The sequence below is a fragment of the Ochlerotatus camptorhynchus genome, unplaced genomic scaffold (genome assembly GCF_037179485.1).
Source record: "Ochlerotatus camptorhynchus isolate MF236.1 unplaced genomic scaffold, CSIRO-AGI_Acam_v1.1 ptg000156l, whole genome shotgun sequence".
NCBI classification, from domain to species: domain Eukaryota; kingdom Metazoa; phylum Arthropoda; class Insecta; order Diptera; family Culicidae; genus Ochlerotatus; species Ochlerotatus camptorhynchus.
In genome coordinates this window covers 373,826-431,686 of record NW_027040646.1, presented here as the reverse complement: position 1 = coordinate 431,686, position 57,861 = coordinate 373,826, and the positions used below count along the sequence as shown (strand labels likewise).

The following is a 57,861-nucleotide window of genomic DNA, read 5'->3' as shown; positions in this document are numbered from 1 at the left end:
GTGTGCTTTTGTTCATGCTCTCTGAACACGTCTTCTGGCTCTGAGACAACTAGCGCCACACTCTCCAATCCATGTTTGCCACCAGCGACGGACTGCAGAAAGTAACGTCGATAGTGGATTCCCGGCCATCTCTGCGAAAAGTGCCAAAGCTTCCAGCAGACTGTGCCCTCTTGCATTGGAACATCTGCTTCCCCACTCCACTGCCCAAGCATTGAAGTCTCCTTCGATGACTACCGGTCGTCGTTCAATCAGCTCTTCGATAAGCCCATGCAGCATCTCATGGAACTGCTCCATCGTCCATCTGGGGGGTTCGTAGGTGTATGTGTGTATTCTCTCTAACCCCACACTGGCGGGCAGTATTATTATGGAACAACTCTCTCTACAATGTCACATTTATGGTCATTTTAGACAGATTTAGTCCGGGAGTCAGAAGGTGATAGCTCTATTGCAGATCCAGCAACCCATTTCAGAATGTCTGGAGAGTCACGCCCAATACGAGATTACTTTCACTTACTATATACCCCGCATGTATGTATTACCTCTATCAATTGGATATTAGTATTACACACACTTCCAGTTTCAAAATATTCTTTTGAATCCTGGCACGTATTTAGTTTAGTTTAGTTTTAAATTGTAAAAAGTATTTGAACTGGTCTCACTATGTTAATTTGATCTTCCAATCCATGGGTTCCGTCAAGGCGTAATCAACTCTGCACACTGTGCCGAAACACATCACGGCACACGGTTAGGGTACACTTTGACAAGTGACACAAAACATAATATGCAACGGCATCAGTGATGTTTGCTATCGTTGTTCTAATAGTTGCTAAGGTTTTGCACTTTGCTGACAGTCATCGATCTTCGCTTCAGGATGAAATTGACACATCAACCGGACTAGACGATCGAATTCCGGATTAGATGACAAACATATACTTTGCACGGATCTCTCATGCAGCCAGTACTTCGTCCAATTCCCTGCAAGAGTTGTCAATGTTTGAGTGATAAATAAATACCAGCGCCAAGATCATCACCAGCAACAGCAATAACTAGGTCACTCTCAGGGTCATCCATTTTAGCAACGAACACTTGCTTGGCGTTTCCAATATCGGTAATCACGGATCACATGGGCCAATGTCACAGGGTGGCCAGATACATAGCGTCATACAAATCAGGCACCTTTCTCCTGGATGAGCGATCTACGGCACCACTAGTCACTCATCTTGTTTAATTATTCTAGATTATTTCAATAACTATTATGATACCCAATTGTACATTATTAGACAATTTATTTGATAGGCTTTCTGTAAAACAAATTAAGCCCATTTTGACAAACCTGATCCCGATCCTTAAGCCCTTCACACTTTTCCCTTGGAATACAACAGAACCACATTCGGCACCTCAAAATGTTTCACCTGAAGTAAATCGAACTTTTTTTTTGCAAAATCCCCACTAATCTTCAAGTTGCCGGGCTTACCTTCTACCACAGACAAACAGACGCAACTCTTTGAAAACCTTGTTCTTGAAAACACAGTATCTCAAAACATATAACCTCAGTAACGACATCTCTCTAGCTTCTCGCGGAAAACAAGCTTGCTCGCTAACTCGTAAACAATATTGCATAAAAGTTCTATAGAATGTATAGAAACGTCAAAGTGATCTGATGCCAGCGCTGCGGCGAGTAGTTCGCGGAACTGATAATATTCAAATCAACCGTTAAATGCATGAACGAAGATACACAATGAAGAGTTACGTCTGTTTGTCTGTGCTTCTACCATGTACAATACGGATCGAGAAGAGTCAGATACGGAGGGAATCGCTGACCCGTTCATGTCCCAATTCAGCAGTGTCTTCGTCAAAGAAAGTTTACCTAACGACCACATCGTAGTCGCCGTAAGTGATGTTCCCGTACTTTCTCCTGTTGGGCCGCATCCGCCTATCTCGACTAATGATGTTCGTAGAGCAGGCCTTCGTTTGAAAAATTCTTTCAGCACTGGCCCTGACGGAATCCCTTCCGCGGTTATTAAGAACTGTATTGGAGTGCTGGCCGCACCTTTAGCATCCATATTCAACCTCTCTTTGGATTCTGGGATTTTTCCCGACTGCTGGAAGGATTCTTTTGTTTTCCCTGTCTTCAAAAAAAAGCAATAAGCAGTCGGTGTCCAACTACCGTGGTATCGCTGCTTTATGTGCAGTCTCCAAACTTTTTGAACTATTGGTGCTAGATTAATTAAAACACACATGCTCTAGTTACATCGCGACTGAACAACACGGATTTATGCCGAAGAGGTCGACCGCTACAAATCTCGTTCAATACACATCATCAATCATACGCGAGATGGAAAGAGGTCATCAAGTGGATGCTATCTACACCGATGTTTCTGCTGCTTTTGATAAACTCAATCACGAGATTACAAGTGGTCAAACTAGAGCGACTTGGCTTTCATGGTTCCCTTCTTGATTGGCTTCGCTCATACGGTCGACATATGTCAGTGAAGATTGGAGATCATTTTTCTCAACCGTTCGCTGTTTCTTCTGGTGTACCTCAAGGCAGTCATCTGGCACCGTTCATATTTTTATTGTATCTGAATGACGTTCACTTTTCGATCCGTTGCCTGAAGCTGTCTTATGCTGACGATTTTAACCTATACTTAGTCATCAAAGATCGAAGTAATGCATTGTTTCTTCAGCAGCAGCTGGACGTTTTTGCTGTTTGGTGTGACAAGAACAGGATGGTATTAAATGCTTCTAAATGTGCCATTATAACGTTTTCCAGGAAAAAATCACCTATCTGTTATGCAGGAGCAAATATTAAGCCGTGAATCTACCATTAAAGACTTACTACTTGATTCACAACTCACCTTCAAGGACCATTTGGCTTATGTTTCCGCTAAGGCATCTTCTCAACTTGGTTTCATTTCCACGATCCACTATTTTAGTTATTTTTTTTTTTTGGAGATTATGCCAAATTACAATTTAAAAAATAAAAATGTTATGCTGAATGTCTTTGCCAAATGGGCTTCCCCCTTTAGAAAATCATCCGGATTTAAAATTTGCGAAAGTTCGTGCAAGAGCTTCAAACCCATAAAGAAGAAGAAGATAATCTATCTGATACGATAGCTCAGACAAGGACGCAAGTTTGATCAATGTTCAATAGTTACTATTGCTAATCTGTTATAATTTTAGTGGCCATTCCATAGCAAAACGATATAGAGGGAGGTAGCTCATCGATTCTTCCGGTTCGCCTCCTAGCATCGTGCTATAAGGTACCAGGCGATAACCAGGGTAGTTGATCGATAGCTCGATGACGTCATTTCGTTGGCGTCTGCAATGGGAAATTCTCATAGCAGGCGTTGACGATGGGACGTTGTCGAGTTGTTGAATAGCAACTATCGTGGTAACTCACCGATTACCTGTCGATCTGCCAAATTTGGAAAGACGTCTGCATGGAATTGTCTCATATAATAATATTCCGCCCACTATATCACAAGAAATTGCGAGTAGCTGAGTGGAATGGAGATAAGTTAAGCATTGGGTACAGGACCAAGTCTCCCCTGGGTAGTGCCAGAAGATGAGCGCAATAGAATCATCAAGTTGCCATAAGGCACGGAATGAGACTATTGCATGGCTGGGTAGTCAAAGTCTTCCATTCGTTAGTCATTTCAGGTGGATTAGAACAGGTTTAGGTTTAGGGTGGGCGTTGGCCAGATTTGGATTTTTCAGATATAATCCTAAATAGGACCTAGATTATTTAATATACTAGTAACCTCAAATTCTGTCACAATGTTTCATTGTGACTAATCAACACTCAATGGGTAAAATATCAAATTTGAGGTGAATTTGAAAAAAAAGGGAACTTGGAGTGTAGAGCGCACTGCTCACTGGGCGATTCTGAAGTCTGACCAAGTGAGTGGGTTACGGGTTTATTTGATTGTACGTCATTTCCAAGTTATATATAGATACATTCATACCATTGGCATTTTGTATTTGAGATGAGACAGAGACAGGATGCGGAGGGCCCGCTTAGGGGGAGCGTAACCCATGTTATGGCTTCCATTTATTAAATAGTTCAGATAGGCTGGAAATGATAGGTTCATGGTGAGAAAATGTACCATATGGTGCCCGTTCACTGATCAAAATTAGAGAGAGAATAAGGGGATTGACGATGATTAGTCAAGTTTCATTTTGCATTTGCATATAATTGTAAGTTTCGGTTTGCTTTTGTAATTGTAAGATAGATAGTTTGGCTCAATTGAAACATTGAGTTGTATAAACTTGACGAATCATACCTCTAAAATAGTAGTAGTTACAGTGCCGCACTATCTAACAACCACTGCCTGCAACTAATGTTGGAGGGGTCAGCAGGGCTGATTACGGATCAAAACTAACATAACTCTAACACTGAAATGATCCCGAAACTAACGCTCATTCATTGCACTTTGAGTCATAAAGTAGTTTTATTTATTTTCCTACTAATCTATCTACACACTTAGTTTTTTCTACCGAGCTCGGCTGTGCGGGTCTCGGCGGGAAGGGTTTCGCTGAGATCTCGGTGGGAGTGACATTTGATTGAGGTCTCGGATAATGCCTTTTCTAATAATCTGCCTAGGTTTCTTTTCTTTGTTATCTACTTTATCCCCTTTTTATTTTTCTGCTCTTCTCTTGTTTTGTTTTGTTTGTTTACATATAACTAATATTAGTACCTCCTTGTTTTCTCTCTAATTTGTCTACTATGTCCCACCATCACGATGAGAGATGAGCTACCGTACATGGTACACGCTCATATACACTCCCAAAATAGTATGCCGCAAGTAAGTATATCACAGAGGCAACTAAAGATCCAGAAACAAAACCGATAACGCTGAAGATAATGAGCTGTGGTGATTTATATGACTATATAGTATTATTTATTTATACTAACCTAAACACAACGTGGGGTGACCCAAATCCAAACGATCACTAACCAAAATAATAGACTTATCTTTTTTTTCAGCAGGTGTAATTTCGTATAGTTCTGTTTCTCTCTTTTCAGCAAAACAACAACAACAAAAAAACCTCTATAACTCTTCTCCATTCTTTTAATCTCCTACTATTCCCTATAAATGTATCGAAAACTAGTGGGACTGTCTGTGCAAACAGAAACAGGCCTGCTAGTGGAAGAAGATCGTTATGCTATACGGTCTAGCATAGGCCTACGGCCAGGTTTCAGTAGGTGCTTATGCCTTTGTTGTCGTTTGGAACCAGTTTTGCGAGGTAGGCGACGATTGTGCGTATTTCTCGCGTAACTTTTGAAAAGGGCCTATTTATAGCCTGAACAATACGTAAAGGGCAAATTGAAACATTGAACGTCGCGTGAAAGTGGAACTTAATGAAGGCCTAAGAACTTTTTCGTAGTTTTTAGTTTTCGGATTTGAAGGTTGTCGGTTACAGTGGCCTGCTTACTGAGCAGAAAAACGCGGTTCCAGGTCCTTACATATCAAAGAGATTTATGGTAAAATCGCTCGTGTATCGTGTATTTTGCGAAACTCGTTGTTGTCGTTGGTTCCGGGTTTGAATGGATACATGGATACATGGTATTATGTGATATGAGGGGCTCGGTGGCCTTAGAGCAACCGTTTTTGCTTACTGAGCAGAACATCATGAGTCTAATCTCAGGCCCATCCACAGTCAAGATTCGTCAATCGTTTTATTTGTTAAAATGACTACATGGTAATAACAGAAACTCGGTGATTAAAAAGGTGCTCGTCTGCCTAGTGGCAAACGTTTTTGCTTACTGAGCAGAAGACCGTGGGTTTAGTCCCAAGCTCCTTCGCGTTATATGATCGTTAGGACATCAATTCAGCTTATCGTTTACCAAAACGAACCCTGCTGCAAACCCAACCCTCTTATCCAACATCCCAGTGATTCCTCGTGGAAGTGCAGAGGTGTTCTCGGCTTCCATCAAAGCGAGTGTCATGTCAACACAATCCTTCCCATTCCTTTCTTGACCTGTGTTCGGGCGCGGCCGGCGCTGGTATTGCCTAATTTAAGATCACCAGTTTTTACACATTGAGGATGATTGCTAGTCCCAAGCATCGTCTATTGGTTCTCTGTGTAATTACAGCTGATCTGGCAATAACAGAGTAGGAACCGTGGGCGGTCAATCAAGCTCAAGCTTATCTGTTATAATTTTAGTGCCAACAAATCTTTCATCAAATCGGCTTCAAATGGTACTCCGTTGTCATTGTATCATTGTTGTACTTCCCGGCTGCAGTGACAACTCGCAAGATTCGGCAAAAAAGTGACTGGATGACGGGCAGGGGGAACGACACTCATTTGGATGTATTTTTTCAGTCTAGTAATTACTTGGGATTTTCAGGGGAAAACATAATTGATGGGATTTTTTTGAGTTTGTCGTGTTGACGAAAATAGAACACGGATAAAAAAATATATGGGATGGATCAGGGAATGGATGTGATGTGAGGGGTGTTAAAAAGTTTCAGAGGAATACAAGTCCGAACGCGAAGATGATAAGTGTAAAAAGAAGAAAAATCTGGTACAATGCAGTGTCCATAAATTACGTGACGCTTATATATCGTTACAAATTATTACATAGGGGAGGAGGAGTAAAGCTTTCCGTTACGTAAAAACGAGGACATTTTGTTTTGTTTTGTTTCTTGATGTAAAGTTTGAAAATACAGGTCAAAAATGTCATCACTAAATCTTGCTGGCAAAATCTTCTTCTTCTTTTATTTAACGTCGGTCTCTGTTCCGCAATCTAGTGCCAATCACCGACGGACATCGATTGCCATCCATTGACGGCAATCGAATGTGCAGAAAGGCAGCCTCCACACCTGCGTAGGATATCGCACCCATTCAACACACATGGGCCGGGACCAACGGCTTTACTTCCCTTCCGAAGGAAGACGTGACCAGAGATTTTTATGCCTCAGAAAAATCCCACCGACCTCGGCTGGGATTGAACCCAGACCCATTGGGGTGTTAGAAAGCAGTCACGCTTACCACTACACCACCGGCACCGGCTATTGCTGGCAAAATGGATATGTTTTAATTTTATATCTTGAGATTTTTGCTATGCTAAAACTTTTGAAAAGCAGGTACTCGATGGTACGCTGATCTTTTGTTTTTATTTTGAATATTAATAATACAATTACCTAGAAATAAAAGACATACCGGAATCAAAAATTAATGAAATGAGACGGACGGATCCCCGGTGTATTTTAGAGCGTTACGTAATAAATAGAGGGGGATCATTTTCAGAGTTACATTTTGATCTAAGGGGGTCGAAAACATTGATTTTTAGCGTAACATAATTAATGGACACCGCCCAACAATGTTAACCAAAGATCACAGCTCAAATGCAGAAAACGGTTCCGCACCAAGTAGGTTGAAACTGACCAGTAGGAGGAACGGGTAGTGGCGATGGATCACTAGGTTCCGGTTAATATTCCCAGCTGTATTTGGACGGGAATTTGATTCACAATATTCTCGCACAGAAACTCCATCACCCGGCGGATGTCTTCCTTCACCATTAGCTCTTTCTTCTCCGAATCCTTGACCAGCAGCAGCAACGAGTAAAACTTGGGACGAGTGGAAAAATGACCTTAATTCCTTTTCCACCTACACGGATAGAAATCTCCTTATACCTTTTGGCAAATTACTATTGCTGATTATTCATAAAATGTATGAGTCAATCATGTATGTATAAGCAGGCGCCTTGTAACAAGTTAATGAAGATCATGTGTCAAATGAAATGTATAAGCGGTCACACATACCTTTTATGCATTCTTATACGACCTATGTGGTTTGTTTTATCGAATGTATAAGGCTGATGTTTTGACAAAAATCTATAAGTGAAACACATGAATAAAATAATTGATTTTCGTTTCGTGTACTTGTCGTAACTTCCATGCTACAACACACATACACCTGGGCTCTTATCCGTCAAATTCGATCGGTTTGAGTCCGAGAAATGGATGTGCGTTGCCGTCTTCTCAGTGATGCACTTGATGTTGTCCCGCGACCGATTTTAGACGAGTGGTCCGTCATCTTTTTTAAGTTTTCGGAGGTTTTCGCATCGATTTTTAACCGGCATAGCCAGCTGACATACATGGCGTTTGTTGTGGAGATTGTTGAAAATTGACAGTGAGTATGGCAGAGTGCTTCGCGGTCGACATGAAATCTTCGAGAAACTGCACGGCTTGCTTGACAATTTGTGTGCATGCAGAAGGGATAGGTTGGGAATTGAAAGAATAGATAGGATTGAAATTTTGTGCACGTTGAAAATTTAATGAGAGGTTTTGGTAAAAATGGGATAATCCTGAAGTGTCGTTCCCCCTGATGAAGGGCAGAATTCGCTTCTGGAGACAGTCGGTTTTGTAAACCTCCAAGTTCATCATTTCCTCAGTAACGAAAACCTTTGTCTTCTAGCCGCAGCTGCAAATTTGCGTGCGAATTTATCCCCAAAAACAGGGACACCTCCTCGAGCCTTCGCCTTGTGTTCGGTCCTGGCAGCTGTCTACCCTATACCGGCCTTTACATTGGTTTCATCTTCCATAAGTATGCACCCACCGGACTTGGTCAGCAGGTTGTCATACAGCTTTCGAGCACGGGTTCTAGCTACGGTATTCTGCTTGAGTGATCGATTTGGTTGCCTACTGGCGCGGTAGCGAATCGCTGCACTGTACTACGGGCGGCATCATTCTTTTTACTCAAATCGCGATCGAACATACCTGGGTTGCTTCTGGTGGACCTCACGACCTTTCCATTGCGCTGACGGTTGGCAGTTCCACTCCGGCGTTTCCATTGAGGCTTCCGATTCGTCGTCAAGGTTTCCCTGTACGTTTTGAGCACGCACCAGACGGTGTTTCTAGGAAAATTCAACACTTGCCAGCATGGACGCGGACTGCGATGGATTTTCCAGCTGACTCTACACGATATTTTCCTACGCTCCTCTTGCATGATGACTGTCTCTAAAAAAAGACCGTTCTATGAACTGAAAAAATACACTGTTATTGCTATTGTAGTTAATAGACGCCAAAAGCTTCCGAAAACGTCCACTAGGAGCGCTGTAACAAGCAAAAGAGTTTGTTCCATAACTAAGTGGGCCATGGTTTAAAACACTTCAGAACTGGAGTCAGAAACCAAACGATGGAAACCGGAGCTCCCCAAAAAGTCAACAATGGGACGTACGGATCGTTTGACGAATGATACACTCTCAATGACGTTCAATACTGTTTAGCAGTGACTTTATTCTGGCGATTTTAAATCTCTCATTCGGCCGACGGCTTTCATACATGCATTAAATGCTCCCATCAATATTCAGAGCTCCAAGTATAATTCGAATCTGCAGCATCTATCCCGCAAAATGTCATTCAGTGTATATCCGGCCTCACCGATCAATCGAGTTTCCTTAAGGCAAACGCAGGGTCGCCATGTATCTTACTTGTTGTAATCTCTCCTGGGTGTCGTGACCATTGGATATCGCCAGGTACCTCTCCGGACGTTCGTGCTCGGGCTTCGAGTTCCACGCACTGAAAATAAAGAAACAAACAAACCTGCTGGTAGAAATTTGTGCTCCTGCCTGAGTGGTGAAAGATGATTTCGAGGGTGAGTGGTTAGATGCGAATGGGGTTAGTTTCACAACTACAGTATGAAATGAAACGCCCTCCAGCTGGGTTGTCGTTCTTCCGAAACGGGAGACTTTATTTGCGTACCTTTATTTTATGTTTTAGTTGAATAGGTGTTTGTTGTTGCTTTTACCGCTTGTTTTGTTTGGATAGAATTTTGCGTTTACATATTTAGTGATTATTTGTTTTTATTTGAATTATCAATATTTATTATTTAGCGTAGCTGAAAAATCGGTGACGTTGCATTTTCATGCAAAATTTTATGTTGATCTTATTATTCTTCCTGTTGTTGATTGATGAATCTATAATCGATTTTGCGTTGTTTGTATTTTATTTATTAACGTAGTTTTTTTCCCACTTATTAAATTTTAACATTTGCTGACTTCTTATCGTATCTACTTATTTGAGTGCAATCATACTTTAATTAGAATCGTTTTCTCTCAAACCACGGAAACTAATACGGTTGAAGTGATCAGTAACTTCGTTTTATAAAGATCTGAAGATATTTTTTTCTGAATAATTACCTTGCCAAAGACTGAAACTAGGCTAAACCTAACTAAATTGAATTGTTTTGTGAAATGTGCTTCCTTTTTTAATAATTGAACATATTTCACTCGATAGTGAATGGTTTTTTTCATTGTTTATATTTTTGCATAAGCTATTTCATGTTTCTTGTTTGAGTTAATTGTTGTATTTTATGTTATGATTAACTTTATTTCATTTAAGTGAAAATTTTCAACTTTGATTTATGATAATTATAGAGATTTTTTGCATCGTTTTTTTTTTTGCTTAGTACAATTATGTTTGCTCCATTAATTATGCATTGTTTATGTAATAGTTTAAATATTCAAACTTCCACACAGTGTTTATATATGTTTGTTATCGTCAATTTCATTTTACTTCAAATGTTTTATCAAGCTTAAATAACTGCTTGCCATCCCTCCTCGTGACGGTCTCCGGAATTTCCCACAACGTTGAGTCTGTCGTCGTATTAGAAGTTGGTACAAATTAAACGTTTTGTTGTTGGTGGAATATTAGTTATGTTGTTCTGTTTACTTCGCCGGACGACTGTACGGTGCATGCCGATAGCGGGGCAAAACTTCGCGGACACCGTGCTTGATCGGGATCTCCTCGCCGGGGTGGCCACGCGGGGGCGCTGCATACGACGGCTTCCAGGGGCGACCACTTGGACTGGCACCCATCGGCTTCGGAGCGGCTGTTTCGAACAACAACAACAACAACAAGCATTGGTTTGGATATTTGTTGGGTTACCTACTGTCTTGGTTTGGAAACTGTCGGGTTTGTTAGTTTTTAGAAAGTTTGATGTTTCGGTTTTAAAGCGTTTGCGTGTTTTTCGTTTTTGATTTTTTTTTTTGGATTAAATTAATAACAGATCGTCAAGATTTTAATATCAACTGATTAGCAGATGGGGTGGCAAAATTTGACTGGTTTAAAGGGGAGGCAAATATTCCATTTGCGGAACGGACAATTTTTGAACAAATTTATCGGTTTAAAATTTTTAACGTTTTACCATTTGTTCCAACGTTTAAAATTTTAAATCTCCGTTTACGTCACGTATTGTTAGCCCTCAATTTTCCTTTACATCACGATTTATCACATTATAAAAGAGGGTCTCAGTCAAATTACATTTTACAGTTACGCGAACAGAAGAGCGGCATCCGGTTCTAACGGGACTCCCCAGAGAATGGGGGAGGGGCCCACACCGGAAACCGGAAGTTCCGTCTCTCCACTGTTGTTATTACTATTGCCAACGAGGGTTTCGTTACCACGCTGGCCACGCTGCTCCAACATCAAAGAAAACCATCAGCGTCATCAATAGGGAGGACGATAGTAGGAGGAAGGAGCATACAAATTACCTGCGTACGGGGCCGGCTCGCGGTAGTACTCACGACGGTATTCCTGTTCGTATTCGGGTGCTTCCGGGGCATATTTGGCACGTGGCGGCGGTGGACCGGGCGGGTGGTAAGCGTATCCCGTTTCGTAACCGTGCTCGTAGGCCGGTTCCTCGTAGCGTTGTGGGGGCATTGATCTGCAATAAAGGGGAAATGATTTTCTGAATGAAATCAAACGATTATTTGAAAATTCATAATACAGTTAACCCTCTAGTAGCAGGGCTCTGCATTTTTGAAACAAAGAGAAGAAAATGAACTTTCCGCAGAATCGCTTCATTTCGAGCAATATCATTTTCGTGTAAGTCATTGTGTTTCTTGTTATCGAGTCACGATGAACATGACTCTTTTCAAACATGACTTGACTATCCCTTGTTTCGTTCGTCAAGTGCTGCAGTTCATTTCATTTAAGGCAAAGACTGGTTTCAATTGACGCAATGAATGACTCGAAAACTGCTTCCTTCGTTTTTTCCACTTTCACTTCAGTTCGGGCTCATTCGGGCATCGTGTCGTCAAGCATCAAAACATAGTATCCGCACAATATCGGTTGCCGATAGGGATGGCATCCGGATTATATGTAGCAATAATATATTATTTAATATTAAACGAAAATTAAATAGACGAGGTCCATCTGGAGGCCAAGATGGCGGCCATCGGGGTCAGGAAAAGTCTCAAATACCCACAATATGGGTATTTTCGGAACGGGGACGACGCGAAGGTGCTGAAGAAAATCGATATTCGACACCATGTTGGAATTCAAGATAGTGGCCATTGGTTTTATGAAGTGTCAAATATCCTAAGAGATCTCAAAAATCGATATCCGACGTGTAACCGTTGGTTCCAAATATTTTACTTGTTGGCTCCACCACAAGTCCACTACCCTTCCTATAATGCACTCTTTTTAAAAGTACTAACCACACTAGAACCAGGGTGACCATACCTACCGGTTTATCGGTAGTCCTACCTATTTTCTGGATGCCTACCGGTTCACAGGCGAAAGGTTCAAAACTACCGATTTTTCACTTTTCCTACCGAGAATCACATATTTTAAGTTATCTTGAAAAATTTTCAATACCTATGTTTTATTTTCCGTGTAGTCAGTCAATTTGATCGAACGCGATGCGTTTTACAACTTCAATCCAAACGGATGAGTTTTTTTTTAACGTTTAATCAACTTTCTCTGTCTGTCTCCTAGCGGAGATGCTATTTTCTGTTTCTCCCTTTTTTAGTTCCGCATTCCGTTCATCCTATACTCACACTTACTTGTTATGATTAGACTAGAGTCGGTGTATAATGAGTCACGCCAGGAGAAAAAAAAAGATGAACTCGCATCACGGTTTTCCAAAGATTCCCTTTCTTTTCACTTGGCCACAGAGGACTTCTACATCAACTTCAAATGACTTCTAGCGAGAAAAAAAAAATTGTTATATCAGTGATTTTGTCAAGAGGTAGATCACTCCGCACACCAATCTTGGGTCATCTTTTTTGACAGTGTGCCGCAGGTGTGCCAATTGTACCGGTCATGCCACCTGGAATGTTTTGGTTTGAAATCGCAAGGATAAATCAGATTGAGGAAGACGCGGGAAGTTGCGGGTGAGCGATTTTTTTGTGTGTTGTGTTCATAGGATACTAAAAGTCCTGTGTTTTAGGGTACTATAATGTCCTCAGAAACCTAGCCTTTCGTGATGTGAAAAGCAGCGGTCTATCTTCTTCTTCTTCTTTCCCTTATTTTAACGTCGGTCTTTGTTCCGCAATCTAGTGCCAATCTAATACAGTTTGTTTTCTTAAATATATATTTATATAAAAAAAAGTAGTGTCAGCTTTCTTGTCTTTTCTTTTATGAGTTGTTATTTCTTATGGAATAAAAATATTGCTTTAGTTTATGCCGAGACATTGTAAAGTCAATGGTTTTGCAATGTTTATTGTAAGAGGCCATCATGCGGTTTAATGGCCCATATTTTGCATAATTTGTGCGATGATGTTTTATGGCAAATAAATTTCGATTTCGGAGTTGCCGAGTGGGTGCATGGAAATTTAATTTTGATAAAAGTTCTGTTGAGTCAATTCGCTGCGAAACGATATCATTTACAAATGAAACTATTGCATATTCACGACGCCCTTTTAATGTTTGTATGTTTATAAGCATGCAGCGTGCTTCATATGATGGAAGAGGAAATGAAGTCCAACCTAATTTACGAAGAGCGTATAATAGAAATTGTTTTTGTACTGATTCTAATCTTTCTTCGTGCGTGATTGAAAATGGACACCATACAATGCTGCAATATTCCAGTATTGACCTCACATAGGCAATATATAGTGTTTTAATTGTGTAAGGGTCCTGAAAGTTATAGGAAAAGCGCTTGATAAAGCCTAAATCACCGACGGACATCGATCGCCATCCATTGACGACAATTGAATGTGCAGGAAGGCAGCTTCCACACCTGCGTAGGATATCGCACCCATACAAACACACATGGGCCGGGACCAACGGCTTTACTTCCCTTTCGAAGGAAGACGTGACCAGAGATTTTTATTCCTCCGAAAAATCCCACCGGCCTCGGCTGGGATTAAACCCAGACCCATTGGGATGTGAGAAAGCCGTCACGCTTACCACTACACCACCGGCGCCGGCCAGCGGTCTATCAGCGGCCGGAACAAGTGGGAACATTGTTGGAGACCGTCTATAGAGGATGATGAATAGACTTCTGTAGTTTGTTTTGTGTGAGTTGCAGCATTATTTGAATTAAGATTACTACTTGGGTCTGATTAACTGCCTCTTCCTCTAGAACCTACATTTCGTATAAGATCTTTAGATCTTAGTGAACTGCTGGTCTGAGTTCCTCTGGTATATTCAATTAGAGGATGTTCCTGAATATGCAATCCAATGCCTACGAGATTGTGCCCAAGCTGTGCCGAATCTAATTTCGGCACAATGTGCTGAGTGACTTGCCCCTTGGATTTTATCAAATTATCCTAACAAAAAATAGTAGAAATTCTCATTACCGATCATTACCAAACGTATCCCATGACAATTTAATGCTCACTACGTGTTTATGATCATTTCTTCGATTATATTTTATTGTAATACATTCACAGCAAAAAATAAATTTTCATATTATATCCAAGAGGATGCACTTCATCTTCTTCTTCTTCTTCTTCTTCTTCGCATTTCAAGCTAATTGCATATCGCATATTTGCTTATTGCGTGTTCTCAACTTAGTGTTCTAGATGCACTTCCACAGTTATTAATTGAGAGCTTTCGATGCCTGTACCATTTTTGCATTGGTATAATTGTGTGGCAAGTCCAATCATACTTCTATGCCCAGGGAAGTCGAGAAATTTTCCAACCCGAAAAACTCCTAGACTGGACCGGGAATCGAACCCAGCCACCTCCAGCATGGTCTTGCTTTGTAGCTGCGTCTTTACCGACTGAGCTAAGGGAGGTACTTCAATCATGTCGAAAATCTCATGTAATTTCTATCGCCACAAAAATAAACAAATGTAGTGCAGTAAAAGCAGCGTAATGTCAGTTCATGCACTGTATTAATGATAATTTTGTCCTTTTTGGTAAGTAACATTACACCATATTTTTGACACGATGGAAGTGCATCCACTTTGATGTGATATCAAAATTATTTTGTTGCTGTATTTCGTGGACCTCTCATAGCATCGTAATGTTTGTTTACTTTGCACAATAGGTTGCCGGTTTGACAGTCGGTAGACTTGACTTCACTTTTGGCATGACTCATTATGCACCAACTCTAGATTAGGCAAAGGTTTTAAATTTCGGGAAGCCTTCTTAAGATAGCCAACCGAAAACTACCGATAAAAGTTTTGAGAAGCTACCGATAATGAAAAAAATAATAATCTGGCCACCCGGACTGGAACCAGTGGCAGTAGACCTGTGCGCCGGTCACATTTCAAAGTTGAAGTTAAACCAAAATATTATATTACTGTATGTGCAACAAGATAACTCCATTTTGAATTTGTTACCAAAAACACCATCAAAACATTTCGGAATAGTATCGGAACTATTTTTTCTAAGGTGGGGTTTTCAGTAATTAAAATCATCCTGGAAGAGATGGTCAGGTACAGGCATTTTTACTCGAAACCCGACCCCGTTACGGGTAGGGTACGAGTATGCAAATAAATATATTTTCGGATTCGGCTCGGAAACAGTTTAACAACAAACGTGGAACAGTCGGGTGCGGATATTTTTGCAGCTTATCCAATCAAGAATGTACGAGATAAACTAGCCAATAAGCTAAAAATCTCGATAAAAAATTAAATTTGGCAAATTTCTTCAACAAATAACACATATTATGTGCCTTGAAAAAAACAGAAACCCAAAGGGCAAGACAGCTCCTAATCATGAGCAATTTCAGGGATGCTTTTGAGGCACCTCGAGTAACTCACATTGCTCAGCGAGCAAGATCACTGTCATTGGCTTTCTCACTTTTCGCATCACAGCAACATATGGAGGTGCGAAGTCAAGAAGCTGCGGTCAAGCAAAACAACAACAAAAATCGGGGACCTCCGGCCTACAACTCCAGGCGAGTATGGTTGGGATTCTGAACTTTCGGTCCTAAATTTCCTTCGGTTTCCAGCTCCCGGGATCGTGCATTTGCTGAGGACTAAAATCGACTCGGGACTGGATGACCGGATCTATGCATCGCCACCTCGGATCACTTTATTCCGTCTTCAAGTGACCGATCTCCCCTGCACAGTCAAAAGGCTGCTGTCTCAACTAGACTAACCAGCTACCTAAGTATCTCGCCCATTTCCAGTCTGTTTGGACAGCTCTGGATAGTCGTGGAATTTCTACAAAACATTTTCAGTATTGCCGCTGTCTACCTGCTGACTGCAATCATCGTTAGGTCCCTGCTCTCCCGCACTACTATTTGGCGACTACAACCAAGCTGGCACCGACAGCGGCACACCATTCATTGACCCACTACTATTGCATATGCTGGTGGTTTGCTGTACTATTTTGGACGGATTTAACTTACACGGGTTTAGTCAAGTAAACACTTTTCCCAACCGAAACGGACGTTTGCTAGATCTTGTCCCGGCAAATGATTTCGCATTACCGGCCACTGATCAGTCTGGATGCTGACCATGCCGCTCTCGTCTTGTCATTCAGGTTACCAACTCCGATTTCAAATAGAAAAATCTACATTCTCTAAATTCTCTGCATCGACTCTCTCTTTCGTAAATAACTCGGCTACAAAAACATTTCCTGCCGTCTTTGTCGCATTAGATGCTAGATGGTTGCGTCTTCCATCGATCTGGGTGTCCAAAATATTCGGCCGTGACGATCCAAAGAGAAATTCGATGAAGCGAATCGATCAATGCAGAAAGGGCCTATTGAAAAGTGACGCGAGGATTTTATTTTGTTTACAAACAAGACTGACGCCTAATATATCAACAGTGAGCATGCATAAGGGCGTACACGAGATGATCGATTCTCTTCGTCGATTTTCTCTTTTGTTAAAAACTCGCTAGAATTAACGTTTCTCGGTGCGTTTGCTGTTGCTTTTGATAGCCAATACAACCTGTTACAACTCTGCATTGAACAAATTCTAGAAAATTGTTTAGCTCAGCTGTAGCAATGCAAAGAGAAAATCGTAAACGGAGTAAGCCGAGGAGTAAACAGACAGTGAATCGATGAACGTCGATTTAATTTTGAGGTACATTGAGTTACTCGCAGCAAAAACGGAACTCAGAGTAAAGTTGTCTCACCCCTTGCAGAAACCTTAAAAATAAGTATATGGGTCCATTGATGAACTGTACATTATCAGGAACGGGTTTGTTTACCCAAAACTCAACCCATAAGGGGGAAGCGGAAACGGAAACGGAAAGTTTGACAGTTGTCAAAAATGACATCAATATGCCTAACCGTGTCGATTTGGTTGTAGCTAGTTTTTAATCCGAAAAGTAGGATTACTAAGAAGGGGTTTTTCCGCTGCCATTGCGCTTGGGCCTATACCCATACCTGACGAGTTCGGGTCGGGTACGGGTATTTAAAAAAAAACACATTTTGGGTATGGGTCGGTCACACACCCGATCACCCCAATTATTCAGTTATGGCGGTTTCACCAAACCGATGGCGGTGGTTTAATTTTTAATTTAAAGTGCTAGTAACCCTATGACCATGAGAAACGGGAATTTCTGGTAGCCTTATTTGCTGCTTTGCGTTGATTTTGTGTTCTATTTCGTTTTTCTCCATTCCATCCGCTAAATGTCGAACATCCGTAAAAGTGTTTTTTGTTTCACTTGGAACTGTCATATATAAATTAATTAGGGGTCATTACACGAACATGTACCTTAAAGGCCATGGGACTGTCCTCCAGAAGATCTGAAACATCCTTAAAAATGGTCAATCCATGAAACTGATCCTAGAACTCGAAAGCATTAGGAACTGTGATATGAGAAAGAATTTGGGATCATGAAATAAACATGGACCCGGATGACCATGAGGCCGTCCTCTGGTAGGTCCGGAACATCCGTAAAAGAGGTCAACCAATGAAACTGATTCTAGAGCTCCGCAGTTTTTTTTTTTCATAAACATTAGGAACTGTGATATAAGAAAGAATTTGGGGTCATGGCATAAACATGTACCTGCATGGCCATGGGATCGTCGTCTGGAAGATCTGGAACATCCGTAAAATGGTCAATCCATAAAACTGATCCATGAGTCCCACGGGGTTTTTTTTTTGAAAACACGTGGAACTGTGATATAAAAAATAATTTGGGGTCATAACATAAACATGAACCCGAATGACCATGAAACCGTCTTCCGGAAGGTCCGTAAAAGTGGTACATCGATGATACTGATTCTAGAACTTGGCGGTTTTCTCGAAAACACTTCGAACTGTGAAGTTTTCGAAAAAAATCACGTTTTTTCACAGTTTCATGTATGAAACACTTTTATGGATGTTCCGGATCTTCCGAATGACGGTCCAATGGCCATCCAGGTTCATGTTTCACGACCCCAAATTCATTCTTATATCACAGTTCCTAATATTTTTTGAAATAAACTGCGAAGCTCTAGGTTCAGTTTCATGGATTGACCACTTTTGCAGATGTTTCGGATCTTCCTGAGCACGCTCCCATGGTCGTCCGGGTCCGTGTTTATGAACCCTAATTGCCTTCTTTGCCAACTTCTTTTGAATACGTCCAGAAATTTCTTAAAGTTCTCTTCAGCATTCAGTTGGAACTATTCCCTGTATTCCTTTGGAGCGCTCCTCAGAATTTTCTTGGAACTGCCCTGATTCCCATCTCCAAATTCCCACAAAATATTCCTCTGAATCACATTCAAGATTTCAAAACGTCCTTGGAATTTCGACTAGAACTTTCTACGAACTCACCTCGAAAATTCCTTCTGATATTCTCTAATCTTACCTCGGTCCATGGATGTCTTCCATCGCAGCTCGCGCCTTGTCCAAAATCGACAGCACCTTCTTCTGCGCTGGCATCGGTCTGGCGACGGAAATCGTCGGCGGTGGTGGCGCCTCCACCGTCATCGATTTCTTGTAGGGCTTCTTCGGTGGAACCTCACTCTCCGCATCCTCCATCAATTCCCGCATCTGCTCCTGCCGGATGAAATCGTTACTGTCCGGAATCAGGTACTTCCGCAGTTCGGCCATAGCGTAGGCAATTCGAGCGTACACTTCCGCCGGCGGTCCATTGGCGTTCACTTCCACATGCAAATCATCCATCAAGTGAGCATACTTTGGGTCCATTCCGGTCCTCAACTCTTCCTCTTTCTTGCGATCCTTCATCGATCCCCGCCCCAGGATGGCCATCTTACACATCGTGTCCTCCTGCAGCCGCTTCAGTGTGTTCCCCTTCGGACCCAATAGCTTTCCCACGAAGTTGAACCGCGGATGTTCCTTCACCGGGACCAAGATTTTCACCGCCACCTTGATGTGCTTCTCCCGGTAGATGTCGATGTAGCGCCGCGCCGGTGGCTTTCCCGTCTTTTGAACACTTTCAATCTCTGAAAACAAAAACCATCATCACCATCATCGATTTGTTCCCACCCAGACAAACAACTCACCTATTTCCAGCAGTCGATCGGCAATCGGATATTTTCGTTCGAGCGTCTGTCGTTCAGTCATCATTCCCTTGATGTATTCCTGTGCCTTCTGGGACTGCTGCTGGTTCTCGTTGTCATCTTCCAGCTCCACATCCTGCTCCTGTTGGGATTTATTGTGTTTTCGCTTGAAATCGCTCGCCTCGTCATTGTACCCGTTTGCATCCTGGTCGGCCATCTTCCTTTTCCGACGATTTTCAGCCTCTCGCTGGGCGAACTAGTTTTTTCACTTTATTATGCTTGGAAATGCGGTTTGATTGATCGCTTCACTATTTCACGCTGCTTCTAGTGATTATCTTTGACTTAATTGTAGAAATGTATGGATTTTTTAATTTTAAACAGCTAAAAATCGCTGGTTCTAAATTATAACAACTGCGACAGTCTCTTCGCCACACACGATGGTATCTTTTGAAAATGGTGATGCTGATGATGACGTTTGATGATTGACATTGCGATTGCGGGATGATGATGATGACAGCGAACTGAGTAAAATGACAGTCGGGGTTTGTTGATATACCGAGGGGAGAGCCGATTCAGGGTGGGTTACATCGGGGGTTACATTCTGAAGCCCTTCAGTAAAAGTATGTACTCGAGTAAATACATACCATAAACGAACTGTATCTCGGATGGGTAAACTATCCCACAAATGGTTCCAATGGTACCCCGAACACGTCGTTAAGCTCTCTTTTATAGTACGTTCAGACTACAGAGTTATAACATGTTATAGCGCTATCTTGATGGTGGTTTCTGTGTTGCAATTATTTGACAACCGTTATAACATGGTATAACTGCTCAGTCTGGACAGCGTTTTATGGTTATTTTTATTAGGACACTCAGAAAGGAAAAACTATTCACTGCCGATTGCAGTCGAACGCCAAAATACATCAACTTAATAGTACGTTCGGAATAGATACTATAGATTCCATAGATAATCGGAGGAAAAGTATAATGTAGCCAAACGAACTGTCAGTTAGTGTAGCCAAACGAGCATGACGTCATCATGGTGTTGTTTGAGGGAGAAGTATTGTAATATTATGAGCACAAAACGCTTTCCACACTCCACATTCCGATTTATTTCCCGGACAACGTAAGAAGGAAAGATAAAGCAAACCATTCCTCGACTCATTGTTGCAAAGATTTGCTTTGCACTTCATTTTGAACTTTTACGGACGAAACAAATCAAAACTGCACAACGAAGAGCTCTATGATGGTATGAACTTTTTTAACGGATGCCAGTAAGATTATTTATTTTTCATGGTGGCCAAAACAACTTTCTGTGCCTCCGCTTATCTATGGAATCTATAGTATCTATAGTTCAGACTACAGAGTTATAACATGTTATAGTGCTATCTTGATGGTGCTTTCTGTGTTGCAATTATTTGACAACCGTTATAACATGTTATAACTCTCCAGTCTGGCCAGCGTTTAAAACACTGTCGCGATAATAAAATCTAATCGCTTACATAATGCAGTATCGCACAGCATCAGACAATCCATCTTTTCCATTCTGATCCACGGTCTACCATCAGCCTGGCACAATTAGCAGCTTTTCTACTGAACAAATATTAACTCTAATGATCACGCTGCTACCGCCGTTGCAGCAAATTGGATGCAAATGACTTAATCCCCTAATAAAATTTTCAATCATCCAATATAATTTATTCATCGTTCCGTCCCCCGGTACTGCTTCTAACGCGCTTTAAAATCAATTAATTTTGTTTTATCGAAAATACTAAAATTTCCGGTTCACCGAATACCAGAACATCATCATCGCTGCAAGTGTTATCTGCGAGCGAGCGAAGGCGATACCGACAGTTTGTTCCAAACTGATCCTACCAGAGTCACACACGCTATTTCAAAACCACCCAAATTTGGGTAGAATCCACCCAGATCGGTTAAAACTGAACCTACCCAAAAATGGGTAAACTATGTTGGGAGTGTCAAGTTGACAAATGAACACAATGTCGATCAGATTAATGTCGATGTTGTCCATTTGTCAACTTGTCACTCCCAACATAGTTTACCCATTTTTGGGTAGATTCAGTTTTAAACGATCTGGGTGGATTCTACCCAAATTTGGTTAGTTTTGAAATAGCGTGCATATCTTGCTGAGTTTCAAAGTAATTTACCAATAGGATGGCTTCATCCAGCTCAGATTCGTTGAAGTTTGAAGATTGTCAAATCAAATGTGTCATTCCTCATCGTGGATTGGGACATTCGGCTCAAAGCGGACAACCGTTCTAATTGAAGAATCAAAGTGATGATTGACTCATAGATGGCGAGTGGGTGAAAATGGTAATGACGTTTTGGTATCTGTCAAAATGCATGACATGACATTTTAGTACATCATCATTTTTGTACATGCGGTCTTCAAACTAGGTGTCGCATGACCAGTTTTGATTTTGCTTTGATTCGCCAATAGAGAGTTGATTGGATGCTATTTGAGCTGGAGCACAGAGGACAGACGTCCAACTTCGGTCAGAAGCTTGTGTAAAGATAAGTGGGAACGTCACCATTACGTGGCGCTAGCATCTCCTGATTTCCTCTATAAATTTTCCACTTTCGACCAATTGGGTTCTTTAATTTTGAAAAATGTATCGTTTTTTTTATACATCATCTGAAAGAGCTTCGTTTTCTGAGCACAGCGATATTTTTTTCGAAACCACACACTTTCATCTCGATTTTTAAATCAATATTTAAAGCAAAATAATAACTTCACTGTTTGATACTAAACTGACAAACTGACAGCTCGCTCCCATACAAAGTGACACCGAGGGGCGCTAATAAGGTGATTTTTGCAAATGTAATCGTACCTATTTAAAATAGTTCTAGTTTACCAAAATTGATGAAATTTTGGGTTTGGGTTCCATTTTTAGTGCAGATTACGAATATGCATTTACCTAAATACCCTTAAAGAACCCAATTTGGCGGTAGTATCGATAAATTTTCTGTTGAAAATTGCCAGGCGCTACCAGCACTTAGTCTTCTTCTTCTTCTTATTCGCATTTCAAGCTTATTGCTTAGCGCATATTAGCTTATTGCGTGCTCTCAACTTAGTGTTCTAAATGCACTTCCACAGTTAACTGAGAGCTTTCGATGCCAATACCAATGCATAAATTTGTATATTGTGTGGCAAGCACAATGATACCAACAATCAATACGAAACTAACGATTTTAAATTGGCTCACCACTTTAGTAGCCTATTGGTCCCGAGGAAACGATTAACGTACCCTATTCTAGTTGAAATTCTATTACTACACTATGTTTGTTTTGATTCGCTATGAAAGTTTGACAAATAACATCAGGGGTGTGTGGATTCATGCAGAACATGCAGGGGTGAGTGAAATAGCTTGGGACTGCTTGGGACCGTTGTTCTGGTACTGAGTGAGCCAAAAATAATAATGATTTTCTTCGGGACCCAGTGGTCTTCGAGGGGGGCGACACATCTAAATCTCAAGTTTAGATGCTCAACAAATCTCACACTAGCTAATAAATCTTCGAAAAATCTTCTTTCATTTATCGCATCTACTTGCATCGCGCATCATCTTTTTGCAGGAAATCTTCAGAATCATCATCAATCTTCTTTCTATCTACTCAGCGTGCGCGCAGCTAGCCACAGCAAAACACAATCTTTTCTGCATCGTAGATAGAGTCGTCCCCCTCGGTATAGCCCCTTGTTACATATTCAATTTGTTCCCTCCTATCTCCAAGAACGATATTATTGTTAAAATAGTTTAGTTACGGTTAATAATTTTGTGCCATCTTAAATCTTGAACCCAGAAATTAACAATAACTTATTTTAATTTTGATTTTATTTAATTATCTTTGTTGAGCTTAAGAAAGGGAGCTAACAATAAACATTGAATATCGTTGAATATTCAAACAATATTTGAAATAAGTGTAGGTTAATCTTTATTGTTGTTAATTTCTTGCAATCCATACTTCAAACGTTCCAGTCGCTCCGCCGCTTTTTTGATCATTTCAATTTGTTTGTCTTCTGCTCGCTTTGCTCGTTGTTTGCGCTTTTCTTCAGCCTTCCGAAATTTCTCTTGTTTTGAGTTTTCTTTGTCTTGTTCTCTCTTCTGATGAAGCTCTATACGTTTTCGAGAAGTCAAAACTGGTGGGCTCTTCGGTTTGTTGAACTTCCTGTTCTTCTTCTTAGGCGTACTGGGTTCACTTAAATAGCTCTGAATGGTCTTGTCTTGGTCAGTACAGTTTGACAAGGACAATGGATCTTTCTCAGAATTTGCATTTTCCATACATAAGATGTCCGGATCATCAAAAGAAGCATCTTCCATCAGGTCATGAAACGAAGGGATCGGATCGCTCGTGTTGATTTTATCTTGCGATGAACGGGTGTCGATATCGTCAGAGAAATGATGGAGATCAGTTTTGTCATTAACTTGACCGAGTTCGCCGGTTTCATTATTAAGCACCTTAGGGTGGGCCTCATCTTCTTCAGAGAAAGCTTTAATCTCGCTGTAATGAAAGAAATCACAATGTTATTCAAAGAGACAAAGAAATAGGTAAAACGTACTCATCTGAAACGGAATCAGTGCACATCTGTTCACAGCTGAGTTCGGCTTCATCATTATTCTGACCAAGTTCGCCAGATTTTTCATTAATCACACGTTGATCGAGGGGCTGAAGAACTGCTTTATACAATTGGCTTGCGCTGGACTAATCTGCTGAATTATTCCCTCGAGCAATTCACGCGAAACAGCAATAGTGGATTCCTTTGTGGAAGGAACACTCGGTTCCGGATTTGTCTTGCCTGCTATACATTTCGAGTAATCGACAGCGTTTGCATCAAACGGAAATAGGCCACATACTCTGAATCCATTTCTGACAGTTTCTGCTTTAAAAGAAACGTCGATGGCCTGTTGTTGTTGTTTTTTTTTTTTTTTTTTTATTATGGTCACTTTAACGCTCTTGGGTCATTCGTGACTTGTCCGGGGGTGAGATTTGAACTCGTGACTTTGGCGTTAGAGGTATGGATGCTAACCACTACGCCGGGGTCACCCCCGATGGCCTGTTGTAAAACTCCACCGAACTCGTCCGTTCGAATTACCTTACCTAAATTTGGAAACGATGAAACAAAATAAGTAAAACCACAACATAACTTCATGAAATCTACTACCTGGATGTGCAGCCTGCCAAATCCGTACCTGCTTGGTCCACCCAGCCTTCAGCGAACGAAAAATTGCTACGTCAGCTGGTTGAATAATATGTGTACTGTTTGCGTAGAGACATACAAGGAAGATCCCAAGTTGAATACACTCTTCAGCAGTTGCATACGCGGTATGGCTCTTATGCCCGTCAATGAAATAGATCACCGGAAGTGGAATCTTTTCTCGCACCAAATAAGGGTGAAACACACTTCTAATATAGGCCATAAATGTCTCTGTCGTCATCCATCCACTGTCTGATTTTTCAACTCCCCAATCGGCGGGAAAACTTCGTGCAATGTTCATAGGAATTCGCTGATACGGTAGAATGACGCAAGGAGGATTTGCTATTCCTGCTGCACCGTACGTATTCAAAACAGTGATGTTTTTCTTTGAGCCGGTACCGATAAGATAAGCGTTTTTTCCTTTTTCGCAATGAGCACAGCTTTCGTTTCTGGATCGAGACAAAATCCGATCTCATCACCGTTAAATACGCGTTGTGCGTCCTCTAAGATTTCGTGGTATCCATCTTCAACCAGTAGCTCACGAACAGACTGGAACCATTTTCGGATGCTCACTTCAGTCACAGTGGCAGCAGCCGATGATACCTTTTCAGGTTTACGCACCGAAATTTCGGGATGACGCTTCATAAATCCATTAACCGTATCCTATAACATATGAATGATTTGAGTAATATTACATACGATGAAAATAATTGTTAGCTTATAACTTACCGGCTTTCATTTGAATATTTCCCTTACGAGGATTTTCAGCTAGGAATTTCCTAACAGTTAAAACCAAGCGTTCTTTCGTGATAGGAAAGCCCTTTCGTGCCATTCGCATAATCCACTGCACTATTTCCGATTCTTCCTGGGCCGTCAGCACTGTTGGTGGTCCCTTCCGTGCTTTCCCGGACCATTTTTCACTTTGCCGAAACTTGATTGTGGATCGAGGAATGTTGTACCGTTTGCAGGCCGTCTTGATTGGAACACGGTTCTGAATCGCTTGGAGACATTGAGTAACGTCCGACTCGGTGTACTTCCTGGATTTTGACACTTTTCCCATTTTCACACACTTCCCGAACCGGAATATACGACAGAAACCGTGAATCTGTTACCAGCACGACGATTCGATTACGTTTGTTTATCTTTTCAGTCAGTGAAAACTAGGGGTGTCCAAAATGGGAAAAGTGTGATTTTATTTTCCTTTAATGGACCCCGTAATTATTTAACAAATGTTGATGGTTTTCATCAATGTTCGCCTGTTTTTTTTGTCTAATTAATTCATATTCTATCATGTGGGAAACAGCAAATGTCCCAAATATAATGAAAATTTCATGAAAATCTAAAAAGAAATGAACATGCTTTCTAACCAAAGCCATAGCATCTGAAGCAAAATTTTGGTGCGTGTAATGTTACAATACTTTTAGTGATTAAAAATAATAAAAAGCATATAATTTTGCACTGAGGGTGTTTACAAATTAAGAGTAGGTATGTTCACTTAAATTTTATTTAACGAAATCATTATTTTAATTGAATTATCATTGAAAACCCCTTGAGGGGGTCCACTATAGGAAAGGGGTCCACTATTGGTTAATATACCCTAGATGATTCGCCTCGAACATTTCGCAATTGATGAATCTACGCGAAACTGCACCAATGCATGCGACCCCTAGGTTTGGATTCCAAAACCATAAAAGTGATGATGTACTAAAAAATATTCCATACGATTTGACAGGTAACAAAACGTCATTATCATTTTCACATCATTTCCATCTGCACAGCAAAAAAAAAAATGTAATATCGATCAATGTACTTCAAGCTGATGTATGAAATAATGATGTCATAGCAAAAGCAGATACAATATTACATCAATGGATGTAATTTTGTTCGCAAAATCGATGTACATAGTACAACCATAGAGGTAACTCTAAGACCACTGGGTCCCGAAGAAAATCATTATTATTTTTGGCTCACTCAGTACCAGAACAACGGTCCCAAGCAGTCCCAAGCTATTTCACTCACCCCTGCATGTTCTGCATGAATCCACACACCCCTGATGTTATCTGTCAAACTTTCATAGCGAATCAAAACAAAAATAGTGTAGTAATAGAATTTCAACTAGAATAGGGTACGTTAATCGTTTGCTTGGGACCAATAGGCTACTAAAGTGGTGAGCCAATTTAAAATCGTTAGTTTCGTATTGATTGTTGCTAATAGTACGTTCAGACTACAGAGTTATAACAACAATCAATACGAAACTAACGATTTCAAATTGGAGGGGTGTGTGGATTCATGCAGAACATGCAGTTTCGTATGACTTTGACAGACAATCGATTGTTCCAATTTTGACATGTCGTCTCTTTATAAATTCAGGCTCTTTAGTCTGAACGTACTATAAGGAATCCAATTACAACAACAAAAACAAACTCTGCTGTGCTGGGCCCATAACCTGTTGAACAAGCAAGAGTAAAACCATATTACACTGAAACAATTCATCACGTTAGCGTTCTTGTATATCGTCTCATTGTCAACAATTATAAGGTGATCTAAGAGACGTTTCTTAATGGAACTGACAGCTAGAAATCTAGAGTGTGTGAGTGATCTGGTGTTAATGGTGCTGAATGTCAACATAAACAAAGCAGAAATTCATATGAGAATAAATTACCAGTTCTACTGTGATCTGTCAAAATTCATGGTAAGCAAAAAAGTCAGCTGATCGCAACTGTCTTGTGGACAGCCTTATTCTTGACAATTTTTTGACGTAGGACTACGTCTGTGATTTCTATATGGGGGTACACTTTGTGAAAACCAAAAATGGAACATGCAACAAAATTATGAAAGATTTGGAACGTTGATAACTCAGCTGCCCCTGGACCAATTGCAATAATTTTATCACCAATCGATCAGAAATATTCCGACGCATCTTGGAAATTTAAAACTTGATCATTTTTTTTTTTTTCAAAATGTCACTATTGAAAATTGCACGAATGTGCAACTGTTGCTATGATAATTAATATTATCACGGATTGCCTGCCAAAAGCGATTTCCCTAACACAGATTTCAAAGTTGAATTCCATCAGCTCTCACTAAACGGTGTTTATTAAATCACCGCGTGGTGAGTGGTGGTGTTCTCCAGTACACAACGAGCGGCTCCCCGGAAGCAGCTAGCTATCAAGGATGGCCTCAACCGAAGATCGGATTCAGTTCCAATCACCATGTGTGGTGGTGTCCGGTCGTCGGCATCATCATCATCATCATCATCAGCAGCAGCAGCAGCAGTGCTTTTGGCGCGTGGCGTTGAACATTCCAGCACACAACGAAAGGTTGCCTGCAAGAAGGAGAAAGAAGCCGCACCGGTATTGATCGGAATCAGTAGCTCTTCGTGAGTTGCTGTGGGTCATCTATGTTAAGCGCGTCATACTAAACAGAGAGAACCCCGCTCAAATTACTATTTCTACACAAAACACAAGCTCCTGCTGCAGTTAACAAATAAGATTTATTATATAAGACCACGCAGTCCTACATCACCATTGCGGACAACCCCATAGGGCTGTTCCTTGTCGTTTTTTCTTCTCGAATGTGATATGATCTGGTTTCAAATCAAAGGCATGTCTTCGAATATATTATTATTATTTTAATCCTTCCATTGCAATCCTATTTGCAACCCATCACACACTCGAATAACATGCGACTGATGAAAACAACGCTTGGTACATTCTGTGACAATACATTCAGACAGTATAGTGATGGTGATGGTCAGTTGGTGCTCTGGTGACGTTCGCAAGAGTGGCGTACAGCAGACAACCGGTTTCGCAAATTTCGCAGCAATTTCGTGACCTGTAACGCAAAGAAGGGAAATTAGTTCAACCAAGAATCCCGAAGGCTACGCTGCTTCAACATACTTATGATGCAATTCCGTGAAGTTCACCGTAAGTGCCGATGATGTTCAACACCTTATAGCATAGTCATCTTCAGATCGAGACACCTAGCAATTCAGTCAAATGTCGGTGCGTGTTGGGATTCTCCGCGAATAACACACTCATCGTAAATACCTTGCCGAAAGCTGCAACTGCCATCTGTTCCAGCTATGCAGAGTCTGTTTCCCAAAAAATACCGACTACAATTTGATCAATACTCCATGAGACTGTAAACTAGTTAGCACAACCCTCACAGTAGGCAGGCAGTAGAAATAACTTTCGCATGCTAAGTCTCTCTTTCGCATGCTAAGTGGCCTCGATGAAGACTACCTCCATTCCTGGTTGTGTTGTGGTTGCGGTCGATCTCCTATAATATATAAATAAAATAGATGAGTATTCAAATATTGTAAAATTTGCTAAAGTAAGGATTTGTTCTTGTCAGCTTTGTATACCCAGGAAGCCAATAATCTCACTAACTCGCAAACATAGGCTAATAAAGGGCGAACACGAAATTATTGCGACACATTCAACAGGGCATAACTTTTTTACCATTGGGTAAAAATCAACCAATTTTTGCACACTTTCTCATTGATGTGTATTGTGTACATGCTGTCAAACTCGAAGTCGTGTTTTTCGATTCAACGAAAATGAAGGTGAACCAACGCGAGTTGAGAGAACAAATTCTTTCCAAACACCTGGAATTTCCTGACCTGTCGCACCGGCAGTTGGGAAAAATGTTGAACATTCACCATTCAACCGTCTCCAGAGTGTTGAAGCGGTTCCAGGAGCGGTTGACGTTGGACGACGGCAAAGGAGCTGGAAGAAAACCGGGACCGGAGAACAAAAAGAAGGAGGGAAAGGTGAAGCGGATGATTAAAGCAAATCCCAACGTCTCAAGCCGTGATTTGGCTAAAAAGATCGGCATGTCGCAGAGCTACGTCCAGAATGCAAAGAAGAGAGCTGGACTACATACATACAAGGTACAGAACTTCCCAAACCGCGATGAGCGGCAACAATCGACGGCTAAAACTCGGGCACGGAAGCTCTACGAGAAGATGCTGACAAAATATGGCTGCTGTGTGATGGACGACGAAACGTATATAAAAGCCGATTTTAAGCAAATTCCGGGGTTAGAGTTTTTCACCGGCAAGAGCAAGTTCGATGTGGACGACAAATTTAAGAAGAAGAAAATGTCGAAGTTCGCCTCCCAACATCTTATTTGGCAGGCCATCTGCTCTTGTGGACTGAGGAGTGAGCCTTTCGTGACAAAGGGCACAGTAAATGGCGAGATCTACAAATCTGAGTGCCCCGAGAAGCGCCTTTTGCCGTTCTTGCAGCAGCACGACGAAGCTCCGCCATTTTGGCCAGATTTGGCATCATGCCACTATTCTAAAAGTGTCCTGGAGTGGTATGAGGTCAATTCTGTCCATTTTGTTCCAAAGGACATGAATCCGCCAAACTGTCCGGAGCTGCGCCCGGTGGAGCAGTATTGGGCAATAATGAAGCGGGAACTTCGGAAGAGCAAGAAGACAGTCAAAGACGAGAAGGACATGTTAAGAAAATGGAAAAAATGAGAAACTGGTACCGGATGACACTGTAAAGACTTTGATGGAGGCCATCAAGCGAAAATGTGTTCAATTTTACACTCAAGGCTCCATCGATTAACTTTTCTTTTGATTTTTGAAGTAAATATATGTATAAAACTACCCTAAAATTTTGGTTTGATTCTAAACATTATAAGAAAATTGGCATGACATTTTCGGTGTCGCAATAATTTCGTGTTCGCCTTTTATAGGGGTTTCGTCTACCAACGACTCTCTGATGACAGTGTTGGGGAAGCAACATATGCATGTACGTAATTGGTGGATTTGTTAGTTATTTCGATGCTTTTGGACAATGCTTGACATTTACCACTTTTCAATAGTTTCTTGTTGAAAATCACCAGTTGGAAGCGTTGCGTAGAAATATGTCTGATCCATTGGTGATAAAATTATTGAAATTGGTCCATAGGCCGCTGAGTTATTAACGTTCAAAATCTTTCGTAATTTCGTTACATGTTCCATTTTCGGTTTACACAAAGTGTACCCCCATATAGAAATCACAAACGTAGTCCTATGTCAAAAATGAAAGCTTTCAAGATTCTGCGACTAAGATTTTTTTGTAGAATCCAAAATGTTGTACATTCTACGAGATTGAAATGTTAAGTCCACTTTGAACATTTTTCAAATAGTCGAACATGATTGGAACAGCAGCAACAACAGCCGATGTTCCTTCACAGCATCTGACACGGCACCAGATCAGGCCAATCGGATTAGGAATGGCAGCGCCAGAGGAATAATGCCAACCGTTAAGTACAGAAGCTACAAGGAAATGGAGCTGCATTGCGGAAAGGGATCTCTTGGATCCCATAACGCTTAACCGAACCTTCTATTCAATTGCTACAGTAGCATTTGAAGGTACACAGTCCAACGAGAACCAACACAATTTACAAAGCGATGGGGGTTGGAATGAATCGAAGTGAGATTTATGTGCACAATTTATCCGATTCCTTATTCATGCTGTGTGCATTGCCTTAGAGCGGTGGTGGTATGTTGGTAGTGTTCCGGCTTGTCGTTGGAAAGGATTGTATATTTTTCGCAACGGAATAATAAGAAAAAAGAAAAATAGTAGGAGAAAACTTTCGATCCTTTGCACGTTGTCGCTGTATGACCAGTTGCATTCAAACTGCTGGAATGGAGAAAAGCCATAGAAACGGAGGGAAATCATAAAATTGAATTGCCATTGCACTACCAGTTGAATGTGCTGCTTATTTTCCATCGATGTTCTACTTCCGTGCGGGATAACATTTTAATAGCGATCAACGACCGGGCGAAGGAAAGCTGTTTTAGGGAAATTCGATTTGCGGAAAGTAGCGGGGCTTGGCCATTGGATATTTGCTTTCCGATGTTGGTTCCATTGCCTTAATTACCTTTCAAATTCATAGTGTTCTTAATTAAGAGGTCCCGATTCATAATTTGCCTAGAGATGGAGCAGTTTCTTTGGTAGTTATTCTTGAAATTTAGTATAAAGAAGAGACGAAATCTATTAGTTCAAATAATTACAAGCAGTAATGAAGAATTCACGTGTTAAAATCTACCTTCTTCTAAACTTTTACTTTGAAATAGTTCTCGATTACTTTTTTAAAGGGTCGTATCTGCTTTTGAAACCAAAGATTAAAACGTCAATTTGTCGAAACTTCTAGAATCCCTACGCAAACTAACAATACCATCTTGTTGAGGAAACCTCGGGGGAAACAATACTTTGTGATGGTGGTTTTAGTTTGCGTGAGAGTGCTAAGAGTTTCGAAAAATTGACGTTTGAATCTTTGTTTACAAAAGCAGATGTGTCCCTTATGATGAAGTAATCAAGTGTTGCTAATTTACTATAAAATCAATTCAAACAGTTGACAGTACATTTATGACACACGATGTGTGATTTCCCTATCACAGACATCAAAGTATAGTGTCTGGAACTGAAAATAATGTCAGTACTCTTATTTATGAATTTGGATTAACATATCTCGATAGAGCTGGAATTAGGGTGTAACAGCCTTTGTAAACAAAGACTTCTTTCGTTGATTTTTAAGAATTCAAGTCATGCTTACACAAACTAACATATCCATCACGTAGGGGAAGTCTTTGTTAGCAGACAGTGCTGATAGGATTGAATCCTAACGGATTTTCTCCTTCTCAGCTCTATCGATCACCGGCAGTGGACTTGACAACCCTAACCACAAATAGCATCCGCAAGGTGAAGCCGAACCTGTAAAAGAAGCTTTTCTCATAGAATCGGAGTGATACCACTACCCGATTATCAAAAATAAAGCATAGATCAACACGGAATAAATTCAATTAATCATCGATCTTTATTCATCTGTGTTTCATCTCAAAATTTCATCTTTACATAGTTCTGGGCAACATCCTATCCTAGCTTGGTAATAGAGCACTAGTGATTGCTGTGAACATTCTGGTGTATACCATGCACCTGGTAAGCACAGTGTACACTAATCTCCTCTATCCTGCACTCTAAATATAGTTTACTTGAAATGGTTCAGAATCAACTCACACGGAAAGATTAAATTAATACTCCAACACTTCCCCTCAATTAATCATTCCTAGTGTGTCCAATAGCTTAATAAATCTCCCTTTTGGCAATGGTTTTGTAAAAAGGTCTGCTAACTGATTTTCACTTGGAATATACTTAAGTAACATTTGCTTATCTTTGATCAAACTTCTTACATACATATACTTTACGTCTATATGCTTCGTACGTTGATGCTCTCGAGCCTCTTCAGCAATGCGAATACAAGGTATACTGTCTTCATACATTGTGTATGGGACTAAATTGATCCCAATCTCACGCAGTAAGTTCGACATCCATACACCTTCCTTCGCGGCATGACACAAGGCAACGAGCTCGGATTCGGTTGACGACAAACTGACGATTTGTTGCCGCTTACTTCCCCAGGAGACCGTATTTCCGTAAATGGTGAAGACACATCCGGAGTTTGACTTCCGTTCCTCCAGATCGTTCGCAAAATCGGCGTCCGAATATCCTCGTAATGGCACATCATCTTTGTCTCGAGTGTACACCATCTTCATGGATTTGGTACCTTGAAGATAGCGCAGGATCCTTTTGAGTCCATCCCAATGTTCCTTTCCAGGCGAGCTCTGAAATTGACTTAAAATACTCACAGCAATGGTTATGTCAGGCCTTGACATTATCGTCAAGTATTGCAAAGAGCCTACACACTTAGATTTTTTCGCCGAGATGGGCACCACCGAGCAGCTCGGCATTTTATTTTGCTGGATCTCAGTGACAAACTTGCCGAGATTCAGCTAACAAACGGGAATTTTGCCGAGATCTCAGCTAACAAACATATTTTTTGCTGAATTTCCAGCAAAATAAAATGCCGAGCTGCTCGGTGGTGCCCATCTCGGCAAAAAAAATCTAAGTGTGTAGCAGCTCTTTAAAGGGTTCATCAGTAGGAATGTTTGATTTCTTCCACTTACAGTTTACATCCATAGGTGTAGCCACCGGTTTACAATCTTTCATACCAAACCTTGCCAATACCTTTTCAATGTATGCTTGTTGGGATAATTCCAGTGTACCATTATCTAGACAACGCGTAATATCCAACCCTAGGAAGCTACTTACCTCCCCAAGATCTTTCATCTTAAAGCTTTCCGACAATTTTTCTTTGATCCACTTTATCTGACCCATATCCTTTCCAAATATAAGGATATCATCAACATAAAGAATAATGTAAAGTCCTCGTCTAGCACAATAATACAGGGAACCAAATTTAATTTATGAAACCCCAGTTTCGTAATAGCCTCATCAAATTTATGATTCCAACTCCTTCCTGCCTGTTTGAGACCATAAATGCTCTTGTTAAGCTTACAAAGTTCAATTTGTCCATGTTCATTTGGAGGAAGTCTCATGTATATCTCTTCTTGTAGTGAACCATTCAGGAATGCCGTCTTTACGTCCATTTGATGTATCAACCAATCCTTTTTGACTGCAATCGAAAGCATCACTCGAACCGTAGTCATCTTGGCAACCGGCGCAAAGGTTTCACTGTAGTCCACTCCTGGACGTTGCAAACAACCTTTGGCCACAAGTCTAGCCTTATATCGTGATGAATTGCCTTCGTCTTTGATACTAAACACCCACATGGAATTGATAGCTTTTCTTCCCTGAGGGAGCTCGCTAACCAACGTCCAAGTGTTGTTTTCAATCAAAGCACTGACCTCTTCATCAACAGCATGCTTCCACTTGTGTCAATCATCCCGTTCTTTCAATTCCTGTATGGTTTGTGGTATATCCTGAGAGTGATGAGAAGACAGAAGACTTGTCTCATAATCGCGTAGCCAAATTGGTCTTCTCACCATCCTTTGACTTCGGCGAGTAGCCTCACTTGCATCTTCATATTCATCCGAGCTTTCTATATCCACAAATTCATCTTCATCACTTTCTGATTCAGTATTTACTTGATTAGGACTTGTATTAACCTCTGGCTCGATTGGTATTTCATGGTACACCTCAACTGAAGGTAAATCGTTATGCTTTAGCTCTTCATCTTTATCAAAATAAAAGGTAAACTCGTCAAATTTGACATCCCTAGAAATGACAATTTTCCGATTTGTCTCATCCCAGAGTCTAAATCCATTTGGTGCATATCCCACCATGACTAAAGCACGACTTCTCATGTCCAGTTTTGTTGTGTGCTCTTTATTTACATGAGCATAAGCAACACAACCAAAAACTTTAAGTTTACTCAAATCCGGTTTAAAACCAAACCACATTTCATGTGGTGTTTTTGCAACTGTCAAGGCACTTGTAGGACTTCGGTTAAGAGTGTATGCCGATGCATACAAGAACTCACCCCACATGTTCATAGGAACCTTACTCTCATGCATAATTGATCTGACTTTATCCATCAACGTCCGGTTAACCCTTTCACTAACCCCGTTTTGTTGCGGTGTGTAAGAAGTGGTTGGGATCATTTGAATGCCTTTGCTTTTACAGAAAGAAATGAACTCTTTATTGTAGTACTCACCCCCATTGTCAGACCTCAACTTGGAAATACGTTGAGAAAACTGTGCCATTACCATGGCTTCATATTCTTGAAACTTTAGAAAAACTTCCCTTTTATGCTTCATTAGATGTACGACTAGGAAATGTGTGTAATCGTCCATAAATGTGACGAAATACCGAAATCCATCATGGGTAGGTTCAGGAAAATGGCCACACACATCAGAGTGTATCAGCTCTAGTGGTCTGGTTGATCGTATTTTGTGGGTTTTATCGAATGGTTCTCTGCTTTGTTTACCAAAAACACAAGCATCGCATCCAATTGGACTTTTAACATCTATGGATGATAGCTGAAGAGTCAGCTTCTCGCCCATATTGTCCTTTACCATCTTGGACATATTATGAAACCCCAAATGCCCAAACCTCTGATGCCACAATTTTCCTTCATCGAATACTTTACCTTTCAATGCGGAAGCCGTTAGTTCAGAGGATTCTAACGGAAAAAGATCCAAGTGATAAAGTCCATTTATTCTTTTTCCTGTGATAACCACACTGCCATCTTTATCACGAATCTCAACTTTCCCATCAAAGAAGTGAACAGACTTCCCAGTGGATTCTATTCTCGAGACCGACAACAAATTGGAACTGAGTTCTGGAATGAATATAGCGTCATAGATTTCAACCCTTGCGTTTTTATTGGTTCTCAACAATGCATTTCCCCGTCGTTTGGCAATAATGGAATTCCCCTGCTCGGCTGTCCCGATTCGCATCTCAGGTGCCTCCCACAGCTGCTGGAAGACTTGCCTATCCTTCAGCATATGTTGAGTAGCTCCAGAATCCAGCAACACAGAAAACTTCGTTGGAATGGGAACCGGCATGTCTGTGATGTCCATTGCTTGAACCCGGATGTCTCGAAGTAGGTCTTCGTTGATGCGTTCGAGAGGGATCCGTACTTTGAATGCTCCATTCTCCCTGGACACTAGGGCTACATCCCTGGCTGCATCATGTCGCCGGTTGTCAGACTGAGAATTGACTGCATTCCGAGCTTGCTTCTTGCGGTTTCGGAAAATACGGCAGTTCCTACGCTTATGCCCTTTCCTTCCGCATTCGTAGCACTCGATGTCCTTCTTTGGCTTCCTCGGTCTTTCTTCCCTGTTGGAATGACCATTCGCCACCACCTTTGGAGCCGAATACATGGCGACAGGTTGCGACGGACCAGGCTCGTTCTGTCGGGCAGATTCCTCGGCGTCGAGGAAAACTCGCTGTATTTGTTCGATGCTCATCTCTTCCAATTCTGCTCGGCGAACCACAGATAGCGCTCCAATAATGTGTTGGTATTTGTCCGGAATCGATAGAAGTAACGTGCTAACTTGATCCTTGTGTGGTACGGGATCATTTAACTCCTGCAGTTCTCGCACAAGTTCTTGATGGCGAGCAAAAAGGTCCCGTAGCGATTTATAACCACCCTGTTTCAAGTTGTACAACTTCGAGCGCAAGCCTAGCATGGCAACTGCCCCTTGCCGTTTGTAAATTTGATTTAGCTTCAACATTATTTCCTTTGCAAACTGACATTGCAATACATGCCCCATTGGCTCATCGTCCAATGCCATCCATAGCTCATTGATCGTAGAATCATCATCTCTGAGCCGCTTTTCCCACATTTTCTGTCTTTCTTCCTCTTGCTCAGCTGTCGCGCCTGGCACGGGATTAGCGTAATCTTCCTCTGCCGGAAGTTTCGAAAGGGTATACAGCAAACCTTCTTGCTTCAAATGCTGTTCAAAACGCTTCTTCCTGAAAGGAAAAGCTTTTTCATCGCCCCTAAAGACAGGAACCACAACCCGACGAAGTCTGTTGTCCATTTTTACTCAGTAAGTCTGGGAAAATAGCAAAATACTTTTTCAACGGAAATGGATTCCTAACTGAAAGTAAGTCTTTTCGTCAGCAAAGCGTAATAATTGCAAACATCCAATGAAAAAATTGTCTTCAACTGGATTGCACTCAATAGCTTCCAACTGGAAAGCAAGTCTGTTTGTCAATGAAGCGTAGCAATTGCAAATATCCAATGAAAAAAAATGTCTTCAACTGGATTGCAGTCATTAGCTTCCAACTGGAAAGTCGTAGTGAAATAAATGAGAAACTTTTCAATGGAAATAAATGTCTCCAATCTGATTAGCTCTCAAATAAATCACTTCGTCCTCTTATTCAAGTTCAAAGTCTGATTTGCTGTCTGGGCCCATAACCTGTTAGCAGACAGTGCTGATAGGATTGAATCCTAACGGCACTGTCTGCTAACAGTCTTCCCATACCTGATGGTTATTTGAAATCCCTTGAATTCCTAGAAATCATCGAGAGAAGTCATTACTTACAAAAAGCCGCCACGCCCTAATTCCAGCTCTATCTAGATATGAAGTATTTCCTTTTATGAATACTCGTTACAAAAAAATGCTTTCAAAGCCCCGCTTCTAGCAGGATTTCCCACCTATTTCCTGATAATTTGGGGCTTAAAATGCATTTATTTGTGTTTAGTTTGTTGAAAAGGAGGGTCTTCGGATGGTTATCTAAACGCATAAATTGAGGTACCAGACTTGTTTTGCAATGTCAGGTACTCTATTTTATAGTCCGTGAAAGGGATTTCTCGGATTTGTGATTGCAAAATCCCCTGTTAACAACACAGGACTGCAACGCCTGTCATCTGCGAACAAGTGGAGTGAAGCCAAATTTCTCTGGTGCTCTGGTGCTAATTTGACAGCTCCTCCTTTTCCTCTATGATTAAGCTTGGTACATGTCGTGCCGCGTTGCGGAAAATAGATAGAGTTTTATAGATAACGTTATAGGAAAGCATGGTTCACGCAAATTGTGCTCGTCAATTCGAAAACTACTAAATCATTTTTGATTATCCATTGCGGGAAAGTAAGAATGGTTTTGAAGGCATTACATTTGTTGCCACCTTGCCGCATTTGATGTTACATGGTTGGAGCTTAAATATGTTATGGATCACCAGCACTGCTGATGTTTTCGGCAGTTTCAAGAACTGAACTGCATTGCATTGGGGTTGGTTAACAGCTAACGAAAAACAGTTAAGCGTAATTTCCGATAGTTGTCGCTACAAAACAACAGTAGTGACATCTGATAGCTAATAAGCGCAGAAACCATTTCCATCAGTTGATCAAATGTTTAAAGCAGGGGAAAACAATTTCAACCACCTTTCTTTCTATCAAAGGAGAAATTCAATCGACTGGTGATGCCCTTTAATCACAGTGTTTCCCCTGGAGAAAGGGAGTCACCGTCGAACAGCTCCTGGCTATAACCCATTTCCATTCAATGCAAAGTGGGTTTTATGGGCGGAATTGGGAATAGCAGGAAATGGCATAAAGTATGTAACGATTCCATTTTCAGTGCCATTGCGGCTGGAGAAGCTTTGCAGAGCTACTTTTCCTTAGCATCTGCCGATCTCAGAAGAGCTGTGTCAGTTTCCCTTACAGATTGTGGCTGGCATGGCGAACTGGGCAAGTTATGCAAGTAGCTGCCGATGAGATTCAAGATTACCGAGTGGCTTTGCATTGAATAAACCTTTAAAGGTAGGTACAAAGTGATCATCTGTTCCGTCACTTCGAGCCTTTTTTGGCAGTTAAATTTTGGTGTGATTCTGGAGTCTGTCTCCATGCAACGCTGCTACACGGCCAATGAGAATGACCCACATTTTGAGATTAGTTTATTCATAATCGCAAAAAATGCAGCAACTCAGCGATGAATAAATTTGCCTCTTGTTTTCCAGGTTTTATAATATATAATATGAAACTCCGAATATATATTATGAAACTCCAGAATATGAGAAAAGTAAAGATTGGATTCCCTCAGTCTATTGGTACCACTCCTTGACTGAGTAAAATTTTCGTCAATTTTCCTCATTTTCCGGCAATTTTTTTAGGTTTTCCGCAGGAGGCAAATTTACTCATCGCTGAGTTTCAGCACTTTTTGTGATTATGAGTAAACTAAACTCAAATTTGGGTCATTCTCATTAGGTGTGTAATTACTTGTTAAGGGTGGAATCACCATCCAAGATCCGTCTGCAAAGCACAACTACGCTTAGACCCCCGCCCGGTCTCGCTATTATGAGCGATGAACAAGAGAATAACATAAATGTCAACTTGTTCACCATCTTCCGCACGTCTTCACTCTTTATTCAGTGCAGAAAAATCAAATTCCCTTTCGACCTAACTACCGTTTGCTGACCACAAATCTTACCACTTTACATTCCGGGCAGGAAGAAGCAAGTCAACAGTAGCGAATGGGAAAAAAATAATGGAAAAAACATTCATTCAACTATGCTCGAATGAATTGTGCAGAAGAAGTGGCCCCGTGGATCGCTTTGAAAGAGTTTCAAAAATGAATGGAAGCGAGCCAAAAGGCAGCTGAATGGTATCAAAAGACCATTCGTCCGAATAACACAATATGAATTGCGAGCAGGGATGCCAGATTTGAAGAAATTACATTTCATGTTTAGTGAAGATTGTTGAAGACATGTTGACATTGGAGAAGACATTCAAAATTTCAAGCAGACAAGTGAAGGTTATTGCAGTCGAAATGAAGATTTTGGCTGCTAAATTTTAAGTGGGACATTTCATGTTAAAATTAAATTTTAAGTTTGAAATGGTAAAATTCGAAATTGGCGAAAATCGAGGAAGTATCAAAACAGTCCAAACCGCCTTCCGGAAGTTCGGCGAAGAAGTTGCCTTCAAGGACCCATCGAAATCTGGCCGTAAAGCGGGACCGATGGACCGAAACGTGGACCAGATCATCAATAATAAAAGTGCCTCTGTTCGAGATTTGTCCAAAAAACTAAGAACATCGAAGAGTAACGTCCAAAGTGTTAGGGCAAGAAACGGGCTGAAAACACACACTATTTAAAAAAAAGTTCCGATGCGAAGACATGTCGTCCATCTTGATGGACTAAATACACCTGGCATCCCTGATTGCGAGTGAAAAGTCGGTATTTTGCATTGAAAAACTCAATCTAAATTCATGAGAATGTAAGTAAAGCGATTGCACGTGCTTTCTCTAAAAGGGTAATATATCAAATTTTCTGCGTTCTTGACCAGGATCAGAAAACTTCTCTGCCGTCTCCTGACTAAACACGATCTCCGCTGCGCCCTAGGGTACAATCGTAGTAATCCCTCACCCTCTTGAGGCTTGGCAAGATAAACGAGAACTTTGTCTTCCATTTGCTTCCAGAGCATAATGGAAGTAATTAATCAGCCTGCTATGCACAGCAAGGAGGAGGAAACAATTCTAGATAGAGCTGGAATTAGGGCCTAACAGCTTTTGTAAGCAATGACTTCTCTTGATGATTTCTAGAAATTCCAGACTCGCCCACACAAACTAACATCCTCAACGGGTAGGGAAATACTTCCCCTATTCGATGGTTAGGTTGGTCTACATGGACGTGCCTTGAATTCCTAGAAATCATTGATAGAAGTCATTGTTTACCAAAGCTGTTACGCCCTGATTCCAGCTCTATCAAGAATTCTCTATCTCTTGTCATGGCTTCTGCGAGTGGGTGTTACTTTCAATCAAACTGAACTTGTCAGGATTTTCGCACCCACCCACCTGGTTACGTGCAATCAATTTACTTACTCGAAGTGTGCAGTAATTTAATTAAGGGCTTGCAAAGGAAGGCTCGCTGGAAGTTCATTGTTGGATGGATAGAATGTTCAACTTCAAGGACTACTCACACGCATCAGGTGTAACCTACGTAACACATTGAAAGCAGTGATGCATCCGAACCCACCGTTTTCGTAAATCAATAGCTTGAGGTGACAGTTAAGAGCATCCGCAAATGGCCGCTATTCCGGATATTTTGCCTTACCACTTCGAATTTTTGATGATACGAATCTCAGAAACTGTAAATATTTCATGTGCGAAACTATAATCACTCTTTTGCTGCAATGCAGCATACATGTGATTAGAATTTACTGCACGCAATCTTTCTAGGTTCTGAGATTCGTGTCATCCAAAATTCGGCAACTTTTATTAACTAAGAAAGAAATTGGACATTGATGAATTGGCTTCTCAAACTGTTCACAATTATCTCCAAACTACTAGCATCTAATACGTGATGCTCCACTAGGGTGAGTTCTACTCTTAGTAAAACGCTCTAGAATTAGTTTAGTAACACTCAAATAGTCTCTTTATTTACTAGCGAACTGTACTCTTCGACACGCTACAGAGTTCTCCATAACTCGACGAATGAATACCAAAGAAGGAAGTGAAATGAATACCAAAGAAGAAAGAAATGAATGACAACCCTGAAGGGGTGTACTCCGTATGGATGTGCACATTCTACAACATCCTCCCTGTTTCAACGAAACGTTACTTGTACTCTACAACATAATCCTTCAGCTTCTCTGCTCTACGAGAAACCCGTTTTGGACGACTGTCGATTGAACTGGATGCTGAATTCGAACTCTTCTTGGGTTTCGGTGACTGACACTTACGAAGCGCTGGGATCGGTAGTATTGGCGGAGTCGAAACTGGCACCACTGCCTGAGCTGGTAACTTGTTCTGAGAATTCTGGTTGAGAACTGATTGAGAACTGTCAACTGGAAAACCGTATTTTGTATCTTCATTTTCTCCCTCCGATGGTATCGAAACCAACGATGCCATATATACAGACTTCTGTACACGAAAAAAGTGGTTGCCCTTTTTTAATTGTATCCAAAAAATATCAAATGAAGTATTTCCTGAAGCTAGAATTAATGCAATAACTAGTTAATATTTTTTGTAACTATTTTTATATCTAATGAGATTAGAAAAATCGTTATTATAATTAAAGTTACAATGGCTCAAAAAAGATAGTGTCCACCTTTATCGTGTACAAAAGTCTGTATATCTGGCATCGATGATCGAAACATGGACTGTGTTTGTTGTGAAGTTTTCCGGCGACGATTCGGGTTCCTTACGTGACTTTAAGTGTTTTAAACTTCGACGATAATTACTGCCATTCACGTTCACGTTCCTTCTGTTTTCCTCAATTGATTCAGGAACATGTTCGGCAACTTTCGGCATTAAATTGGCCCCGGATGTTGGAATTTCACAACGTGTAGAAGGAGAAAACAAACAAGCAGCAGGACTAGAGCCAATTTTATTCGGAATCTTTCTCCAATGCAAAAGTGCATACGTGGCGCTTTGCAAACGCTTTGCAATCTTCACGGCTGCCTCCGATTTACCGTTTGCCTGCTGATGATGAGAAGCTGAAGTGATGTGGTCGATATCCCATTCCGATGCAAACTTTCTTATTTTCCGGTTGATGAAGTTTGTCCCATTATCAGTCAACATAGTCAACATGTCGAGCGAAATTTATACTGCAGGCTGCTATAACCGATTCTGGCATCAGATCCTTAAGGATATCCACTCCAAAGAAATCTGAATAGTTGTCGGCAGTGACCAGAACATTTTTAACTGAGACCATGGAACTCACTGAAGAAAACATCCATCGAGATCAACTGGAACGGATACACGGGAATTTGATGACACATCATAGGTGGATTTGGCTGCGGCGAAGCAAACTTTGCGCAAACCAAACAATCTTTGACGACATCCTTGATTTGACTGCTCATGCCTGGCCAAAACAGGTTCACTCTAGCCAGCTTAAGAGTCGCTTCACTCCGATTGTGGCTTACATGACACTTTTCGATCATCTCTCTTCGCAAGGCATATGGAACAAGAATGCGATCATGTCGAAAAATGATACCCGAAATATGCACGGACTCCATCTGGTACTCGATCAGCAGATCTAGGCCTTGCTGTACAAAAGTGGTGATGCTCTGTATGCAACGATTCCTAGCCGGTTCGTCCATGATCTCGTTCAACCAACGGTACGATATGTTGAGAAATTTAGTAAGTTCCAAACATTCGACATCTTCAAACACTTTGTAATTGTGCTGCAGCTTGTTGTATTCGTCCTTCACTGCTGTGTCATAGAACGGTGCACGGGACAGAGCGTCAGCTACAACATTTTCCTTTCCTGTGACGAACTTAATTACCAGACAACAACGTTGAAGGTTGAGCAGCATATGTTGCAATCTTCTTGGAGCAGACAGTAAAGGTTTCCGGAAAATACTGTTCAAGGGTTTATGATCGGTCTTCGCAATCGTTTTCGGATTTCCAACCACAAGCTGGTCGAAACGAACACACGCAAAAAGAATCTCCAACAGCTCTTTTTCAATCTGCGCGTTATTTCGTTCAGTAGCAGTCAACGTTCTTGAAGCTTACCCTATTATTTCTTCGTCCTGGTAAACAGTAACTCCCAATCCAAAGCAACAACTCCCAATGGTCAATGGCTTTCTTGGGTAGTAGTATTTCAGCGTTCCAGTATCGGCAACCAAGCCTTTTACTTGGTTGAACTCATCCTCCTCGACTTTCGTCCACTGCCACGGAACCACATCCGAAATCAGCTAAAGCAGGTTTGCGATACCAAATGGCAGCCTAGTCCAATGATACCGACCAAAAGGAGTCTACGATCTCTACGTGCTAAAACCCTTTTTTTGCGTCAACAGTGGACAAAATCTTCGCCTTGCCCATCTCTGGAAGAATTTCATCCAGTGTAGCAAACTGAAGGTTCGGTCTCTTCAGCACCTTGTTGAGTAGAATAGGATGAAGACAGATTCTGATGCTTGTGGATTCCGGGTCACCTCGTTGTACAATTACAATGTTGCTGACCCACTCGGTGTGCCTGGGTTCCTTCACGATCATACCGTCCTTCTCCAGCGACTCCAATTCCTTCTTTAGTTTGCTTCTCATGGCGATTGGAACACGACGAGGAGGCTGGCAGGCCTATTCTGCGCGGCGTGTGAGGTGAGGTGACACGCTCTCACTTGTGAAGTGACAATTGTCACCTCGGGTAAGGTGACTCTCCGTGCAAATCAAATGGAGAGTCACCTCACCCGAGGTGACAATTGTCACTTCACCATCACTTCACTGTCACTTCACCTCACACGCCGCGCAGAATAGCCCTGTGGATTGAGGGTGGAACGGAATGGTCGACCTCCAACGATACTTTACCATCAAATTTTACGTATCCAGAAAAAAATCCTATATGATTCTCGATAATCCTCTCGGCTTCGATCCTGTGAACATTCAACTAGTTTGGCGATTTTGCTTCATCAGACTTACCGAACGTAACCGATTTGGAGAATTTGACAAAGCCCAGCACACGTGATGCGTTTGCTGATAGTAGTGGGCAATGTCTACGTCCACAATTTGTAGAACCAATCGATATCGATGATTCATCCGACGGCACGGAATCTTCACCTCCCCAAGCACTTTGATGGGATGTCCACCAAAACTTTGTAGTCTGTAGGTCGATGACATTATCTGTGAGTTTTCATTTCCTGAGAGTTTGACCAATCAATTATGGCCAATCAAGCTTGTATTAGCTCCGGTGTCCACTTCGCAAAACACTGACTTTCACTTGTTAGAAAATTTGAGTTCTAACTCAGCCATAACGCTACCTCCTTTTGATGAATTATCGGAGATATTTCCGATTTCATATTCGTCCTCGCTTGCCTCCGACAAACCTTCATTGCAAGACAGGGCTTGCTCATCCGAATGGGAACTTTCGTCCTTCACTTATTTTTCATTAAGGGTGGTCTTTTTAATATTTAAAACTTGAAAATCCACTGAATGCATTTAGATCTACTCTACATAAACTGAAATATTGACTCTTCATAAGAGTAACACTGATCAGTGCTGGTAAATGTTGACATGTTTTCATAACCAGAATCCTATGTGAAAATTTTCAGCGTACGCATGGCTGCAAGTGTGCAGGTTACATTTTAACGAACGCTTTTAAAAGCAGAGACTCTTCGACTCCGACTCTTCAACTTCAACTCTTCAACTCCGACTCTTCGACTCCGACTCTTCGACTCCGACTCTTTGACTCCGACTCTTCGACTCCGACTCTTCGACTCCGACTCTTCGACTCCGACTCTTCGACTCCGACTCTTCGACTCCGACTCTTCGACTCCGACTCTTCGACTCCGACTCTTCGACTCCGACTCTTCGACTCCGACTCTTCGACTCCGACTCTTCGACTCCGACTCTTCGACTCCGACTCTTCGACTCCGACTCTTCGACTCCGACTCTTCGACTCCGACTCTTCGACTCCGACTCTTCGACTCCGACTCTTCGACTCCAACTCTTCGACTCCGACTCTTCGACTCCGACTCTTCGACTCCGACTCTTCGACTCCAACTCTTCGACCCCATAACCGCTTTCCTTCACAATTCGGTACGTAACTTCGCCAGTGGTGGGCTTCGCACTTCCCTTGGGAAAGGCAAATCGGCGTGATACGTTTTATTGTAAAAACTACCGAAAACTATTGACAAATATTAAATCTTGTCTAATGGCTTCGGAGAATTCCGACAACTTCGGTGAATTTTCTTAAATTGATATACCTTCACCAAAGTTCAAATATTTGTAGCAAAGCTTTATTAATTTAAGCAAACATCCAAGAGCTTTAGAAAACTTTCAAGAATTCAAGCAAAGTTCATATATCTTCATCAAAGTTCAAATATATTTAATATAGCTCCAAGAAATTTAGCAAAGGTCAAAATGTTTCAGCGAAGTCCGAAGAACATGATATTGAGTATTTCCAGGCCAAATTGCAAAAAAAAAAATGAATTTCATACTTTACCTTCTTCGGTTTGCATTGCTATCGAGGGGGACGATTCTATCTACGATGCAGGAAATATTGTGTTTTGCTGTGGCTAGCTGTGCGTACGCTGAGATTTCTTGCAAAAAGATGATGCGCGATGCAAGTACACGCTATTTTGAGGCTACTAATTTTTGAGTCGAAAATCACTCAGTCCAACCAAAAGGGAAGTTACTCAAAAATGAGTAAACATGCTTTTACTCAAATTTGAGTAAACGTGCCTATGGAGGAAACTGGGTAACGGTTACTCAGATTATGACATTTGTCAACTGAGTAACCGTTACCCATTTCGGAAGAAACGAATGAATTCCCTATGAATGCTTTATATATAAATTGTTTCGTCCAGGAAGAATATTAAAAAAAACATTATGAAATTGATAATTCTGTATTTATTGATACCAACGAACTGTTAGAGTTGTATACCTTACCAACTAGCTGCTGATAGTTTTTGCCATCCAGGTCATTACGTAACTGCTTCACTTCTGAAAACTAATTTTAAATTCACTGCGCAAAAATGCCTGTTCACAATTTCAAAGTGCGCCATTTTGAACTTAGGGAAAAATGATATCAGAACCATTTACCCAGAATCTGGGTAGATCCAACTCATCGGAGCAAAACCAGTTTACTCATTTTTTGACAACTCCATACAGCATGCAAAAATGAGTGCGATCCACCCAGTCACTGAGTAGCCTCAAAATAGCGTGTAAACCGATTTCTCTATTCAATGTGTATAATTTGAATGATTTTTTTTATTTTCCAGTATGTTTGGCCGTCAACAAAACAGTGTTTATATAATACAAAGTATGTTTTATTTAAGAATAAGCATGCCAGACAACAGGTCTGAGAGCATACTAAGATTTTTTTTAGAGTTTCTGAGAGATTTGGAGATGTACTGAGAAATTTGTTGAGCTTCAGGGTAGTTCGTAGATCTTGAGAATAGAACTACAAAATTTCAGAAAATTTTACAGAAATTCAAAGAAATTTGCGGAAATCGGGTTCTTTAAGGGTTTTAAGGTAAATGCATATTCGTTTTCTTCATTAAAAGTGAAACCTAAACTCAAAATTTCATAAATTTTGGTACACTGGAACTATTTAAAATAAGTATCATTACATTTGCAAAAATCACCTTATTAGCGCCCCTCGGGGTTACTTTATATGGGAGCGAGCTGTTAGTTTGTTAGTTTAGTGTCAAGCAGTGAAAGTATTTTTTTTATTTAAAAATCAAGATGAAAGTGTGTGTAGGTTCGAACAAAATATCGCTGTGCTCAGAAAACGAAGTTCTTTTAGATGATTAATAAAAAACGATATATTATTCAAAATTAAAGAACCCAATTGAGAAACAAATTCACAAGAGAGATCATAGAATTTTAGAAAAATGTTCAAATAATTTTTTTAAGCTTCAAGCAAGCTTAAATATTTTCAGATCAATTTGTTAAACTTTAAGGGAATGAACACAATAATGGTCATAGATCTTCAGATAAATTTTTAGACCTTAAAGAAAGAGTGCAGCTTTTCTGATGCATTTTTAGAATGTCAGAAATTTTAATGTTGGGGAAATGTCTCTAATGTTGGCCTATGGATCTAAGGTTGGGCCCATCGCTAAAAATCTGCTATTTATCAATTTTATCTAGATGAACGCGTTATTGGGACGTTACTAATGGATATTTTTGGTTGCTGTTGAAAATTTAGTCGATTGCTGAATCTATGTATGGGCCCAAATTAGGAACACTTAGGCCGACATTACCTGCATTTCCCCTATCTTCAGCTAAATTTGCAGAACTTCAGGGAAGTTCAGCGGTTTGAGAATAATAAATTTGATTTGTAGATCTTGGGAGAAACATTCAAAACTTCAAAGAAGCTCAACTATTTTCAGATAAATTTTGAGAACTTGAGGTAATTTAGAAGATCTGCAGAGACATTTTCAGGTGTTCAGGGTAGCCCTACAGAGGAATTTACAAAACTTCAGACAAGATCTACTGAGAAATGTATTGAGCCTCAAGGTAATTCGTAGATCTTGAGAATAAAACTATATGATGATGATGATGATGATGATGGTCCCACCTCTTACCCCTACAAAGGTTTGAGCTGGACGAGTTATCTTTAAGATAATTAAGTATAAACATTTTAACCAGGTTTGCAAACAAAATCGAGCTGGTTACAGAGCTTCAGACAACTTTACAGAACTTTAAAAATATTTGCAGAACTTCAGGAGAGTAGATATTTAGAGAAATCTGTAGAACTGCAAGTAGACATTCAGTGATTCAGTGTTTTAGAGAAGTACTTCAATTCCAAAAACAAATCTCAGCGAAGTATGAAAGTCCAAGATTTTGCAAAACTTCATGGAAGTTGAAAAAAGATAGATCTGAAGAACTTCAGAAAAGTCCGTAGGCCTTAAGAGAAGTCTGTAGAACTTCAGGAACTTCGTACATTTTTAGAAAAAAATTGCAAAACTTCAGCAAAACTCACAGAACTTCTGGAAAGTTCACCGATCTTTAGAAGTATTTACACAACTTCAGAGAAATTCAAATATTTTCAGATAATTTGTAGAGCTTTAAAGAATTTAAAAGAATTTCAGATGAATCTGCAGAACTTTTTGGAAGTCCAAGAATACAAACAGAAATGTACAGAACTTTAGAGAAGATCTACTGAAAAATTTGTAGAATTTTATTGAGGTTCTTGGATTTTAAGTGAAATTTACAGAACTTCTGGGAAGTTCGCTGACCTCTATGGATATTTGCACAACTTCAGAAAAATTAGTAGATCTTCAGAAAACTTCCTTAAATTTCCGGGAAGCTCAAAAATTTCTAGATGATTTTTTAATACTTAAGGGAATTCCGTAGATCTTCAGAGATATTTGCAGATATTAATTGAATCATGATAATCTACAGTGAAAATTATATAACTTTCGAGAAGTTCGTAGATTATTAGACATTTAGTGAACATCAGAGATAATTGGTGATATTTAAGGATCTTAAATCTGCATGGATTCACGACCTTTGTAAATTTTTAGAGAAATTTGCAGATCTTCTAAAGAACATACAGGACTTCTAAGAAATCTGAAGAATTACCGAGAAATTTGCAGATCTTCAGGAAAGTTTGTTGATCTTCAAAGATATTTTACCAGAGAACAGAAATAAAACTTCATGGACGTCCGAAGGTCTTCAGAGAACTATGCAGAATTGAGATCTTTACAAAAAAAACTCAAGGAATCATGTAGATCTATACATAGAGAACTTTTCCCTCTAGCCTGTCTAAAGTTGGTATCGTCATCCTGGCGAAGTTTTTAAATCCTTTTTAGTCTTAATATCGCAATTCTTGAAGGACAAGATGGGCCAGATCCCTGCTGGTGTTCCTCCTGAGCAACCATTTCCTACTCCACAAAATTCACCTTCGCAAATACGCCTGCCAAACCTAGAGCAATTTTCCGGTAATTCATAATGGAAGCATTTACTTTTGATTCCTGATACAATTTTGTTTTGAAATCTAAATTGAAAATTAGATTACATGTGCAAGCAGTGTGAACACCAGAAAACAGGGGGGTTCGACAAAGTGTGTCGAAAGTAAAATCGAGCAGATTTTTCATTATGGCGGTGGTCAAAATCAGACTAAGAAATCAGATAATCTAAACGGACCTTAAAACAATCACGAGGCATGGCAAAATCCAGTTCCAACTGTATTGTAATTACGGTTAAAGAAAGTGCCATATTTTTTCGTGTACAAATTTCCGTAAAGATGTGACATTGCTGCCATGACGGTATCACTATTTCAATTATCCCCTCACTGGCTGCTCTATTTTGGCGCCGTTGCCAGACGGAAGGCAGAAGTTGGCACCATGTTGACAAGCCGGTCAACGCTGGTTGGCCGCGAATGGCCTGCTCAGTCCAGCCCTATCGTTCATTTGACTTTGCTTGTTAGCTCGTTCGTTTATTTTGTTTGTCTGTCTGTACATACCAATTAAGATTCATATACATGGCATGGCCATGGCGAAGCTTTCAGTGAAAAATATATATTTTCACCGAAAGCTTCGTTTAATTCCATGGGAGGGTGGGACCTTGCACGTGGTGGGTGGTTTGTGCATCGGAAGGAACATTCCAATTTATCGGGGATTAGAATGATACGTGTGCTGGAACTCGATTCAGATATCACGATTTTGTTAATTAACTAGTTCAGAACAATTTCAGATAAAGCCATGTATTAATTTGCGAAATTCCCGGATATTATGTTGAAAACCCCTTCCAACACTAACTGATAAACCATTAAAGCTAATGTAACTTCAAGGTCTCCCGTCCTACTTCAAGGGAACAATATAGCTGAACAAATTTGTCAATGAGACTTGCACGATTTATCGGAACCAACCAATATCGCCACTTCATTAATAGTAGAAACTCATTTGCCCATCCTTGGAAAATAGCCCCCATTAAATCAGCCCCCATTACCAATCAGCTGCAACTTCAACCCTAATAATAATAATACAAACTTACAGCTCACAAAGTGATTATCCAACGTCATGTTCACGTCGACCGGCATCAGATTGCTCATATCGGTGGCCGTGGTTGCACTGCTCGACAGAAACTACTAATGCTGATGATGGTGGTGCTGGTGATGCTGAGCATTAGCGAGTGATTAAATACTAGTGCCATCCGACACCCCCACAACTGTTGCTGCAGTTTCTCTGATGCTTCGTCTCCGGATTACCGTTGAGACCATATCCGTTCAGCAGCGTCACGTTGCCATTGGAGGTACCATTATTACTGCTACTGACGTTATTGGCCATTGATAGCGGTGCCGTTACAGTTGCCATTTGAATTCGGAGAAATTCAAAATCCCAATTGTTAATTGAAGCTTTCGAAATGCAAAACTTTCTGCACCAAGGTGAGTACCCTGCAGCTCTCACCATTTGCTTCTGCCAGCTGTCGTCCGGGTAGTCCTGCGAATAAAAGGCCAAAGAAACAGAAACACATTATTAGTCAAGTGAATTTGCAAGCCGAGCTCAGAATTACAGCTGGAAATTTTTGATCAGGAAGATTTGGAGAACTCGGCTCGCGTGGCTCGTAAATTATGAGTGGAATTCAAATTCAATTATTCGATTTGCAATTCCAATGACGTTGTTTTTCTTTGTAAAATCCTTATCGAAAGCAGCGTCCTAATGCTAACAAGATGGACGGCTCCTCGTCTCCACTGAACGTAAAACCACTAACGAGCTTGCCGGGGTCGGGGCGGCTTCGTCGTTGTCGTTCTTGTTCTCATCCGGAAGGATATTAGATGAATGTCAGTGTGGCGGTGCTCAAAGGCGAGACTCCTTGTTACTGCTCGTATAGCAGCTCTCTATGTGGGTGTTTTTTGCCTAGATGTAATTGAGATCTGTCCATGCTATGTGTGTCAGTGTGTCCATGTCCATAGTCTACTAGTGAGCTTTTTGCGGTTCAGGCAAAGAACAGCCAAGTGAATGGAACGAGGGAACTTTTTCGGTTGAAGTGCGGTGGGACGAGATTAGCAACAGAGGATTGAAATATTATCCTAGGTCGGGTATTTGATTCGGTTGGTTGTGGTACACTGAAAAAAGTTTTCACATAGCTACTATTTGGAATGCACATAATATTTTGTAATATAAGAAAATAAATTCTATTTAAGTAATCATACATATTTCTCTTGAGGGATTGACTCAGGAACATGCAGGGTTAACAAGAACAGTAGTTAATACCTTGTACAGACATACAAAGTTCACTGTTGTACTACCGTTGTACTGCTTTAAGCTAGTACCACAAATTGTACGTTTTGAGGTACTGGATTAAAGAAGTACAACGGTACTAATTTGTATGTCTGTCTGTGGTATAAGCGTCCGATCAGGTTGTAAATTTTCACTAACATGTTCGTTGCCGAGCGTTGCTAGTGATGCTCAGCAATTTAGGGGAATAGGGGGTCGATTGCCTACTACGCCAACACTTTCATTGGATACATAAGGTTCACGTGATTTTGTGATGCAACTCCCAATTATGAGATCTCATCTAAGTTATGTAAAATTCATAAGGATATTATTTTCCACTGGCTATGTGATGTATTTTATGAGTTAAGGTTTCTTAGGGTTTCCATTAGGGTGTCCCGCTAAATGCTTAATGGTTAATAATTTGTATTACACAGAAGTCAAATCGATTTGCGGTCTTCGACAAAATTCTATCGATTATATATTTTCTAAATTCATGTACATGAAACCTCAATAAAAAAATCATAGGAGTTTGAGAAAATTTGATACCAAAATTATACGAAGACAATGAATTTTAAAAATTTGGCTACAATAAACTTTAATTCCCAGAATAAGACTCTAAACAAAGTCGAAACTTAGGCTCAACCTATCCTTAACTTATTAAAGAATTCCTGAGTTATAGCGAAGCCTCCGAACATTTTAGCTCATATCAACTCCTTCACGACTTTATCAATCAGTTTTCTTCGTAATCCATAAAAATTAGACACCCTTCGACTCAGAAAAAGCACGTCACAGAAATCTTTCCAGTTGTATGCTGACTTTTTCGGAGTGCGAATGAGCAAAGTTTTAACAACCACTCTTCGGAAAAAGTAATACGGCATCCACCTCGGCACTTCCTCATCCCGCCTATTCCAATTCCATTCATAGCAGTATCTATAGTGGTCGGGGTAAGCTTTTCATATTTTATGGCCTGTTAATGCCTCGGTGGAGAGTGACATAGGATGACACTCCGGGGTGTACAGAAATAATATAAATTGGACATCAGAGCCTGGAATCCCATCTCTTTCCAACCGAATGACGTGGACGAACAAACGCAAATGTAGTGAATTATTCAAGCAACTGTGCCTGGTTGGTCAGATGACGGAATTTTGCGATTTGCTCGCTTCCTGAACTACGGCTGTGAGGTTGGTAACCATTTCATAAATCTTGGTGGGATACTTTTCTTCCCAGAGAGTGACCCAGTGGTTGCCATCTCTACGTTGCTCTGTGAGCAGTTCCACGCCAACTGACGAATCGATTTTCTTTTCATTCTCCGAATTCCATGAAACCAAGTTTGTGCTGAAATTCAGCCTTTTTGACCCACGCCAAATGCTTAAGAATGGCGTATTCGATATGTTTCCGTAAATCATAGCACTATAACGGGTCATCTAATCGAAATGAAGTCTTATACAAAGTTGTAGGATACTGGATTTCCTTTTAAGAAAAAAATACACACTGAAGACAAAATCACAAATGTTCATTAAAATTGAAATGAAAAATCTGTTAAAACTTCAATAACAACAAGAGTATTTTTTTAGTTTTTTCAACTTATATTTATTTGAAGGCTTATTAAACTGCTAACTTTTCCGAAATGGACACGAAGGACGCTTCAAAATATGAAATTTTTTCCCACAAATAATTTTATCGTTTTATACGGAAAACCTTTTTTTAACCAGAAAATCATTTACAAAATCAACTATTGCATACTTCATGGTGCAAATCGAGCAATTGTGCTAAATAAATATTCAAATCATGCAAATCATGCGAAGTTGCATGGAATTCTCAGTGGTAACATTATCTTTTTGCTTTTTTTGCTATTCGGCCTGGCACTGCTCCTGTGTCTTTCCGCTTAATGATGATGGGGTTATGATTGACGGCTAGTAGGGTGAACGTAGTTTTGCGTTTTCTGACCGCATGGAAGGAGGGAGGATAATGTATCTCCCATCTAAGCAAGGTAAATATTTTCTGTCAAGAGCTCGTCTGTCTTCACTTCGATGAATTGATTGATTAATTGAATTTCCATCCATTAATACGAGCAAAACCAACACCGTAAAATGATTATTACAATGGCAAAGTGAATTCCAATCTTGACCAGGAATAAAGGGCGAACACGAAATTATTGCGGCACCGAAAATGTCATGCCAATTTTCTTATAATGTTTAGAATCAAACCAAGATTTTAGGGTAGTTTTATACAAATATTTACTTCAAAAATCAAAAGAAAAGTTAATCGATGGAGCCTTGAGTGTAAAATTGAACGCATTTTCGCTTGATGCCCTCCATCAAAGTCTTTACAGTGTCATCCGGTACCAGTTACTCAGTTTTTTTTTTTTCTATTTTCTTAACATGTCCTTCTCGTCTTTGACTGTCTTCTTGCTCTTCCGAAGTTCCCGCTTCATTATTGCCCAGTACTACTCAACCGGGCGCAGCTCCGGACAGTTTGGCGGATTCATGTCCTTTGGAACAAAATGGACAGAATTGGCCTCATACCATTCCAGGACACTTTAAGAATAGTGGCATGATGCCAAATCTGGCCAAAATAGCGGAGCTTCGTCGTGCTGCTGCAAGAACGGCAAAAGGCGCTTCTCGAGGCACTCAGATTTGTAGATCTCGCCATTTACTGTGCCCTTTGTCACGAAAGGCTCACTCCTCAGTCCGCAAGAGCAGATGGCCTGCCAAATGAGATATTTGGAGGCGAACTTCGACATTTTCTTCTTCTTAAATTTGTCGTCCACATCGAACTTGCTCTTGCCGGTGAAAAACTCCAACCCCGGAATTTGCTTAAAATCGGCTTTGATATACGTTTCGTCGTCCATCACACAGCAGCCATATTTTGTCAGCATCTTCTCGTAGAGCTTCCGAGCCCGAGTTTTAGCCGTCGATTGTTGCCGCTCATCGCGGTTTGGGAAGTTCTGTACCTTGTATGTATGTAGTCCAGCTCTCTTCTTTGCATTCTGGACGTAGCTCTGCGACATGCCGATCTTTTTAGCCAAATCACGGTTTGAGACGTTGGGATTTGCTTTAATCATCCGCTTCACCTTTCCCTCCGTCTTTTTGTTCTCCGGTCCCGGTTTTCTTCCAGCTCCTTTGCCGTGGTCCAACGTCAACCGCTCCTGGAACCGCTTCAACACTCTGGAGACGGTTGAATGGTGAATGTTCAACATTTTTCCCAACTGCCGGTGCGACAGGTCAGGAAATTCCAGGTGTTTGGAAAGAATTTGTTCTCTCAACTCGCGTTGGTTCACCTTCATTTTCGTTGAATCGAAAAACACGACTTCGAGTTTGACAGCATGTACACAATACACATCAATGAGAAAGTGTGCAAAATTTGGTTGATTTTTACCCAATGGTAAAAAAGTTATGCCCTGTTGAATGTGTCGCAATAATTTCGTGTTCGCCCTTTATCACGAAATGTAAACTCAACCACCCACCACCATCACGCACTTTCTCTCCCTCTCTGTAGCTCCTCTCGAAAACCCGTTTAATTTTATTATTTGATTCAGCCGGTATGTTTTGACGTTGGCTGTCACTCAATCAACGTGCAGCTGTTGCAAGCATTTCGTAAGGAAAGACAAGCAGAAACAGCCAATCAAAACGAGTTCCCTTGAGTCAAGGGGTACCATCGATATGAGTGACACAGCCGTGGGTGGGTAGACAGAGTTAGGCTTAGAATTTGACGGAAGGATGCAATTGTACACCATGAACAAGTGTTACGACAGGGTTTTACCAACCGGTAGAAACTAAAGATTTAAAATTGGCTCACTACTTGAGTAGCCTATTGGTCCCAAGCAAATCGATTAACGTACCCCATTTTAGTCGAAATTCTAGTACTACACTATGTTTGTTTTGATTAGCTATGAAAGTTTGACAGATAAAATTAGAGGTTCGTGGATTTTCCTATGTTTCGAGGGGTGCATCGATTAGCTTGGGACCGAAAAGAGTATCAGAGCTGAACCAAAAAGTTGACCACGTTTCTTCGAAACCTTCTGGTCTTAGAGTTACCTCTATGGTGGTACATTCTACCCAACACAGTTTCTCGACTATCCTCCAGCCAACTGAGCTGATTTTATCGTGTATCGTACCATACTGTCAATGATCTTCTAGAACGCTATCTCCGAGATGCCACCACCGATGAATGTATCGCAACTAAGTTCGTACCTTGGTGCGATCAACTATTACGGACGATTCGTTCAGCTAGCTGGCATCCCTATCTTGTTTGCCTTGCCTTGAAAAGAGCTAACATCGCTGCGGACCCGCGAATTGCGGGCCCCACTGACAGCTCATAATTTGTAAACAAATAGAAGATTCAAGCCAGAATTTCAAAAAAGGCGTGACTGATATTATGGATATTCTTAATATTTTTGCTTACATTTTGTGAAAAATAAACTTAGGACTCATAAAATATTATTTTCTGATTTTCTTCCACGAAGTCAACCATTTATATGGCATAAAAGGGAAAATAATTTCATTTGATAAAAATAAGACAATTCAGTCACGCCATTTTTGCAGTTCACACTGGAATTGTGACGTTTCAGATGTTGGTTTCAATAACATGGCGGCATGCCAGCCAGCTGGATTCGTTGGCCAGATGAAGGAACTTCGAGCGCCACTCGACCGTCTACTAAAGAAGAATGCACCTTGGAAATGGACCGCGGACTGCCAAAAGTCGTTTGACCGTTTCAAAACCATCCTGGTCTCCGATCTCCTGCTGACTCATTTTGACCCCAAAAAGGAAATCATCGTCGCTGGAGACGCTTCCAAGAATGGTTTGGGTGCTGTAATCCTACATAGCTTCTCCAACGGCTCCGTCAAAGCTGTCGCTCACGTTTCGAGGTCACTGACACCTGCATAAGAAAACTATGGTCAAATTGCGAAGGAAGCGCTCGTGTTGGTATTTGATGTCACCCGTTTTCACAAGATGATATTCGGACGAAAATTCGTGCTGCAGACCGACCACAAACCGCTCCTTAAAAATTTCGGTAGCAAGCACGGCATTCCCGTTTACACCGCCAATCGTATTCAGCGTTGGGCGCTAACGATGCTGCTGTATGATTTCGACATCCAGTTCATCCCAACGGCTAGTTTTGGACATGCCGACGTGTTGTCCCGCTTGATGAGCTGTCACAGCAAACCAGACGAGGAATACGTCATTGCTGCTCTCCAAACGGAATCTGACGTGAAGGCAATTCTCGCAGACTCAATATCCAGCTTGCCGGTCACATCCGATATGATCTCCAAGGAAACGCAAGACGACCCGGTCCTACAAGAGGTAATCAACTAGGGGAAGAACACCAGTATTGGCCATAGGTTTCCTATTTTGGCCACACCACAGAAAACCGAAAAAATTACAATATTCGTGCATTTTGTGGTCGAAATGTTTATCTACACCGACGAATATGATTTGTACCAACAAGCTGAACGCAACTGAACATCTCAAAATTGTAAACAATCGTAAATATCGTCAAAAGGTGGCCAACATAGGAACATGGCCAATACTGGTGCGTTTCCCCTACATCCGCAATGGATGGCCAAACACTGTAAGCGAGCTACCAGATACAGCTGTTCGTCAGTTCTATTCCCGACGAGAGAGCCTCCAGGTCACCCAAGACTGCGTCATGTTCGCTGACAGAGTTGTAGTTCCAGAACGATTCCGCAAGCGCATCATCCGATAACTTCACCGCGGACACCCCGGAATAGGTAGACTAAATGAAGTCACTCGCAAGAAGTTTCGTTTACTGGTCCAACATCGACGACGTTTTTGAAACGTTTGTGCGCCAGTGTCGCCCCTGTGCTGTTGCAGCAAAATTGCCCCGCAAGACTACCCTTGAATCGTGGCCGATACCAATGAAACCGTGGGAGAGGATCTACGCAGGTCTAGTTGATGGTTATCACTACTTCGTCGTGGTCGACGCCTGTTCGAAGTGGCCGGAAATCTTCAGGTCCCGCAGTACAAGTACTACAGCGACATTAGAAATTCTGCAAGAAACTTTCGCAAGGTACGGCAACCCACACACCTTCGTTTCGGACAACGGTACCCAGTTTGTAAGTGCTCGATTCAAGCAATTATGTGAAAAAAAATGGAAGACCAATACGAACATCGCTGGACCTGTTGAA

At 40.9% G+C, this 57,861-nt stretch overlaps 1 protein-coding gene across 2 annotated transcripts; it reads right to left on the bottom strand.

Moving 5' to 3' along the window:
- Window positions 1-9,235: 9,235 nt before the first annotated feature.
- Window positions 9,236-20,018, bottom strand: LOC135701321 (KH domain-containing, RNA-binding, signal transduction-associated protein 2-like). 2 transcript variants are annotated; one of them, XM_065222081.1, is made up of 4 exons: window positions 19,599-20,018; window positions 18,941-19,538; window positions 11,504-11,676; window positions 9,236-9,530 (listed from the first exon to the last, which is right to left on the bottom strand). In XM_065222081.1, the coding sequence occupies exons 1-4, from the start codon at window positions 19,810-19,812 to the stop codon at window positions 9,439-9,441; spliced, it is 1,077 nt and encodes a 358-aa protein (XP_065078153.1). In that variant the 5' UTR covers window positions 19,813-20,018; the 3' UTR covers window positions 9,236-9,438. The 2 variants fall into 2 exon arrangements, with proteins under 2 accessions (XP_065078153.1, XP_065078152.1); XM_065222080.1 differs by lacking the exon at window positions 9,236-9,530 and adding an exon at window positions 9,672-10,842.
- Between the last annotated feature and the right edge of the window lie 37,843 nt (window positions 20,019-57,861).

Excerpts from the sequence above, each read along its gene's own strand:
- LOC135701321 (XM_065222080.1), bottom strand. The coding sequence starts at position 19,812 with ATGGCCGACCAGGATGCAAACGGGTACAATGACGAGGCGAGCGATTTC. Across the intron at positions 19,539-19,598 it reads CGATCGACTGCTGGAAATAG|AGATTGAAAGTGTTCAAAAG; the intron begins GTGAGTTGTTTG and ends TTTTGTTTTCAG. Across the intron at positions 11,677-18,940 it reads GAAGACATCCATGGACCGAG|ATCAATGCCCCCACAACGCT; the intron begins GTAAGATTAGAG and ends CCTTTATTGCAG.